We start from the raw sequence: 71,688 nt of genomic DNA, 5'->3' as shown, positions 1-71,688 counted from the left end.
CAGGATGGGGCAGGTCATGAGCTCCAGAGCCCGCCCCAGACCCAGCTCTACTCCTCCCGTGTCAGGCAAGGATGAGCCAGCCCTGGGAGCCCAAACACTCCCAAAGCCTTCACGCTTCTCCAGATGCAACCTGCAGCTTGTTTTGAGGAGATCCGCAGCACATGGCACGTGTTCTGTGACTGCTCTCACGCCCCTCTGCTGCAGGAAGCTGGCCAACAGAACCTCCTCCTGCCACTGGAGAGTGTAGGCTGACTGTGTGTGCTGATGGCCATCTCAGGAGGCAGGGCAGCCCGTGGTCACAGCCAGGGGCTTTGGAATGAGCCACATCTGTCCTGGTGCTACCACTCGCCAGCTGTGTGACCCAGGGCAAGATGCCTGGCCTCTCTGAGCCTAGTTTTCTCATCTGTAAAATAAGAGTTTCTACCTCATAGGGTTTTTTGGTTTTTGTTTTTGTTATTTTTTTTTGAGACAGAGTCTCGCTCTGTCGCCCAGGCTGGAGTGCAATGGTGTGATCTCAGCTCACTGCAACCTCCGCCTCCTGGGTTTAAGCGATTCTCCCACTTCAGTCTCCTGAGTAGCTGGGATTACAGGCTCTCGCCATCATGCCTGGCTAATTTTTTATTTTATTTTTAGTAGAGACAGGGTTTCACCATGTTGGCCAGGCTGGTCTTGAACTCCTGACCTCAGGTGATCCACCTGCCTCGGCCTCCCAGAGTGCTGGGATTACAGGTGTGAGCCACTGCGCCCGGCCTCCTCATAGGGTTCTCCTTCTTCTCCCACCACCTCCTTCTCCCACCACCTTCTTCTTCCACCACCTTCTTCTCCCAACACCTTCTTCTCCCACCACCTTATTCTCCCACCACCTTCTCCCAACACCTTCTTCTCCCATCACCTTCTTCTCCCACCACCTTCTTCTCCCACCACCTTCTCCCAACACCTTCTTCTCCCACCACCTTCTCCCACCACCTTCTTCTCCCACCACCTTCTTCTCCCACCACCTTCTTCTCCCACCACCTTCTTCTCCCACCACCTTCTCCCAACACCTTCTTCTCCCACCACCTTCTTCTCCCACCACCTTCTTCTCCCACCACCTTCTCCCAACACCTTCTTCTCCCACCACCTTCTCCCAACACCTTCTTCTCCCATCACCTTCTTCTCCCACCACCTTCTCCCACCACCTTCTCCCACCACTTTCTTCTCCCACCACCTTCTCCCAAAACACCTTCTTCTCCCACCACCTTCTTCTCTCAACACCTTATCCTTCTCCCACCACCTTCTTCTCCCACCTTCTCCTTCTCCCAACACCTTCTTCTCTCACCACCTTCTCCTTCTCCCAACACCTTCTCCTTCTCCCACCACCTTCTTCTCCCACCTTCTCCTTCTCCCACCACCTTCTTCTCCCAACACCTTATCCTTCTCCCACCACCTTCTTCTCCCAACACCTTCTCCTTCTCCCACCCCCCTCCCCATCTAGTCTCCACACTTGCACCAGAGGAAACATTCTAAAACACAAACATTATCATGCCACTTCCTAGCCTTTACTCCTTTCTGGCTCCCTATTGTGTTCAGGATAAAGCCCAAGCTCCTTGACACAGCCTTAGAAGGCATTTTGGGATCTGGCTTCTGCTTATCTCTCAAGCCTCATCTCTTATCTTCTTGCAGCCCAGCCTTCCAACAAGGTTGGCATATTCATGTTTGCACTCACCTCCAGGCCCCCACCTGGGCTGCTTCCTGACCCAGCTACTCACTGCCTCTCCTCTTAGTGTAGAAGCTGCTTCCTCCACAACACTTCCATTCCCGTTGCTGAGGATTCAAAGAGAAGGGCCTATGGGGCTCCCAGTCCCAGGAGATTGTGCCTGAGAGGTCAGAGCAGGAAGGACCCCTGAGATCATCTAGTTCAACCTCTCCTTTGGCAGAGGAGAAAACCCAGGCCCCCGAGGGAGGGGGTTTCCTCCAGCTTCCACCCAACCCCTCTCCACAATTAGCACAAGAGGGAAGCCAATCAGTAGGCCTCCTAGGCACCACAGGCCATTCATCCAAATACATTTGCATTTAATCTCCTCTCCCAGGGAGAATAAATACAGAGGAAAGAATTGGAGGCCCAAAGGAATCAACTGCAAACTCCAGGAATAGACTCCAGGTTTGCCTGTCATTGGGGGCAGGGCTATCTTACAGCTTCCCTCAACCATCCCTGGAGAGGTCACTCTTTTGTTTTTTTTAGACGGTGTCTCGCTCTGTCTCCCAGGCTGGAGTGCAATGGCATGATCTTGACTCACTGCAACCTCCGCCTCCCGGGCTCAAGCCATTCTCGTGCCTCAGCCTCCAGGGTAGCTGGGACTGCAGGCGCTCACCACCACACCTGGCTGATTTTTGTATTTTTAGTAGAGACAGGGTTTCACCAATGTTGGCCAGGCTGGTCTCGAACTCCTGACCTCAGGTGATCCGCCCGCCTTGGACTCCCAAAGTGCTGGGATTATAGGCGTGAGCCACCACGCCAGGCTGAGAGGGTCACTCTTTTTATCTCTTCATGAGATACTGTCCTGCCTCCTCTGCCAAGGGAGCTGGACCTGTGACCCTGCGACTAGGGCAATGAAGGGGCCTTCTGGGGAGCTGCTGACTTACAGGACAGTCAAGTGAGATCCAGTCCAGGCCACCACCGGCCTGTGGAAAGCACACAGGCCTGGAGTCAGAAGACTTGTGTTCAACTCCCACTTCCTAGCTGAGCGAATGGGCAAGTCACTTGACCTCCCTGAACCTCAGTGTCCTCAACTGCAAAATGGAGGTAAAGATAGTTTCCTCCTCACCAGGCTGGCATGCGGTCATGTGATAGAGGAGAGAGTGTCCCCTAAACAGTTCAACTTTCAAACATGCATTCTCCTTAATGAGACAGGACGAACCCCGGGAGTTTCAGATCAGGAAGCAGCCCCCCTCTGCTCTTGCTCACACTCTGTGCCTAATCTGCTGTGGACCGAAAAGTGTTGGGCTTATAAATATTTGTTCCTTATGGCCAGACTTTCATGAGTTTTATCAGCCTGGCTGATAAGATAATCCTGGCCTGTTGGGTGAGCTCTGGCACCCGGTCTTCTGCATCGCAGGTGACCTCTCAGACCTACCTTTTTAATACCCAGCAAGTCAATACAGAGGCTCTCAACTTACAGGCTGGAGAGGAGGGGCATCTGAGGGGGCCTCCGAAATTAATTCTCTTTGTTTCTGGATCTGATGTCTAGAGTTGACCGGAGACTCCGAGTTAACACGTTTCATGCCAGATGGTGACTGGGTCTCCACTGGCTCCACTGAGCTCAGAACCAAAATGGTTTTGAAAAGGCTTGAATTGAGCACTCTTCTCCTTTAATTAAGCACGAAATCTCCATATCTATTTCAGCCTCTGAAAACCGAAACCCAGGAAGGCAGGTTCCCCGGGCAGAGAGAAGAGGTGTGCAGAATTAATATTCCATCTCGACTTTTCCTGTGTAACTTAATAAGTTGCCTAAGCTTATCAGGGACCCTGGCTGCATTTAGCCACGGGGCCGGCCTGGATCACACGGCGGCCGCGTCACCTTCCCAGTTGACAAAGCTCACATTAGCACGGTTGACTGGCCAGAAGGGCCACGAGGCAATGCAAAGCGAGCCAGGGTTAAGGTGAAAAGCTGGGACCCGTCTCACCTTGATGAGTAGCACGTTACCATTTGGTAACACGTCCCTTCTCTCTCAGATGTTTTCGCTGGATCCTCCCAGAGTGACCCCGCCCACCCTCCATGCAGCCTGAACTGTACCTGCTTTCCTGGGCGCTGACTTTGGGGCCTCCGATTGGCCCCAACTGCCTTCCACTTCTCCCAGGCTCATTTTTTCTAGAACTATTCTGGGACTGTCCCAGCTCTGTACGTCCAAGAGGACAGGCAAGCGCCTGGACTAGCTCCATCCTGACCGCCAGGAGCCTCTCCCCCAACTTCAGCCCCTCCTCTGCATCCAGAAGCCAAGCCCAGGCTTGCTTCTCTCTGGAGCTGCAGGCTCTCAAGGACTCTGTTTCCCAAAAGGAAAGGTCCCATAGAAAATCAGAGGATCCTTGCAAGGGAATCCTTAGAACCAGTGTGGGAAAGGCTCCCCTGGGCATTCACCTCTTTCGGAACATCCGCTGAGCTGAGGATTCTCTCCAGAAGAGGCACCTGGTCAGGGGAGGGGAGGAAATACCAAAATTGAATTTTCCCCATAATAATAGAATTCTAGAGCCAGAAGAGATTTCAGACACCAACTAATCCAATCCCGCTTTTTAACAGATGGATACACGGAGGTTCCAGGAGGGAGAATGGTCTTTCTAATGAGTTCTAATAACTAAGGCAGGACAAGCGGGGCTTTAGCTCAGGACATGAAAAAATACAGAGAGAAGAATGAGAGAAAGAAAGAGAGAGATGCAGAACCCCTCTGCTACAGGAGTTGGCCCAAATGCTCCAATCACAGAGAAAGTGGGACGTCTTGGTCCTCTGCAACATGCCCCCTGCTCTAGGACAACTCTGTGGTCTTGGTAGAGTGTCTGTCCCTTTGAACGCCCGAACAGGCACCATCCGTGTGCTCCTGCCAGCGAGGGGTGATGTGTCCCGCTAGAGGGGTCAGAGGCAAGGGCTCTGGGGTCCGGCAGACTTGGGTCAAATCTTGGCTCCACTACTCGGTTGTGTCTGTGAGACTCAACCAAGTTATTGAACCTTCCTTGTGCCTCAGTTTCACCATTTTAAGGATGGGGATAATAGAAATCACCTCGTATGGTCCATAAATGCAATAATGTGTGTAACATGCCTGACATATATTACACCTGAACATAAGCTCCAGGAAGGCAGACACTTTATTTCCTGCCATTTCCTCAGCATCTAGAACATGCTGTATATATAGAATGAATGGATGCAGCATATGTTCTTTTATCAATTATTTTCCTTAATGGTTATTGTTATCATTATCATTATTACTGCCCAGAATATCTTTTTCTTTCTCTGTCTTTTTTCTTTTTCTTTCTTTCTCTTTTTCTTTTCTTCCTTTCTTCTTTCTTTTCTTTCCTTCTTTCTTTCCTTCTTTTTCCTTCCTGCCCTCCTTCTTCTTTCTTTCTCTCCCTCTCTTTATTTTTTCTTTCTTTCTCTCTTTCTTTTTCTTTATTCCTTTCTCTCTCTCTCTTTCTTTCCTTTTTCTTTTTTCTTTACTTTTTTTTTTTTTTTTTTTGAGACAGGGTCTCTCTGTGTTGCCCAGGCTGGAGTGTAGTGGCATGATCACACAGCTCACTGCAGCCTCAATCTCCTGGATTCAAGCAATCCTCCTGCCTCAGCCTCCCAAATAGCAGGGAACACAGGCACATGCTACCATGTCCAGCTAATTTTTTAATTTTTTGTAGAGATAGGGATCTCATTTTGTTGCCCAGGTTGGTCTTAAACTCCTGGGCTCAAGCTGTCCCCCTGCCTCAGCCTGCCAAAGTGCTGGGACTACAGGCATGAGCCGCTGCTCCTGGCCCCAGCGTATTTTCTGGTTCTACTTCATCCACCTTTTCTTTCTCACCCTGGACTCCTTTCTGTTGAAGCCAATTTTGCTCACACAGTACTTACTACTTGCATCAGTGTGTGCATGTGCACCCCAGCAGCCACACATATTCACACCTGCGCATCCTTAAGCTGCCATTTCTGACTCTCACCGTGTCTCTTCTCACCTGCAGGGGGAGAGGGAGAACCATGAGGCTGAGTCCCAGCCCTTGCTTTCCTACCCAGCCCCCTTTCCATCCAGTGTTCATATTGCTGCCGCTTCATGTACTTTACCATCCTGGCTACCCTTCTCTAGCATACTTTGTGCTGCCTAACAAGTCGAGCGTGGTTAAAAAAAAAATTCCCACCACTATTTCTTCCTTTCCAAAGAAGGCTGTCCACTTACTTCTGTTTTGTCTGATTCAAAACTGACTGATGTAATTCCCTTCTGCTCTGACAAATGGGGACCTCAGCAAAGAAGGAAATAGAGCCAGAGTGAAAAGAGAAGGGGTCAGGGGCTTTCTGGAGATTTATGAAGTTCCCGTTCGAGCACAGGCAGCTGGACAGCTCTCCTCCTTGTTCAGGCCTTGAGTTTCAGAAAAACACAAGACTCGGAGACGCGCCTTCACTTGAGTCATTTGGGTGGAGTTGGTGTGTTTATCTGTGCTATCTTCCCATTTTCCTCTCCTTCTAGAGTTGAGAACAGTGAGTGGTGAGCGGCAATGTCTGCTTTCTTCTATTCTTGGGGTCCAGGACACTGGGGCAAGATGTAGAGAGATCATCCTTCAGTTCTCAAATCCCATTCTAACCCCCTTTCCCCACCCCCGGGTTTAGAGTTTTAATTCACTCTGTATTAATGACAATCTGGAGGGGAAAATGTGTAGGAAATTGATAGACTAGGTCAGCCATGGTGGCTCAAGCCTGTAATCTCAGCACTTTGAGAGGCTGAGGCGGGTGGATCACCTGAGGTCAGGAGTTTGAGACCAGCCTGGCCAACATGGTGAAACCCCGTCTCTACTGAAAATACAAAATTAGCCGGGAGTGGTGGCACGTGCCTATAGTCCCAGCTACTCGGGAGGCTGAGGCAGAAGAATCACTTGAACCTGGGAGGCAGAGTTGCAGTGAGCCGAGATCGTGCCATTGCACTCCAGCCTGGGCGACAAGAGCAAAACTCTGTCTCGAAAAAAAAAAAAAGAAATTGATAGACTAGATTGTAATACAGCATGAATAACTCAACCATGCAAATTAACACAGGCTCACAAGCCTAGGCCTGAAAGAATCAGACCACTTATTTGCTTCTATTATTAAATAAGAATTTGCTTAATAATAGAAAATAATAGTAATTTAAAATAAGGCCTATGGCCTTGTAACACCAGTGGTCTGCCAGAGACTGGATTGGTGTGACCTGAAGATACACTGTAAAGTGAAATATTCAATCAGACAGACCTTAGGAGTTTGCTTGTGTGCCTCCTTAACGTACACGGCCAAAAAACAGATTCTATTCACTTTCTCTTATTTTTGAGACCAAGTGTCGCTCTGCCACCTAGGCTGGAGTGTAGTGGCGCAATCTCCCCTCACTGCAACCTCCGCCTCCCAGGTTCAAGCAATTCTCCTGCCTCAGCCTCTAGAGTAGCTGGGATTATAAGCATGCACAGCCACGCCCAGCTAATTTTTATATTTTTAGTAGAGACGGGGTTTCACCACGTTGGCCAGGCTGATCTTGAACTCCTGACCTCAGGTGATCCAACTGCCTCAGCCTCCCAAAGGGCTGGGATTACAGGCATGAACCACCGCACCCGGCCTCATCTTCTTTTTAAATACTTCACTGAAAAAAGGTCTCAGTGTACTAAATTAATGGAAATGTTGGCTCTGTGCAGATAAGTGGTTTCCGTCCTCTGGAGGCTGGCCTCCTTCTGATTGTCTGAGCTCAGGTCTCAATGGGCATGGTGCCTGATGCCGAGTTAAGTGTCCAGCAGCCCCTGCCCCAGCCAAGCAGGGAGGCCGGGTGAGGTGGTCCCCCTAGTGGGGCGCCAATGGGCTAAGGTAGGTGGCAGGAATGTCTCTTACCATGATCACAGGCCCTTTGAGGGGAGGGAAGAACCTACTGAGTTGAGAGTAGGTGTGTGCATCGAGTTCAGCAAATCGACAAAGCAGGTTCCAGTGCATTACTGGAGTAGGAGAATCTGAAGTTGCATCAAGGCCAGAGTGTGGAGCCAGAATGTCATACAGCTGAGGACATTCTCCCCTGGCCTGGCCCTTATGCCCTAGACGCATGCCCTGCCTGTGGCCAGAAGAGCTGCGCACAAGGCACTGCCTGCTCATCCGTTCAGTGTCCATGGCTCTGTTCTGCCCCAGATACGGGCTCCCTCTTGGCCCCAGGCTCTCTCCAGTACATCCTTCCTGGCTTGTCCTACCTAGACTTGGGCACTGGTTCTATCTCTGCTTCATGACTGTCTTGGAAATCCCATTAGTCTCAGCCATCAAGAATTGCCCCTCTCCCCAGGTGCCAAAACCTACCTTGGTCCCTGCAGCTGCACCTGACTCAGGGGCCTGGGACACCATAGCATTCCAGACTTCTGGCCTGGGGGGTGGAATGGGAAGGTGGCGTGAAGAAGGGGTGGGAACTAGAAAATAAGAGACTGGGTTGAAGTGGACAAGGAGGAGAACAATTTGTGTGGGTATTACAAAGACAGCTAAAAATATTCTCCCTGGGTGCTCAGGGTGGGGAGTGGGCTGAGTGCTTTACAGGCCCAGTGGTAGCAAGATTGCAACATTCAATTCATTTCCAGTACCCCTGGGGATAAACTGAGAACCCCTGCTGTCAACCCCAATGATGTGGCCTCAGCCTGATTCTTTGGCTTTCAGGTATGACCTCTAAGGAATGACAGAAGGGTTGTTTAAGTGGAGAAAAATGTTTTCAAACTCCAAGCAGTGTGCTAAAGCACTTTTTTTGTCCATTCTACTTTTGCTCCCAGAATGTCTTCTTTTTTACTTCTGGAGGTCTTGATGCTGACAGCAAGCACCTGGCTTTTTCTGATCTGAAAGTCCTGTTTGTCGCCTCACAATGGGCCTTGCTTCTATTTTATGATATCCTCTATTTCACACCCTCAACACTTGTCAGCAGAGGATATAGGAAACAATCAGCTCTATGAACTGGGCGCTATCAGTATTTGCCTTCCGGCCTCGTCATGGGTCACAGGCTCTGACGCAGGCGTGATGCCATGGGAGACTTTACCTGGTTACCCAGCCACTCACACCCCCAGAGGTGCACAGCGCTCGTCGTCACTCAGATCCATCCAAACAGAAATCTTTCCTTCAGAGTCACTCTCGCTTGGCCTCATCTTCCTCCATAAACCCAACCTCGGGAAATTTTCCTATCCAGCTTTAAAAACAATTAGTGACTACCTGAATGGGAACACAGGTGGCATATTTATCAAAATTTCAGATGATACAAAATCAAGTAGGAAATCATAAAATAGGATAACAGAATAAGGTTCCATGTCAGCCTTGATAGGTTACAACAAGGAACTGAATTTAACAAGATGAAATTTATCAGCAGTAAATGTGAAGTCCCGCCCTTGGGCTTAAAAAACAAACAAAAAAACCCAGCACAGCTGTACAAATTCAGAATTTGGAAAATGAAGCTAAAAGTGCTACACATTGATTGCAAACTCATTGTGAGTCAAGAGTCAAAAAACCTAAGGCAAGTTTAGGCTGCATCATTGGAAATGTAGAATATGAACAAGGGAGATAAGGGAGGTGATGATCCTGTACTCAGCATTGCAGGACCACACCTGATGTGCCGTGTTTCATTCCTATATCGCTTTTTTTTTTTTTTTTTTGGAGACAGAGTCTCGCTCTGTCACCCAGGGTGGAGTGCAGTGGCACGATCTCAGCTCAGTGCAACCTCCGCCTCCCGGGTTCAAACAATTCTCCTGCCTCAGCCTCCCGAGTAGCTGGGACTACAGGCACACACCGCCACGCCCGGCTAATTTTTTGTATTTTATTAGAGACGGAGTTTCACTGTGTTGCCCAGGCTGTTCTTGAACTCCTGAACTCAGGCAATCCACCTGCCTTGGCCTCCCAAAGTGCTAGGATTACAGGCGTGAGCCACCGCGCCCGGCCCCTACATCGCTTTAAAATGAACACTGATGAGCTCTGGTGCTTCAGAGAGACGTGGAAACAGGGAGATGGAGAATCTGAGAATCTGGAAATTAAAAAAACAAATGAAGACCATGGCCATGAAAGAACTAAGGAAGTTTAAGCCAGAAGAGAAAAAAAGATTTAAGGGAGACATGAAAGCTATTTTTCAGGCCAGGCACAGTTGCTCACGCCTATAATCCCAACACTCTGGGAGGCTAAGGCAGGTGGATCACTTGAGGTCAGGAGTTCCAGACCAGCCTGGCCAACATGGTGAAACTCCGTCTCTACTAAAAATACAAAAATTAGCTGGGTGTGGTGGTGAGCACCTGTAGTCCCAGCTACTTGGGAGGCTGAGGCAGGAGAAACACTTGGACCCGGGGAGGCAGAGGTTGCAGTAAGCCAAGATCACACCACTGTACTCCAGCTTGGGTGACAGAGAGAGACTCCATCTGAAAAAAAACAAAACTATTTTTCAGCACTTTATGGACTGCTCTATACAAAAGGGATAAGGCTTCCCCTGCCCTGCTGCCCACCCAATTCTGGAAGATAAAGCTGGTCCATTTAAGTTAAAGGGAGCTAAATTTCAGTCCAGCTGGAGAAAGAAAAGAGCTTTCTTTCTCTTTCTTTCTTTCTTTCTTGCTTGCTTGCTTTTTGACAGAGTCTCGCTCTGTCACCAGGCTGGAGTGCAGTGGCATGATCTTGGCTCACTACAACCTCTGCTTCCCAGGTTCAAGCAATTCTCCTGCCTCAGCCTCCTGAGTAGCTGGGACTACAGACAGCATGCCACCATGCCTGGCTAATTTTTGTATTTTTAGTAGAGACAGGGTTTCACCATGTTGGCCAGGATGGTCTCGATCTCTTGACCTCGTGATCAGCCCGCCTCGGCCTCCCAAAGTGCTGGGATTACAGGCTTGAGCCACCGCGCCCGGCCAAGAGCTTTCTTTTCTAACAGTGAGAACGGCCCAAAGTTGGGATGGTCTGCTGGATTAGGTAATGAGCTCCCTGACACTAGAGATATTCAGCCAAAAGCTGGAGGATCACGTATCAGGGATGCTGCAGAGAGTATTCTTGTATTCGTCAGAGGATTAGATCTGATGACCTTCAAGGACGCTTTCATCTCAGAGATGCTCTGATTCTGGGGGAACTCTATTATAATTTATTATACCATCCCCTACATGAGAATATCTAATTCCTTTTGGTAAAGCAATAAAGCTTGTGAATTTAGGCAATATTTCCCAGTTCTTTCTAGACTCAGTTTTGAAATTTCGGATAAAAAGCATAGACTCTAGAGACAACTGCGTGGGTTTACACCTTAACTCTGTTACTTATCAGCTGTGTGACCTTGGGCAAGTCACTTAACCTCTCTGGGCCTCATTTCCTCATTTATAAAATAAGGATAAGTATAGTGCCTACTTCATTGAGACATTATGAGTATTAAATAAATTAGTATTTGAAAAGCACTCAGCACATTGCCACCACATAGTATTATAAATGTGTTTATTACATTAAAAATCATGTAAAATAGCTGAAAACAAGTACTAGGAACAGTCTCAAATGGTTTAACAAATGGTTTAAGGAGGTCCTCCTTTACCAACTTATCACCAGCAGCTCTGGAGGTAAAATAGCCAGGAGCACAGGGGTAGCAAAAAACAAAAAAACGAAAACAAAAAAAAAAACAAAATCACATAGGCTCCCTATGCTCTCAGAAGGAAGAAAAAGCTTCCTGCTGTTGGTGTACGGTAACCTCCACAAAGGCCTGTGTGTTTAATGACACCAGATTATCCCTACCTCCCCCATCCCTCCTCTCCCTTCTTGGAGTTGCTAGGAGGCCAGGGGTGTGCTGCAGTGTAACAAACCTGCGTCAGGGGAGGCTGGGGGCCAGAGCCTGTTAGATGTACAGGGCCTGTTCGAGGGAGCTTAATATCCTCTTACTGGAATAACTATTGTCCCAGCTTCTCAACAAATACCAACCGTCATTAATAAAAGGGCTAATAAAAGCATTTATTGCACTCAGGCACTGGTCTTGCTTTCTGTAGCTCCAGGGCCTTGGCAGAGACAGCCGTTGAGGATGAGGGCTGGAAAAGCTGAGGCTCCCCCTGCACCCAAGAGCTCAGCCCAGGCCTCCAGCCCAGCCCATCACCCTTCCTAAGACCAAGGGCCGCAATCGGTGAGATGTCTTGTCAAAGAAGAGCCGGGCAGTCAGACAGTGGGAGACTGGAGCATGAAGATAATGTATCATTTAGGCATCAGACTCCTGGGTCATTGTAAATAGTGACTATAGGGTGGCGAAAAAGAAAAGGTTGCTTATCATGACTTTATTTCAGGAAGCTGAAAGCACATCGTCTTGCAAGGCTTTTTCCCACATTTGACAGAGGGGGAAATGAAGGCACACAGGCATTTAGGGGCGCATTCAGTCATGTGATTTTTGGCATCCTTGCCAGAACTGACTAGACTCCAACAGTCCTTACTCCCAAAACTAGCACCACACTGATAGAAAAAGGAAGTGTGAGGCTATATCTATCTCCGCCCAGTCCCGGATTCTGTAAACGCTGTGATCATTGCCATCGCTTCTCTAAATGATTATTGTTATTATTATAATAACTAGTGGGTAGAGTTGAGTGGGTGGTGTCAGATAATTACTAAGACCCCAAAATTAAAGTGGTTGAGTCCTTACTTTTCCACGGCTGCTCAAGATGAAAATGAAAGCTGGCCTTCAGGGGGCCCTGGGAGGAACCCTAATCTTGAGATAGAGGGAGCCCAGGTGGGGAAGGCAATGGAGGAAGAACAGGCCCAAAAGGCCTAGGAAGCCACACTTGGAAACTCTAGATCCTGGATTACAGGACCCTGAGTGAGAGAGCACAGTCAAACCAACCTGGCTTCACATCTTGGGTCTGCTTCTCCTTTGCTGCATGACCTTGGGAATTTACCTAGCCTCTCTGAACTTCAAGTTCCTCATCCAACAAATGAGGATAATAATCATAACTAGTCCCTAGAGCTGTTGTTGTAAGTAAGGGTTAGAGGACAGAGTGTGAGAAATCCAGAAATGTGGGTTCTTTCCTCCCTGAGCCTAGAGCTTTGCCAGTGAGGAGCCCACTAACTGTGGGGCTGCAGAACTTTCCTGGCATGAGGTACATTAGGAGGCAGAGTCCTCTTCTCAGGACTAGCAGTTCAGTGGGAAACAACTTTAGCCTCAGTTTCCCCCCTATTTAAGACAGGGCAACAAAATCTCTTGGGCCCTTGGCCCCTCCCTGCCCCAAGGGCTGGGCATAAAGATGGATAAAGGAGACAGGGTCCTGGGAGGAAAGGTGGGCGTTAATAACAGCACCGTGGACCTCTATTATTATTGTCATTATTCTGGCTCTGTCCTGTAAGCAGCGGGGACCCAGGTGACTCACTGTCTGCCTGCAGCAGCCCAACATCGGCCTGTTGGGACTTGCCGGCCTGCCGGGATTCCTCCACCAAAGAAGCCTCTGCTTCTTTCTCAGCTCCCGATGGGAGCTGTCAGGGTCCCCATGGCTGGGAGGAAAGGGAGTGGGAGGGGGCATTTGAGACCACAGTGCACAGCTCAGAGAGGCTGGGACACCTGTGCCAACAGCTACGAGTGAGCCTAGGGCATGGAGTGGCAGGAGCTGGGGCTCCTGGAGGTTGTGGGGTTCGCACCTGGAGAGAGTACCTGATTCCTTCGGAGTGGTCCTGGGAATGGCAGGCCCCAGGGAGAGGGTGGTGAGAGACAGTGACAATTCAGGCCTGGGGCTGACCCTGGGACAGTTCTCCCAGGTGGGATGGGATGGGGACCAAGCCCCCTCCTCCTCCAGGGGAGCCGCTCTGGGTGGCTGGGGCCTGGCATAAGAAGCTGGTGGCATCAGCAGATGATTCTGAAACTCTGTAACCCAAATGCCTGGGTCCTAAAATCTCAGCAATTGTTGGGGGTAGAGAAAGGGAACTGGGGTGCCTCTGACAGCCACCAAGCCCCCTGCCATGCGAGCTCTCTATAAATGTGATTTGAACAGCTATGACTCACCCGCACACACCCCTGCAGTTTCGTGGTGAGGACACAGCTAATCATAGCTGTGTTTGGGGGAGGAAGAGGGATTTTGCCACAAGCTCCACAACAGTCCCTCCTTCTCCAGGATGGCAAAGCGGGTGTGACTGGCCAGGAGTTTGGCAAGTAGGAGTTTCTGCTTCCCTGGGGATTGGCTCTGCCCAGGGGAAGAGCACACCCCTAGAAGGGCCATTAAGGTCAGGGTTGGTTCCCTGATTTCTGATCAGAGATGACACCAGGAAGATCTGAGCTGGATTCCCTCAGATCTGTCAGTGATGATGTTTGCTTGGGTCTTGTTTTTGTTTTGATTAGAGCTGAAAGGCACCAATTACAGGACACCTAGTTGTATCCCAAACTATTGATGAGGAAATCGAGGCCTCAAGAGGGTGAAATGACTTGTTCAAAGTCATAAAGGGAGAGTCTCAGAGGCAGAGCCACAGCCCCAACTGCAGATCTGTTGCTCTTTCTGCGAATTCTTCTATGTCTATTTTGATTCCCTAAGAAATGACAACAAAAACAAAAATATCAGCCACCATTCACTGACTAATACCTGCCAGTTACTAGATTAGGTGGTTTATGTATATTACCTCAGGCTGTGAATGCAGATGAGGCGTTCAAACATCAGGTTTACTTAGATCAACTCCACATTTTCTGCCAGGTCTGAGGTACAATCATTCTGGGGCACATGTTCTCAAATTCCCAGCCATTCTGGCTGTGCTTGCTTTATTTAATTGATCTACTACTTTCTACATGTGAGGATCTTGATTGGGCTCTGGGAATCTACAGATAAAATAGGACAAGTTCTTGACAGTGCACTAGGATCAATGATTTACCAGAGTTATAGACAAAGGATCAGGAATACAGACAAATGTGTACTGAGAAGATGAAGAAGGCTTCCAGATTCAGTGGCATTTAGGCAGGGTTTTGAAGGCTCAGTAGGAGTTTGCCAGGTGGGGCTGCAGATGAGAAAGATGAAGTACATGCAAAGAAAATCACATGTGGAAGAGCTGGTGGAGTGAAAGTGTTCTGTGTATTTGAGAACAACAGATAGTTTGAGACAGAGTGTGGTGGAATGAAGGGGAAGGTGTTAAATCACACCACAGAGGCGGGTTGAGACTACCTGAGCAAGGCCTTCCTTCCAGGCTAAGGAGGGCACCGCTCAAGAGGTTTAAGCAGACATCTGCTTCGGAAGGCTTCTGAGACTCTCATTCCTAGTTTATGTAAATACATATTCTACCTCTGATGTAGCCTGTCTCTCTCCCACAGACCTCATTTGTCTGGGCACCTGTGAATATGTTTGTCCACCTGGAATGCTAAGAGGTCGTTCAGTGAGGATGACAGGGACTGCCAGCTGTGGTCACAAACTCCTGCTCTTTGCCTCTGCACAAGAACATTCTGGGCGCTCCTCTGGTGTTCCTCTCATTGACTGGGTATTAGTGGGGTCTTTACACCCTGGCATTCTGCTCGGTCAGGCGCTGTCAGATGGCCCATGCAGTGGAGCTGGGCCGTGGACCCACAATAAACCCTTCCCTGTCCCTCTTCTGGTCCCAGCTCCTGGCCTACCCCAAACCAAGCTCTGCCCCTGTGAGAACTGCCCTCTTCACCTCTCCACCCCAACTCGCATCCCAGGGTGCTTTAACCTTCCTGTTAGAACATGCTTGCTTTCTCCTGCTTTCTCCCTGGCTGGCTTTCCAGCCCACCCTGGTCTGGGTGCCTGGAATACAGAGGCATTCTTAGTTCTTGTCAGGTTGAAAAAAGGACCTTTCTTTCATGTATATTTTCATTTTTAATCTCAGTTAATCACCCAAAAGAGGCTTCCTGACGGAGAGAACAGAAGATGCCTTTTGGAGCTCGAGAGGCTTGAAGCCAGGCTGTGTGACCTTCAGCAATCATTTCACTTCTCTGAGCTCCAATATCCTCATGTGTAAAATGGGAACATCAGCCCTTACCGGGCAGGGATTATGAGAGATAACATGCTTGTCAATCAATCAAGGAAGGGTTGAGTTCAGTTGAGAGACCCGAGCAGGAAGGGACACATTCCTATGCTTCCTCTAAGAACTGGTACCTTTGCTTCCAGCTAAAAAAACACAAACAAAACAGAGTGTGTTAAATCAGGGCTTGGTGCTGTTGCAAGTGACGCTGTAGTGAAATGGGAAGAAGCCCACCCTCGGTAAGGATCCTAAGGCCTCTGCCAACAGGAGGAAGACGCGTCCTTCCTGTTCCTGAGGGAAATGAAAGGCTGAAGCCAAAGCTATCTTCCAAAGCCCACAGACAGGTAGCTCTCCGGCTGACCTTTGCCGGGCTGGTAAGCCTCATAGTTTCATTGTTCCACCCGGGCTGGGGAGCTGGTTGGTGGAGTTGGCTTAGAGAAGGATATTTTGTATCTGGCTTTTGGAATGACTAATGAATGAGCTGTCTCCACTGCAGGAGAATTATGCCACTTAAGCAAAACCCAGCCGGGCTGGTCGGCTCTGAGATAGCTAATAGGAAATGCCTGTCAGAGCACTGACGCTTCAAAGCCAAATATATTCTCACTGTGTTCTCTGTTTGCTAAGTTTACTTTATGCAAAATATAACTCAGCTGAAAATATGTAGATGGCAGAGTGCTCGCTCCTTCTCTCTGGAAGAAATTGCAAAGATGGGGAGGAGAGCAGTTCGCAGTTAACCCTACCGGTCCTGCCAGGCTGAGGAACAGCCGGACCCAGAGATCTACTCGCTAGAATGTCTGTGCCTCTGATGGGTCCATAGCAACTGCAGTCTTCAAAATAGAGGCAACTGCCCTCCTGCCACATTTCCAGACAATGGGAATACAGGGAGCGTGGCACTGGCAATCACAAACAACCCGTCTGTCAACTTGCCCAGTGTTGCAGGGGCCAATAAGGCCATGTGGGGACAATTGAATTTTTGACCTGTTTAGTGGCCTTGCCCACCAATACCCACCTCTCATCGGTGAGGCACAACATCCTCCAACCAAGAAGCAACCAAAACAGTCAGTGACTCCTGTAACCCCTGGATGGAGCAATAGCCAGGTGGATGCTGAAGCAATGTAATCTATGAGAAGAGCACTGGATAGGGAGTCAGGGGAGCTGGGTTCTGGTCCTTCTTCTGCCTCTTCCTCTGCAACCTTGCGGGAAAGGTCTTCAGGCCTTGGCTTCACCATCTATAAATGGAGAGATTGGACCAGCTTGGCAATTTCTAGTGTCACATGACCCTAACATTCCGTATTATACACAACAGAATGGAGGCAGGAGTGTGGCAACAGCACCCCATTCTCAATTCCCTGACGCTCTCCCTCTCTCAAGAATTGCCATAAGGAGCTGGGCATAAAGACAGGATCATCTTTATAGAGATATGTGAGATTTCTCAATACCCAAAGTGGAAGAGATCCCCCGAGGCCATGACCGTGGAATGAGCATGTTGCAGATCCCTGGCTGAGGAGGAGCAAAGAGACAGGAACTCCTGCAGCCTTTGACTTGGAAACATCCTGATTCCCATAAGGCCACAGTCACCAGGCAGCCTGCTGGCAGCTCATTCCTCTTCCCAAACACCCTCCCTGCATAAAAGGTCTGGCCTCCTTTATGGAAGGCATTTGGGTTTTACTCCTCTGGGACAGAAGTGGTGAGGGCTGGGCCTAAGGAGCTGTGTGGGCTTCTCAGAAGGACCTGGAGAATAACCATGGAACACCTAAGTGTGTGATGCAGAGTAGGGATGAAAATATGCATTAGACATGAAGAGCTCCCTGTTTTGTTGCAAGATGAGAACATATAGAGGCGGCTGGGCACAGTGGCTCATGCCTGTAATCCCACCACTTTGGGGGGCCAAAGGGGGTGGATCACAAGGTCAGGAGTTTGAAACCAGCCTGGCCAACACGGTGAAACCCTGTCTCTACTAAAAAAACAAAAATTAGCCTGGCGTGATGGCAGGCACCTGTTATCCCAGCTACTTGGGAGGCTGAGGCAAGATAATGGCTTGAACCTGGGAGGCAGAGGTTGCAGTGAGCCAAGATTGCGCCACTGCACTCCAGTCTGGGGGACAGAGTGAGACTCCAACTCCAAAACAAAAAAAAAACCAAACAAACAAAAAAACCACAATATATAGAGGAAACAAAGAATGTTGTAGGGTAAATCACTTGACACTGACATTGCTTTTTAAGCACATTAGAAGTTCAGAGAGGTAACGCCCTTGGGCCAGTTGCTGAATCTCTGAGCCTCAGTCCTCATCTATAAAATGGGGATGATGATGACTTCCCGTCACTACAGAGACAATGTATGTAGAATGCCTCACACACCACCCCGCACATTTTAATCACTCAATAAAAAGAAGCTATTACTACTTTTATAGTCAAGGCTTAGAGGAGAGCTTCTCAACAGAATGGGTTCCAGGTGAGCAGAGACCTGACCCATCCGTTTAGCCCTTGGGGCTTGGCCTGGGGTGTCTGGACCCCCTAGCTGGCCCTTCTCAGGCTGCCAGCAGTTCCTGCAGTGTGTCACACAGACAGTATCCATTCCTTCATGTGCAAAGAACATTGGGAAGCCCTGACTTAGAGACCTCCAAGTAGGCTTCAAAACCTACAAGGCCAACCAGGCATGGTGGCTCAGGCCTATAATCCCAGCACTTTGGGAGGCTGAGGTGGGTGTATCACCTGAGGTCAGGAGTTCGAGACCAGCCTGGCCAACATGGCAAAACCCCATCTCTACTAAAAATACAAAAATTAGCCGGGTGTGGTGGTGCTCCCCTGTAATCCCAGCTACTTGGGAGGCTGAGGCAGGAGAATTGCTTGAACCCAGAAGGTGGAGGTTGCAGCAAGCCGAGATTGTGCCACTGCACTCCAGCTGGGGCAACAGAGCAAGACTCTGTCTCAAAAAACAAAACAAAACCTACAAGGCCTTTAGTGAGGTGGGCAGCATGGAGGGGCTTCTGCTGCCCTAATAGGAATCAAGGAAAACAGCAAAAACCAGCCACAAAGAGTGAGAGATGGCGGGCCTGAGAGTCAGGGGACAGCTGGGAGGTCTCAGTGCCCTATACAATGTCTTGCGCATGGACTCCCAGCACATATTATTAGGTGAGTCATTGATTCTGCTTTATGGGGAGCAGAGTCCAAGTTGAGAGATGTTGAGGGAAAAGGCTGGAAAATGTCCACTCAAGTGGGGTGAGACCAGGCAAGGGTCACGAGGCAGGGCTTGGGGCTTGTGGGGACATGCTGAGGCTTAGGGGCTTGTGCTGCTCAGGGGTCAGAGGAAGACAAGAGACAGGAGTCAGTGCAGACACTCAGGCAGGCATCAGATGGCAGAACAGGGTGGAACGCAGGCATTCTGGTCAGCAAGCAGCCGGGGGCCGCAGGAAGCATGAGCTCTAGTGCTGAGGAGGCATTGAGCCAGGCTCAGCCATAGAGACTGGTCTCAGAAGGGGGGTACCAGGGCCACAGGGAAGAGGCTGTCACTGGTGGATAGAAGTGAGGGAGCTACATGAAGCCCAAGAAGCCAGGGAGAGGTGCTGACACTCGCTTAGCCCACCTTAGAGAGCTATGCAGGGATTAGAGCAGGTAGCAGCCCATCCAGCTGGCGGATGGTGGTGGAAAGAATCACACGAAAACCTCTCCACGCACATGGCGACCGCCACAGACACCGGAGGGCAGGGTTGGGGACCGGAGGAAGCTGGGCCAGAGAAACTGACTTGGCTGCCGCGTGGCCAAGCACAGCACTAGAGGGGCACAGAAGTATGCTCCGTTCAGGTGGGGCTGGGAGGCTGGCCCGTCAGGCAGGTGGGGTGGAGACAGTGGGAGGTCAGTAGCAGGAAGGCAGCTGCAACCTGGTTCTGGGTGGCTGGACCCCAGCTAGAAGCAGGGTTCCCAAAGGGGAGTAGACGACGATCAGAGTCCAGCCCTTGTCAGACACCCTTAGAAGGAGTAGTATAGCACACAGGTTTCAGTCTCACACAAGCCTGGTTTGAAGCCTGTTCCCCCCCTTTAGCAGTTGTACAACACTGGCGGTAACACTTAACCTCTCGGTTTCCTTATCTGCAAAGTGGAGAGAATCCTAGCACCTACTTCACAGGGATGAAGGTTAAATTAGGCCATTTGTGGAGCTTCTGGTATAGATGGATGCTCGCAAAATTGTACCTATTCTAACCATGATGATTAGCTCCTGAGATTGTCAAGTCCCCAGAAATCAGGAGGGCTTCCCAGGTTAGATGGGTAGAACACGGCAGAAGCCCAGCCCGTGTGAGAAGGAAACATCACAAAGGCTGCGACCACAGAGAAGCCCCTGTTCAAATCCCTGTGAGTCCTTAGCAAGTGACGTAATCCCTTCAAGCCTCAGTTTCCTCTCCTATAAAATGGAGATACTACTGTCTGCCTTTGGGGTTGTTGTGATGGTTAAATGAGATAATGTATATGAAGAGTCCAATCCAGTAAGAGCTTAGTGAAAAGCTACTCTGTGGACTAGGATGATACAGGAGGGAGGTGAGTGAGGATGGGACCCCGGGGGTAAGTGGGGGCCCAGGGCTTACCCTCTGTACTCCAGATCCCAGACCTCTCACAGCAGGGATACTTTCTCCCTGCAGAAGCAGATGCAGCCAGAGATAAGGGGGCTCCACAGGAATGTACTCTGCAAACGCACTCACATACTTTCTGATAGGATTCCTCCTACCTGGATGGAATTGACTCAGGAACCAGGTAAGCCACATCTGATGGTGGAGACAGCTTGTGGCTGTAGCTGGGAAGGGAGAAGAGAAAGAATAAGGGGGATGTGGTTGGGGGGGCGCTGGTGGAAGAAAGAAATTTCCATTGATTCTGTAAGTAAGTAATTACTTGTGCACTTTCTACAGGTCAAGCCCTATAGATACCAGGGTGAACAAGACTGTCATGGTCTCTGTACCCTCAAAACTGAGCCCAGCAGGGGAGCCTAGCACGGGAGCAATGAAAGGGGAGCTTTGGGGCTGGGCACGGTGGCTTACGCCTGTAATCCCAGCACTTTGGGAAGCCAAGGCAGGCAGATCACTTGAGGTCAGGAGTTTGAGACTAGCCTGGACCAACATGGTGAAACCCCATCTCCACTAAAAATACAAAAGTTAGCCAGGCATGGTGGCATGCACCTGTAGTCCCAGCTACTGGGGAGGCTGAGGCAGGAGAATCACTTGAAGCCAGGAGGCAGAGTTTGCAGTGAGCCAAGATCAAGTCACTGCACTCCAGCCTGGGGGACAGAGTGAGACTCCATCTCAAAAAAATAAAAATAAAAATAAAAATAAAATAAAAATAAAATGAATGAAAGGGGGACTTTGGGGAGATGGTTCAGTGACCACATTCTGGCTGGAATGAGGCAGGGCTCATGCAGGTGGAAATGTGTGCTGTGATCAGGTGAGACGGGGTGAAAGCAGCTGAGGATGCAGGCAGGCTATGTCACCTAGTGGAGAGAGCACTGTGTGTCACCAGACAGACCCCACGTCATTGCAGCTCTACCTCTTACTAGCTATTTGGTTCTAGACAAGTTAGCTTGGGGGGCCTTCAGTTCCCTCCTCTGTAAGATGAGACTGCTAGTACCTGCCTCACGGGGTTGTTGGTGACTATTAAATCAGGTGATAAATAGAAATCTGGCCTCTTAGTAAGTATTCAGCACATGAGGGCTATGGTTAATAAGAACATGAATCACAAGGAGAATCTAGGAGACCACTGGAAAGCATAAATGAGGACTTGGGAAATATTTTAGTTGATAACTGGGCAACTCTAATGTGTTGAGTATCTTTTGCGGGTATAGGAGAGGTTTGGACTGGAGCAGGGTGGGGAGTGGCTCCTCAAGAGGGAGGACCCCCAGGTCAGCTCAAGCAAGGGGATAAGGTTCAGTTGAGGAAGAAAGCACTTGCAGCCAGTGTCTAGGTTAAACGTTTCCACCTTTACTTTCTCTAAGACGCGTCCCAGAAGGGCAGTCGGAAGGATGGCCTAGATCCCCAGAGCCAGCTTTGGGCTTGACCTGGCCAAACTCTGAGAGAAAGATCCTGGACCAAAAGCGTAGTGTGAAAAGGAAATGGCTGCTCAATCGCCATCTTTCTTTTTGTAGCCAGAACAAACTCTCAATAAACATGTTACCTTTGGCTTTTTAAAGTGGCAGTCCCATTGGAAGCAAAGGACTTACAAGACAAGGTCCTCGACAGGAACAAAAGAGTCACCCCCACCAACGCTCTTGCCAGAAATGAGCTGAAATTCTTGGAGAAGTCTCGGAGCCAAAATTCTCAGGGAGAAGTCCCAGAAGACTGCCCATCAGGCAAGGACATGTAGGGAAAATGTAATGTGTAAAATGATGAGCTGGAGAACCATCCAACAAGCCTGCACTGAGCTATGTCTTAATGAGGCGAACTCCAAAGATGCTTTTCCTTTAATCTGGCATTTGAAACGAAACACTGCTAAGACGCCCCCACCTCACCCACCCCACCCTCATGCGTTGCCATGACAACTCAAGTTCTTAGACCATGGAAGAACAACCTCAGCATTTTCCTCTGCAACAAAAGAAAATTCTTCCAGGTTTCTAGGTAAAGAACTCCAAGGAATGGGACCTGTTACTGGATAGCAGGTTCTTCAGAATTGCTAGGGATGAAATCTGAGCCTACAGGGACCACAGCTGTCTGAAAAGCCAGTGGAAGGAAACTGAGGGTGACAGGGCCCCCACTCTCGCCCAAGCTCACACAGCCCATGCTCTGTCGCCATGGCTGGTTCCCTCCCCTCAGCTGGACCTCATTTGCTCCTGCAATGAGGCAAGTTAAAAGAAAACACATCCCCTGTCCATATGGGAAGGGGCAGGGGGTGGGAGAGGAGCAGGTCCCGGCTCAGTAGGTCCCAGGGTGGCAGCAAAAGGTGACTTCACTTGCTCTCTAGTTTGGCATGCTCTTGAGACAACCAAGGGAGGCCAACCTGTGGCATGGCTAGGAAGCCCCTCCAAGACCCCCTTGAAAGCCTGAGGTCCTGCTAATGAGGGCCAATCTAAGCTTTCTCCCAAATCCAGAAAGCAAAGCCGAGGAAGCAACAGCTGGACAGGCAACCTGCTCCCTCACGCTCCCTCCCGAGCCTGAGCTTCAAGTGGAAACCCAGACACTGCTCTTGACATCTCCCTTTCCTTCATCCTTCACATCCAATCCTTCATCGCCTTTTGACACTACTTCCTAAACATTTCTCAAATCAATCCACCTCTTTCTCCATCGCCATTGTCTTGGTTCAGGCCTCACCATCTCTAGTCTGAAGTGTTCCTCCAGACCACGTCCACACTAGGGCGAGAGTGATCATTTCAGAACACAAATCTGATCAGGTCACCTCCTGCCAAAAGCCCTTCAGTGGCTCCCATCGCCTTTGGGATAAATTTTCACATTCGTTAGAAAGACATGCAAGGCCTTTCATGATGGACGCCCCCATTCCTACTCACTCTACTCCAGACATAAAGAAAACATTTCCCCAACTTATACATTCTTGTGTAAGAATGGGGCCTTCACAGATTGTTCTCCTCTTCTTAGAAAGGCCCTCCCTGACCCAGCATGCTGGATATCTTCTGCTTACCACGCCAGATCCACTCTCCAGCCTGCTCTGTGCCCCAAAGTCTGCCCTGTATAGATCACATCAATCAGCTCCAGTGCCCTCTGGCTCCTGGTTGGGTTTGGCCAATGGGGACCACCAGCAAGAGTTTGGAAGACAGGAAAGAATGAGGTCAAGGCAATTGATTCCCTCCTTGTAAGGTTGCATCAGGCTGGCTGATTCCCTAGAGGGAAGGTGACCTGAATGACACGACTCTCCCTCTTTCCAGGGTACAGGCTGCCCCTCTCCCATGTCTTCTGGCCTAGGGGTGGAAACAGCTCTGCTGCCGCTGGCCCTGAGTTTCTGTACTATCTTGTGTTGTTCTCCCACACTCTGCCTAAACCTTTGCAAATAACCTCTTTGTGCATAAACCCTCATCAAATCATCCTAACTTAAGGGGGCCTGTTCCCTTTTAGGACCCTGACCAATGCACTCATCCTTTGTCTTTGCCAAATCATAGCCATTCCTTGGGACTACACTCAGGCATCCCCTCCTCCAGGAAGGCTTCCCTATTCACCCCAGGCTGGTTCAGCTGCCCTTCCCCGTGGTCTCCCAGAGCTTCTGTATGCTCCTGTTGCAGCTCTTCCCACACTACTGCAAAAGCCAGTCATTTGTACTAAATCTGAGTCTGCAGAGGGTGACTGAAGTTGAGTATCTTTTGTGGGTCTGAGAGGAAGGTTTGGAATGGGGTAGAGTGGGGAGTCTGGCTTCCGCTGAGGGATGGCCCAAGTCACCTCCAGGAAGGGTATATGGTTTAGTTGAGGAAGAAAGCACCTGAGATCAGTGTGGGATGGGGACAATGCGTCGTTGCTCATCCCTGCACCTCAGAATCTGGCACAAAGCAGGCCTTCAGAAAACATTTGCTGAGTGAAGGAAAGAAAAAGTTGTAGCTCAGAGTGAGACCCTGCCAGAGACCCACGGGGAAAAAGTGCAGCATCCCTTTGTGGTTGTCAGTTGTAGGAGCTGGTGTTCCTCAGACCAGGACACAGGGGGTCAGTCAGATCACAGACCAAAGGGCCAGAGGAAAGGCTGTTATTTGAAGAAGACCCCCGCCAGGCGCGGTGGCTCACACCTGTAATCCCAGCACTTTGGGAGGCCGAGGCGGGCGGATCATGAGGTCAGGAGATCGAGACCATCCTGGCTAACATGGTGAAACCCCATCTCTACTAAAAATACAAAAAATTAGCCACCTGTGGTCGTGGACACCTGTAGTCCCAGCTACTCGGGAGGCTGAGGCAGGAGAATGGCATGAACCCGGGAGGAGGAGCTTGCAGTGAGCCGAGATCACACCACTGCACTCCAACCTGGGTGACAGAGCAAGACACTGTCTCAGAAAAAATAAAAAAATAAAAAATAATAAAAATAATACAATAAAAAAGACCCCCAACTCCAGGACATGAAAACCATGTCCGTGTGCATGGGGAGAGGGCAAGGGAGATGTGCTGATCGGTTTCAACAGCTGGGCTTCCTGAGGAAAAGGAGTGAACAGCCTCCCTCAGCCTGCGGGGACACAGTGGAAGTGTTCCTCCTTGTCCTTGATCTGAGAGCCCTGCGAACCCCGGCATCAACCCCAGGGAAACTCACATAAGTTTGCTGAAATCAATTATTAAAAGCCCAGGGGCTCTTCCAAAGGACCCAGCAGTACTCTCCCCGATACGTTACCAAATCATTCATTCCTTCTTTCAGCAAAATTTATTGGGGATCTGCTCTTTGCAAAATTCTTCCCTTTTATTTATTCTGTTAAAATTCTATCCAAAAGGGAAAAGTCATTTTTTTCCTTCCAGTCAGTGTCCCCAGTGGACCCTGCAAGAAGCCTAGCAGGGGCCGGGCGCGGTGGCTCACGCCTGTAATCCCAGCACTTCGGGAGGCCGAGGCGGGCGGATCACCCAAGGTCAGGAGTTCAAGACCAGGCTGGCCAACATGGCGAAACCCCTTCTCTACTAAAAATACAAAAATTAGCCGGGTGTGGTGACGCGTGCCTGTAATCCCAGCTACTTAGGAGGCTGAGGTAGGAGAATCACTTGAACCCGGAAGGCAGAAGTTGCAGTGAGCCGAGATTGCGCCACTGTACTCCAGCCCAGGCAACAGAGTGAGAGTCCATCAAAAAAAAAAAAAAAAAAAAAGAAGGCTAACAGGGGCAGAGGGTGGGCTTCCAGGTAGAAAGGCCCTGCGGCACCTGGACAAATCATGGAAGATTGGGCAGACATGGTGGGTGGAAGGTGGAATAGTGAACTGGTATAGCAAGAGGGCTCTAGAGCTCTAGCTCCCTGCTTTTCTAGATATGTGGCCTTAGGCAAGTTACCTCATGTCTCTGTTACTCGGCTTCCTCCAGTGCAGAATGGTGATCATAATAGGACCTAGTGAAATGAATTTGCTGTGAAAATGAGATAAAATCAAATATTCTCCATGAGGTCACCTAGAGCAGTGGGTCCCAAACCCTATCAGACCCAGTGCTCCCGTTTTTACATCAAATATTTTGTAAGTCCACCTTGACTATTCCGAAATGAAATTTATAGATGATACAACGCACCTATGCACATATTTTTTAGAAAATCAATATACCACCCTAACTATAAGATAATGAACAAAAAGGAAAATAACTTAGAATAAACGAATACACATTGTGATCTAGAAATGCTTGGGCATAACTACACTAGAAGAGATAATGTAGTCAAAGGATTGCACCTATTTGTAATAAATAAGTTTGAATGTAAGAGAGGTAAAATAATATTTACTGGAACATTATGGGTACTTCTTTATATTTGGTGTTCTGAAACAAGACTAAATAAGTATTATACAGTCATACAGATATGTAGAATCATTACTCATCTATAAATGCAGATGAATAGAGGTGTGTTGTTTTGACAACTCAAATACTATGAACATATTACTGTTGGTATTGTGGTTTTCTGAAATGGTAAACAACTCCTGGGAAAGATAAAATACAGTGTTCTTTCCATTTATATGATGGTAGCATTCATTAAAAATTCAGTGCATATTAAAATTTTACCAAAGGGCCGGGTGCGGTGGCTCACACCTATAATCCCAGCACTTTGGGAGGCCCAGTTGGGCGGATCACTTAAGGTCAGGAGTTCAAGGCTAGCCTGGCCAACATGGTGAAACAAAAATACAAAAAAATTAGCTGGGCGTGGTGGCAGGCATATGTAATCCCAGCTACTAGGGAAGCTGAGGCAGGAGAATGGCTTGAACCCAGCAGGTGGAGGTTGAGGTGACCAGAGATCATGCCACTGCACTCCAGCCTGGGCGACAGCGAGTCTCCGTCTCAAAAAATAAATAAATAAATAAATAAACAAAATTGTACAAAAGTACTTTGTGTTTATATACAAATTAGAATTAGGTTCTAGGCTCAGACCAGTGTGAAGAGGTTTTCTACCTACATGAATATCTGGTGGGGCATTCAAATGTCAGGAGACGTGCGGGAGAAATCTTCATCGTACAAGACTGCCTTGCCTAGGGCAGGGAGTCTGGCTGCCCTCTGACTCCACCTCAGTAGTGCCCCCAACCAATGTAACAAACACCACACGTTTCTAAAGTGCCTCTAGGGGGCAGCACTATCCCCATTGACGATTAGTGGGCCAGAGTTTATGGGGTTATCCAATAGGTAGCCTACCGAGGAATGCAGGATGACAGGCATACAATCTCCAGAAATGCAGAGCAGACAGTCAGCGTTAGGGAACTCTATCAGCACTTCACACTCCGACTCTGCTGTTTTGCTGTGTTCTGCTACGTTTTTGTTTGGCAGGGGCCATAGGGCAAGGCCATTCCCCAGTGGACAGCGGATGAGATCGCTCCTGAAGAGAGTGAAGAAGAAATCAGCACCAAAACAGACAGAGCTGTCGCACAGGCTTCCAAGTTAAAAAAAAAAAAAAAAAAAGTCTCTCCAAACTGATACACCCTTGTTATTTTTCTTCCCTGGACGATTATTGGGAGCTCTTTGAAAAGAATATCATCAGCATTCTTTGCAAATAACCCTCAGTTTGCTCACCTCTTGCTCCACTGTGAACATCACAGAGTATTTCACAAGGTTGTAACATTTCGCCTCTCAACTGAATGTATCTAAAGAAAAGCCACTGTCTTTTGTGGATATGAAACCGCACTTCTAGCAAGACTGGTCAAGGCACTGGGGTGAGGTAGTAAGCTAGTGTTTGCCCACCCCATTCCTTCTTGATGCAGCCTTAATGATCAACAAAACCTCACTTGAATCTGAGGTTTATTTACCACCAAAAGGAGCAATCATTTCTAATCATCCCAGGAAGAGACAGATCCTCAAACAGAACTCTGGGATTCAGATGGTGGCACCAGACACAAGGGGAACTCTCATCTCCTTCTCAGCTTCATTCTTTATTTAGTGGGTCCATCTGAACTTTCAAAAGCACAGCTGTCCCAGCTTCTGCCCCGAGGCCAGGGCTGGTGCCATGGCACTGACCACGCAGAGGCAGCCCCCACACTGGTGAGGGCAGGCCCTGAGCCGTCACAATCAAGTCGTATCTTGTAAACAAGATTTTATAGGTTCATGTTACTCTCTCTGTTTATTTCTGTTGTTCTCCCCAACGTGTGGTAAAGGCTGGTCTGAGGAATCCAGCCTGGTCTCAGCTACCCTGTGTGTGTTGAAGGGTGGGGATGATGGGTGAGAAATCTCAAGGGGAAATTCTAGTCACCCCTCTCCACACAGAGACTCTCCCTTTATTGCTAAGCTTGCAGGAATGGGCTTTAATTCATTAGAAAAGGTGGCGACTTTTCCTCCACAGGATCTGGTGGAGCCAGGGAGGCCCTAGTTTTAGATGAACCAGGTAAGACACCAGGAAGGGGTCTCAAGCCCATGGGCTAAGCCCCCTGGCAGGTTATTAGAATTTGAGAATAGCATGAAGGCTGACTTTGTAGCAAGGAGCTGTGATGTTGGTGCCCAATTTGTAGGCTGCAGGGAGCACATTTTGTATCTATTTGCCAGGAGACAAAGTGGGTCCACCAATAGTTGATGGGGGTAAATGTACCTTTCAGAGATAGTGGCTCCATCCGCAGATAGAATGGATCCAGCAAAGTTGGGAACCAAGCAGGCTGGACACATGTCACCTACTGTATTAGTCCATTTTCACCATGATAATAAAGACATACCTGAGACTGGGTAATGTATAAAGAAAAAGAGACTCACAGTTCCATATAGCTGGGGAGGCCTCACAGTCATGGCGGAAGGTAAAAGGCACATCTTACGTGGTGGCAGGCAAGAGAGAATGAGAGCCAAATGGAAGAGGAAACCCCTTATAAAAGCATTGGATCTCATGAGACTGATTCACTACCACGAGACCCGTATGGGGGAAACCTCCCCCATGATTCAATTATCTCCCACTGGGTCCCTCCCACAACACATGGGAATTATGGGAGCCACAATTCAAGTTGAGATTTGGGTGGGGACACAGCCAAACTATATCACCTACATACGTTTTTGAGGACAGAGAAGGAGCCAAGAGAAAAAGAGAACAAATACGCAAATAAACAAAATAGAAATAAAAACTAAAGGTGTTTTCTCAAGATTTATTTCTCATTATCTTCCACTCTCCTCAGGAGTCAAAGTCAGCATGGTCCCAGGAAGCCCCTAGAGGCAGGGGAAGCTGCATCAGGACGGGGACTAAAACAGCTCCATCTTAAAGAGAAATGACATCATCTCCGAAAGCCCTGAGGAACGTGCTCTTACACAGACCTGAGTGTTGGGGCCGCTCACTTTAGCAAGCACAGCAGCAGCCTAAACATCGCTGACACCTCCACCATCTGGCCTTTGGCTCCACAGAGCTGCTACCCCAACTTGGGGCACACTTTGGGAGAGAACCAGAGGGAAAAACCTCTCAGTAGTAAATGTGGATCTCACAAAGCCTGTGCGCGCGAGCAATGGTTCTCAGCCCTGCGTGCACTTTAGAATCACCCGCGGAGTTTTTAAACACCCCCATGCCTGGGCCCCACCACCAGAGGTTCTGATTTAATTGATCTGGAGTAGGACCCAGGCATGGATATGTTTTCAAAGCTCCCCAGGTGATTCTAATGTACAGCCAGAGACGAGAACCACCACGTTATACAATAGGAGAGGCCCTCAGGCTCTCACTCAGATCCCAGTTACTCTTAATTTATATATACTTCGAACAATCCTGTTGTCTGGTTTTCTAGCTGTTATAAGATTAAAAGCAGTACTTTTAGAAGGGGAGAGAAAGGCTGCTAATGAAAAGACACTAAAAGCAGCAAGACAGAACACATGGAAGTCTGATCACAGGGTAAAGATAGAAAACCTATAAAAAGCAAGCACAGCATCCAACCTCTCCCCACTCCAGCATATCCTATTTACAGTCAAGGCCTGAGGGCTCACTTGATGGGGAGGAGGGAGCATGATGGCTGCAGTGTGAAGGGCAAGTGATAAATATTGACTGTCCACGATGTGAAAGGCGTGTGTAGACAGTTGCTACAAACGTTAGCTCATTTAATTCTCATTACAGCCCTATAAGTATTATTATCCCATTTTATAGGTGAAGATACCAAGACACAGGGAGGATCATTGGTTTGCTCAAAGTTGCACCAGCAGTGAGCTGCAAAGCTGGATTTGAATGTCAAATGTCAATCCGTTTGATTCAAAAGCTCACATCTGTTAGAAAGTGCCACATCTGCCTGTTAAGCTGATATTTCTGCCTGTTAAGCTGATATTTCTAATGATGACCCGAAGTCTAGAGCTGCGTTACCTTCAGTGTCCAGCTGTTCAAGATGTTCACTTTAGGAATAGTTACACACACACACACACACACACACGCACACACAAATACGTGCTTTTTAACAGTGATGAAAGAATTGAGTACCCATCCGGGAAATAAATAAATAAATAATACACGTTATTTCCCAGCTCATGCCATTTGTCAAAATGAATACCAGATGGATAAAGAAGGAAATGAAATCATAAAGGTACTAGAAGAAAATATGAGTGAATATTTTATAATCTTAGGATGGGGAAGGACTTTCTAAACATGTCAACAAAAGTAGAAACCATAGAGGAAAAGATTAATAGATTTGACCACAAAAAAATCAAAAACTTCTGTACATCAAAACCCACCATAAATTGAAACAATATTCAGCCTCACTAACATTCAAAGGAAAGAAAATTAAAACAGCAATAAGAGACCTTTTTTTGCTGATCAGATTGGCAATGATTAAAAAGAATTATCATACTGAAGAGTTGGCGCGGGTGGGGGAATTTGCACTCACTCACGGTTGGAGGGGGTGTAAACTGGTATAAAGGCATTTTGGCAATATGTATGAAAAAAGCCTAAGAAGGCACATATCTTTGACCCAGAAATTCCATGTATAAAAATGGAAAGGACAGGATTGATTCACTATACACACAAATGCATATGTGCAAGGATTTTATTCACTGATGCACTGTTTGGAATATTGAAAAACCGGAAGCAACCTGAAAGTTTAACAAAAACAAATTAGTCAAATAAATTATGCTACACATAAAAAGCAATACAATATAGCTATAAAAAATGGTGCTGTATAGACAGACCGATGGAACAGACTAGAAAGCACAGAAACAGACCCAAGGAAATATGAGAATTTGGTCTTTGAAAAATATCAAATCAGTGAGACAAAGATAGATTTTTAAATAAATCGTATTTGGCTAACTGGAAAAAGATAGAAGCTGGATCAATATTTCTCACAGTACGCCAGGATAAATTTCAGCTGGACCAGAGATATAAATGTGGAAAATAAAACCATAAAATTGCCAGAATAATAATAGAACTCTTTTATAATCTTGGAGCAGTGAAGACCTTTCTAACTGATTCAAAAATCAAGAAGTCATGAAATAAAAGACTGAAAAATACATCTACATAAAAATCTTAAAACTCCTGCATGGCAAAAACCCCATGAGCAAAGTAGAAAAATAAATGGTTAACTGAAAAAAAAATTACAACTCATTTCACAAAAGGCTAATCACTCTAATACATAGTTGTTTCTATAAATCAAAACCAATATCCCAATAAAAAGGTACCCATTTTCAGAAAAAAAACACAAATGGCTTTTAAGCATATGAAAGAATGTTCAACCTCATCTATAATAACAGGAGAGCAAATTATATAGGAGTTGCAATGATATACCCACTTTTCACCTATCAGATTTGCACATATCCAAAATATACTCACTCGCTAATGTTGTAGGGAAACAGATACCCTCATTCTTTGCTGGTAGGAGTGCAACATGGTACACCCTTATGAAGGGCAATTTGGTATTTTCTATTGATGTTACTGCTTATCTATTTTCCCCTTGATTCATCAGTCCTACTCTCAGAATTTTTACTGCAAATATATTTGCATATGGACAGAAATGACGTATGTACATATTATAGAATTAAGTATAATAGCAGACTATCAGAAATATTTCAAACGTCCAATTATATGGGTTGGTTAGATATTATGATCCATCCATACCATGAAATACCAGGAAGCTCTCTATATACTGATACGAGAAGTCTCCACTATATGCCATTAAGTTTTTTTGGTTATATATGTTTTTGTTTTGTTTTGTTTTGTTTTTTGAGACAGAGTCTCACTCTGTCTCCCAGGCTGGAGTACAGTGACCCAATCTTGGCTCACTGCAAGCTCCACCTCCCAGGTTCATGCCATTCTCCTGTCTCAGCCTCCCAAGTAGCTGGGACTACAGGTGTCTGCCACCACGCCCAGCTAATTTTTTGTATTTTTAGTAAAGACGGGGTTTCACCATGTTATCCAGGATGGTCTCAATCTCCTGACCTCATGATCCGGCCGCCTCGGCCTCCCAAAGTGCTGGGATTACAGGCGTGAGCCACTGTGTCCGGCCTTGTTTTGTTTTTTTAAGGAAGGTGCCAGAGGGGAGGGATGAACAGGTGGAAACGGGAGATCTTTTAGGGCAGTGAAAATACTCTGTATGATTCTATAGTGGTGGATATATGTCATGATACATTTGTCCAAACTCACAGAATAAAAAACACCAAGAGTGAACCCTAATGTAAAATATGGTCTTTGGTGATAATGACGCCAATGTAGGTTTATCAACTGTAACAAATGTATTAATTGTATATTAATCCCCCACCAGTTGATACATTTGTTACAATTGACACATTTAACAAATGTAATACATTTGTTACAAAAGTTGACACAGTTTTTACAATCAATACATTTAACAAACGTATTACAACTGATACATTATTATTTATTATACATTTGTTACTACATTTAACAAATGTATTACATTTGTTACAAAAGTTGATACATTTGTTACAATGAATACATTTAACAAATGTATTAACATTGATACATCATTATTTATTATACATTTATTACTGTTACAATTGATACTTTTTAACAAATGTATCAACTGGTGGGGGATGTTGATAAGTGAAGGAGGCTATGCATGTGTGCAGCCAGGATACATATGGGAAGTCTCTGAATCTTGCTCTCAATTTTGCTGTGAAACTAAAACTGCTAAAAAAGTAATAGTCTCTACAAAAAAACAAAAACAAAAAAAGTAAGGTGCCCAATAGCGTATACAGTGTGTTATCTTCTGTGTAAGAAAGGATAGGGAATATATATTTGCATTTGCTTGTAACTAGGAAAAGCAGTGACCTATGGGAAGGGAAGGCAGAGAACCAAGTGAATGGGGATGTGTGGGAACGTATGCTTTTTAATGTTGTTTTGATTTTTGAACTGTGTAAAAGCATTTTCTATTTTTAAAATAAAATTAATACATAATGGTACAGGTTCATTTGTGTTGACATAGAAAGATTTTCAAAATCAATTTAGTGCATAAAGTAGGTCACAATTATATGTAGAATAATCCCAATTTTAAAAAATATATCATACTTATATGGTCCTACTCATCTATATTGGGAAATAGGAAAGACTAGAAAGATACAGTCTAAAATATTAATAGTGGTTATCTTTAGTTGGTGGGATTTAGGGTTATTTCATTTTAATTATTTGTCCTTTTATCTGTATTTTCTAATGTTAATACAAATTATGTTTTATTTTTATAATTATGAAAATAAAGAGGAAAAAACTTATCTCAAACAAGTCCCAAGGAAAAATGAATAATCCAGGAAAGATATTTGCAACATGACAAAAAATTTCATATCTTTACTATTTAAAGAACTCCTGCAAAAAATAAGAAAAAGAAGAACGGTCCAGGAAAAACTCAAATAAACAACAGGATGAGTGTTAGACACTTATACAATGTATTATTAGAAAACAGTAAAATGATAATATTGAACACTATTTAATGACAAGGATGGTCATTATCTATTAAGAAAAAGCAGGCTAGAAAATAGTATTGTTTTAATAAAAATATATTTATACCAGACTTACAGACTTTATTCAATGTATCTATTTATGTATAGATATAAACACATGCACACAATTAAATCTGTGAGGGTAGGCACTGAAAGGTATATAGCTATGATTTCTGAATGGTAACATTTCAGGTGTTTAATTTTTTTCTTGCCTTAACTTACATTTTTCAGCAATAAAATGATTACTTGTATAAGAGAAAATATTTATAATATTGCTGTGTGAAAAATTTTGCCACAAATAAGTTCCTCACATTGTATTTAAGAATGAAAAACTGAAAACAAACTAAATCTATAACAATAGGCATTAAAGGTGACATGGCATCCATAGGCAACTTCAGTCACAATTAATTACCTTATAGGAAAATATTAATTAGAGTGAAAGTTTCAAGGTATGTGAAGAAATATATGTTGTTCATGTACAAAGCCACAGTACACATGCAGTGTACACAAAATGACTCCATTAGAAAATAAAATTGTATGTGCTTAGAAAAATTGGAGGAGGACACCCACCAATGTATTTGTTTACTGTAGTTACCCCTGCGTGGTGGAATTATAGGTGTTTTTCTGTTTTTGTTTTTTTCTTTTTGATGGTCAAGATTTTCTCAATTTTCTACAATAAAAAGAATTCTTCTAAAAATTAGGGGAAAAAAGCACTAAGTTATTTTGTAATGCTTTAAAAGCAAAGATGATTCAAGAAACAAATTACGAACTACATAAGAATTGGCTCCTCCAGAAAGACCCATGAGTTAGGGATTTTGACTAATTGAGGTGGGCTATCTCCATCTACTGATGACAAGCAGAAGTCAAGCACGACCTTGGTCCTCAGCTGGGATGCTTATCCCCCCCTTCCTCCTTCCCTTGAGTCTCTCTTGACCATAAGGTGTTGGCCACCACAATAGGTAAAACAAAACTGCCCACCAGTGTGTGAAGGCTGGATGAGGCAACAAGGCAGTGGTCCCCAAGAATCACTGGTCCAGCCACTCACCTTCCAGCAGGTAAGTTAACAGACCTGTTGGGCCAGAAGGTGGTTGGAGGGCAGCATCGTTGATGAAGAGGCCAGGGCACGAAGGTTATCTGCAAAACTTGTTCCTGGCCCAGAACCTCCTTTCACTGCTTCTGCTACAACCTCCTTGGCCATCTTAGTGTTATTGCCGAGTTTGTTAAAAGAAAGGAGCTGCCGGGCTTGGTGGCTCATGCCTCTAATCCCAGCACTTTGGGAGGCGGAGATAGGCAGATCACCTGAGGTCACGAGTTTAAGACCAGCCTGACCAATATGGCGAAACCTCGTCTCTACTAAAAATACAAAAATTAGTTGGGCATGGTGGCACACGCCTGTAGTCCCAGCTACTTGGGAGGCTGAGGCAGGAGAATCACTTGAACCCAGGAGGTGGAGGTTGCAGTGAGCTGAGATGGTGCCATTGCACTCCAGTCTGGGCGACAAGAGTGAAACTCCATCTCCAAACATAAAATAAAATAATAAAATAAAATAAAATAAAATAAAGGAGCAGCTACAAGGTGGGTGTCTCTCAGGCAGCCCCCTCCAAAAGTGCCAGGGCAAAGAGGTGAGCTCTGAGACCCAGGCAGCCCCCAGGCCCTTTATGTCTCTGGAGAGTTTATTGCAACAGCCTCCTAACTGGCCTCTTGCCCTCAATCCCCGCCCTGCCCAAACTATCTTCCAGGCCCCTGCCTCCCATCTTGAAATACAGCTATCGATTTTATTCCTGGGATCAAAACAGTTTGTGTAAAATCAGCGCTTCTCAATCTTTACCACTGAAGCGCACCAACAGTAGACAAAAGAAATGCCTTATGTTCCCCCAGGGTGCTGCAGAGCCTGAAGCTCCTGCCAGCACACCCAAACTCTCTTTGAAGTCTCCTGTTTTCTCTTAAAAATTCATGAGAATTTTGCATTCTACTCCATGATATATCTGAATTTCTTTTAATATGAAGATGTTTAAAATTATTCACCTCAAGGAAAACTGATGTTCCTGAAAGAAATACTGTGTTTATCTGGAGGCTTCAAGTATCCTCCTTGGAGAATTATCTACAGGATAAAATCCAAACTCCTGACAAGCAAGGCTCTTTAAAATTTGGCCTTCACAAACCTTTCTGCTTTTCTCCTCCTCCACCTCCGCACACACTCCAGTGTCTGGGCCACCTGGACTCTTGTGATTTCCTGATATGCCAGCTTCTTCCCAGTCCCTGTGTGTGTTTTTGCTTCCTTTGGGACCACACTCCCTGCCTGTTGACAACCCACTATTCCTAAAGGCCTCAAGGGGGATCAAACACCACCTCTCACAGGAAACCTCTGATCGCCCAAGACAGATACGATGTGAGAGGTGCCGTGAAAATAGCCTGTGTTTTGGAATCAGAAGGCTGGTGTTCATCCTGTCTCCAACTATTGACAGTGGAAACATTACCTAACTTCTCTTAGATTTCATTTGTAAAATGGGGAATAATTATGCTTCCCTCAAAGGGCTGTTCTAGGGATTAAATAAGGTTCAAGCAATTGCGCAGTGCCCAGCGTATACTCCCTTCCACCCCTCCAAATTCCCACAACACTTTATTGATACCACTGATGTCAAGAGCAGACATTTACGTAGTCGTTCTTTTTACAACAGCTTATTTCCCCTAACTAGATCAGTGGTTCCCAATGTCCCAAAAAGCTTCTTGTATTACCCCCATGGTCCCACAGCTTGAAAGATTTTGGTTATTAAATCAAACACATTTATGAAATAATAGCCTGCTTTTCTCAGTTCTTGATCCTAGTAAGCTTTCTGAACATTGAGAGCGCTGCCAGCCTTTCCTCTCATACCTAACTCTAGGGACTTGGAGTTGGGAGCCACCCACCAAGACCATAAACGCCTTGAATCTGCAGCCCAGTCTCCACACTTCCCATAGCACCTTACTCAGCGCCTTGTGCTTAAAACACACCTAGTAACTGCTTGTGGCATAAACAAGAAGTTTCACACACATGACGGGGAGAAGCCCTCTCCAAATGAGCTGGTTGGTGTGCAGAAAGGGGTCATTGTTAAAGGAGGCAGAGCTGGAGGCGAGCCCTTCTCCCTCCATCCACCCGGAGCAGCACCCCCAATTACACCAGCTGGCCTCCAACTTCTGTGTGTGAGCCGATTAAAAAGCACCCTCTCTTCAGTGTCTGGAAACTCCTGCAAGGAAAGTTTGCTGCCCAAAGTTGGCTTTTGACTAGAGTCTTAATAAGAGGCCTCAGCAGGCTGTGGTTAGAGAGACAACGTCACTTAGAGGAGCAGCTTGAAGCGGCAGTTAGGAGAAGAATTATTTTAATGAATACATTTCCTTTCAATTGTATGGGAATATCAAGATCCCATTAGAATGGGGAAGCAATTAGAACTAATAAAGATGAATGCACAGTGCTCTGTGCGTGCGGAATAACAAGCAGCCCACAAAGGGGCTCCAGAGAGGCCGCTGTAATCCAAGCAAACTGGCGGCCAGCAGAGGGGAAACGGCTCTGTTCAGCCGCTCAAAGCCCCCGCGTCCTGCACATTCTGATCACGGCCTGCGAATGGCGTGAGGTGGGCCTCGGAGGTGGGGGTTGGGCCCCCCGCCCTTGCCCAGCCTCTTGGGGATTGAGATGGGCTGTTGGCAGCCCCTTGGCAACAGCCATTCAGACCAGGGCCCTGGCTCCTGGCCAGGCTCTCGCCCGCCCCTTGCACTGGGCCTCATTGTGTCCAGGTGGCAAATGCCTTCTCGCCAACTCTCCTTCGAGGTTTAGAGAGGGGGTGGGACAGTGGAAGAGGGAGAAGGGGATGAATGAGTAGGGGGCCCTCTGCCCCCTGCCGTTCCCCCTCCCCCGCTGGCCAGGGTCTGCTCCTCCTCTGGGTTTGGTGTTATATTACAGACACTGGTGAGTCACTGGCAGCCAAACACAGAAGTACTGTTGCTTACACAATTACTCTTCAAACAGTAACAAACAATTTTCATTACCCAAGTCAGATCGAATCATTCGCCTGGCCATCCTGCCTCAATCCCAGCCCCATAGATGGGACCCAAAGCCTCACACTCTGCCCATTCTGCTCTGACAAAACCAGCTTCAATTTGTCCCGGCCTAGGCATAGGGACAGAGCTCTTCCTCTGATCCCTGTTTGCAGCCAGATCAGCTGTACGGCTGTCAAGACTGTCAGGAGAAATAGGGAAGACACAAGCACCCATGCAGCCTGGAGACCATCAGATCTGGGGTGACATGTTACTGAGCACCTGTGTGAAGAAGGCATTCAAGAGTTTGGAGGACTCTATTGCCAAGTTTAGAAGGAATCCAACAAGATAACCCTGGCTCTGCACCAAAGTATTCACTGGCCTCAAATGGAGTGTCAGTACTTGACATTTCTTTATTTAATCTTTTTTGGCCAGACAGTTTTTTCAATGAGGAATGTGTAAGCTATTCCGAAATGTCTGTCTAAGAGGCCAGTCACCCTCATTACTGGGATTTTTCCACCATGTCTCTTTTAGAAAAGGGTCTGTAACATTTTATATTTATTTCTTAATGGTGGAGCACTTTAAACGCATATTTACATGTATAATCTTGATTGAACTTCAAAATAACTCTGTAAGGATGGGCAAAGCAAGGGTTGTTGGGGCCTAAAGATGAGGAAAAGGTGGCTCAGAGAGGTTCAGCACCCGGTGCAAGGTCACAGAATGGGCGAGTACTGACCTGGTTCAGCACTTTGTCCCAGGAAACCTCCTCGGCGTCTCCACAGAGTGCTGGGCATTTCAGGACAGCTCAGCTGCAATTCTGCTTTTCCAGTGGAACATCCTTCTCTCTTCCACGTATGAAACTTTACGAAGCACTGTGGGCTTTTGAAGACTCTAGTCTAGGCTAAGAAGGATCCTCTCTCAAGAAGATTCCAACCCAATAGTCATTAAAGCATATGTTTCGTCATCTCCCAAACCAAAGACATATATCTTTCGTCCCTTTTAAAAGTTTAGGTAAGGAATGTGTTAAAAGTCTGCCTGTTGCCGGAAACGGTGGCTCACGCTGGTAATCCCAGCACTTTGGGAGGCCGAGGCAGGCGGATCACGAGGTCAGGAGATCGTGACCATCCTGGCTAACACGGTGAAACCCCATCTCTACTAAAAAAAAAAAATACAAAAAATTAGCTGCATGGTGGCGGGCGCCTGTAGTCCCAGCTACTCGGGAGGCTGAGGCAGGAGAATGGCGTGAACGTGGGAGACGGAGCTTGCAGTGAGCCGAGATGCGCCACTGCACTCCAGCCTGGGCGACAGAGTGAGACTTCGTCTCAAAAAAAAAAAAAAAAAAAAAAATTCTGTGTGTCCAGTTACATGGTGGACATAACAAAAAAAAAATGGGAAAAATTATTGTTTGCATTCCTTCCACTGTAACATGGTAACATCTAGCGATCGGCAAGTGGTAATGCAGAGTCCATTCACCTTTCTTACTCCTCGCCTCCTCCCATACCTAAAGGGCTGTTCATTTTTTAAAATCCTTTTTTATTTTTATAAATTTTGAGGTATGATTCATACACTATGAAATGCATACCTGGCTGGGCATGGTGGCTTACGCCTGTAATCCCAGCATTTTGGGAGGCTGAGGCAGGCGGATCACTTGAGGTCAGGAGTTTGAGACCAGCTTGGCCAACATGGTGAAACCCTGTCTCTGTTAAAAATACAAAAATCAGCCAGGTATGGTGGCAGGTGCCTGTAATCCCAGCTACTTGGAAGGCTGAGGCAAGAGAAGTACTTGAACCTGGAGGCAAGGGTTGCAGTGGCAGGGGTTGCAGTGAACTGAGATTGTGCCATTGCACCACTCCAGCCTGGGTAACAGAGTGAGACCCTGTCTCAAAAAAAGAAAAGAAAAGAAAAGAAATGCATAGCTATTAAGTGTACAGTTTGACAAGTTTTGACAAATGTATACCTACATCCAAATCAAGACACAGAACGTTGCCATCACCACTGAAAGTTCCTGGATACCCCTTTCCAGTCAACATCACCCCAGGCCTCCACTGTCCTAATTTCTATCACCGTAGATTAGCTTATCCTGCCTCGAACATCAGATAAACGGAATCATATTATACGTATAATCTTTTGTATCTTTCATCTGTCACTCAACATATCTGCCAGACTCATTCGCATTGTGTCAGTAGTTTGTTCCTTCTTATGAGTAGTATCATCATTTATTCAGTTCTTAAAATCCAGCCCTATTACCACAGATTTGTCCCTCAAAATTCTTTTCATTTAATATATCTTCTGCATGCTCCTTTCCGTGCATATATCTCCTGCATATCTCCCTGGCAATCCTTGTAGTGAGGAAAATATGTAAGTGGACTATTTTATCTCTAGCACTGTCCTTTTAGGTATGGGTGGCTCTCTCTACCTTCAGGAAAAACAGATAACCAGGCAGTCTTGCTTCAGAGTTTACAGATCTGGGTTTTCATTTCTTGTCTAGCACTTAACAGATGGGTGGTTCGGGGCAGGTGATTTAACCTCTCTGTGACTGTTTTCCCATTTGTAAATGTGGATAATAATACCTTCTTAATAGGGATTTGTGAGGACAAAATTATATTGTACATAGAATGTTTGGCACAATGAAAACTAATAATAGCCTCAAGCTAGGCTATAATAAACATCCTCTCCTGCTTCATTCACATACTTCCAGGTTTGTAAGTCATATGATACAAGTGGGTATAAATTTTCAAAAGTTTTTAAAAGGAAGATTTCATATTTAGATTTAGAAAAGTCTATCAGATATTTACTTAAAATAAGTAACTGTTATTTCCTAGGGAAAAAAGTAAAGCCTTCTGTCATTTATTCATTGGCAATTATATATCGAGTATTGACTAAGAGAAGCTCTTCAAAAGAGTTAAAAACATAGCCCTAGCTTTTAGGATGTTTGGTTTGGGGAGGGTAATAAGATAAGCACAACAAATTATAATACAAAATATAGTAAATGATAATAATAATAATTAACATCTATGAATGTAGTGGTTAAGAGCACAGTCTCTGGAGTCATACTATATGGGTTCACATCCCAGCTGTGTGATGTTGGGCAAGTTACTTAACCTCCTTGTGTGTAACCTCACCTGGAAAATGGGGCTAATACCACTTACCTAGCAGGGCTACAGTATCAGAAAAAAGTGGCCCAGGGTGTTTGAGCATCCTGTACAAGGTCACAGAATGGGTGAGTACTGACCCGGTTCAGTGCTGTGTCCCAGGACGCCTCCTCCGCATCTCCACAGAGTGCTAGGCATTCCAGGACAGTTCATCTTGCAATTCTAATATTGTATATTGCATATAAAAATATGCATTAATTAACAGCTAACATTTATTGAATATCAATATGTGCCAAGCACTGTGTTAAATGCTTATGTGCATTACTTCACATAATCTCCACAATGCTGTTACTACTATTATACTCATTTTACTGATAAGGTAACAAAAGGGCAGAAGTTTAGGTAACTTGCCCAAGATTACATAGCTAGTAAGTAGCAAACTGTGTCACAGAAAAGATACAATCATCTATAAAATGGAGATGATGGTATTAGTACCTACATTCGTGAGAATCCGATGAATTAATATTTGAAAAGTGATTAGAACGGAGCCTGGCACCCAATAAAGCCTATATATGTGGATGTTAACAATTGCTAAGGTGATTCAGAGATGACAGTAAATAACTTCTATGCGTGGTGACTAAGGAAGGCTTGGGAAGGTGATGTTTAAACTGGGCCCTGAATAGTGGACAGGATTTGGAGAAATGGAGGTGATAGGGCATTTCTGACAGGGAAGGAAGGGAGGGAGGGAGGGAAGAAGGAAGGAAGGAAGGAAGGAAAAAAGGAAGGAAGGAAGGAAAGAAGGAAGGAAGGGAGGCAGGAAGGGAAGGAGGGAAGGGAGGGAGGAAGGAAGGAAGGAGGGAAGGAAAGAAGGAAGGAAGGAGCAAGAAGCAGAAGAAAGCTCAGAGTGTGTAAAAAGAGAAAAAGAAAAGAAATACATGGGAGTAGTCAAATTTGACTTGTGCAAAAAAAAAAAAAAAAAGAACAAACTTCCCCTTTCTTTCAACCAGTCCCTATTCCTGCTGTACTTCTCAGTATTTTCCTCTTATCCCCATGGAATCTGCTGTCCTTACTCCCTCATCATAATGATCCATTGAATAGTTATTGAGTTCCTCTCTGTGTCAGGCACTGCTCTAGGCACCGAGGATACAACCCAGTAAATAGGCCAGGTCCCAGTTCCTAGTTTGCACTATAATAATCCTCCAAACTGGATTCTAGCTTTTAGCCGGCCGAACTCCAATCTATCTTCCACAATACCGCCAGAACCGAAGACACAGATCTGGTCTGGACACTCACTTGCTTAAATCCCGCTGCAGTATTTTCTCTTTATGTCCAGAATAAATTTCAATCTCCCTAGCATCCTTTACTAATTGGCTCGCACAGTCTTACCTCGCAGCCTTCACCGTGCACTCTGCACAAGAGCCCCGGTAAAGCACTGAAAATCCCAGATACACACACTTACAAATAGGCACTTGCAGAAAGAACGTGGGTGGCACTCCATCCCTATTTCATCCCTTGTACACTGAAACATTCCCCAGTCTGCATGCTTTGGATGGGAGAGTCCTGGTTACATTCCCCCGCCCCCGACTTTTCAAGCCTAAAATCCGGCACAGGGCGCACCCCCCGTCCCCACCCTCCGGGGCATTTCCACTTATAGCAGCCCGGGCACACCCCCAACCCAGAAGGGACCGGAAAAGGAGGGGCTGCGCCCGGCACTAGGGTCGCCATCCTGGCTGAGGTGGCCGGAAATGGCCCCTCGCGCGGGCGCGGACTGAGGCTGCGCGCCGCAGGTTCCGGCTGCTGGCGGCGTTGCGGCCGCAGGTTTGACTCCCGTGCGGTGCCGCCCAGCAGCCACAAAGCTCCCGCTGCCATTGCTCCTTGTACTCCCGCCGCCACTGCCGCTGTCCAACCCCTCCCCCGGGGCTTGCGCGGCGGCTCCCACACCCCTCGGCCCGTGTACGCGCTCTGCACCTGCCTGCCCGAAAACATGTTGCAGACACCAGAGAGCGGGGGGCTCCCGGTCCCGCAGGCCGAGGGGGAGAAGGATGGCGGCCATGATGGTGAGACCCGGGCCCCGACCGCCTCGCAGGAGCGCCCCAAGGAGGAGCTTGGCGCCGGGAGGGAGGAGGGGGCTGCGGAGCCCGCCCTCACCCGGAAAGGCGCGAGGGCCTTGGCGGCCAAAGCCTTGGCAAGGCGCAGGGCCTACCGCCGTCTGAATCGGACGGTGGCGGAGTTGGTGCAGTTCCTCCTGGTGAAAGACAAGAAGAAGAGTCCCATCACACGCTCGGAGATGGTGAAATACGTTATTGGAGACTTGAAGATTCTGTTCCCGGACATCATCGCAAGGGCCGCAGAGCATCTGCGGTATGTCTTTGGTTTTGAGCTGAAACAGTTTGACCGCAAGCACCACACTTACATCCTGATCAACAAACTAAAACCTCTGGAGGAGGAGGAGGAGGAGGAGGAGGAGGATCTGGGAGGAGATGGCCCCAGATTGGGTCTGTTAATGATGATCCTGGGCCTTATCTATATGAGAGGTAATAGCGCCAGGGAGGCCCAGGTCTGGGAGATGCTGCGTCGGTTGGGGGTGCAACCCTCAAAGTATCATTTCCTCTTTGGGTATCCGAAGAGGCTTATTATGGAAGATTTTGTGCAGCAGCGATATCTCAGTTACAGGCGGGTGCCTCACACCAATCCACCGGAATATGAATTCTCTTGGGGTCCCCGAAGCCACCTGGAAATCAGCAAGATGAAAGTCCTGGGGTTCGTGGCCAAACTGCATAAGAAGGAACCGCAGCACTGGCCAGTGCAGTACCGTGAGGCCCTAGCAGACGAGGCCGACAGGGCCAGAGCCAAGGCCAGAGCTGAAGCCAGTATGAGGGCCAGGGCCAGTGCTAGGGCCGGCATCCACCTCTGGTGAGGGTTGGTGAAAAGTTGGCCAGTGGGTCCCCGTGAGGACGAGCTACTGTCCTGAGTCATAAGTAATATGGGTGGGGCGAGGGTCTTATTTCTGTAGAAATCGTGTGACTTTAAGGATTTAGATTTTGTATCTTATGTTTTGTAACATTTAATAATTACTGTTAAAATGCTGTTTGTAAATGAGATTGGTCTACTTTTTCCTGTAGGATTTTATTGTAGAGTTTTGCTGGTTTTGTAAAATGGATTGAAGAACTTTGTATTTATACTGTGATTTTGAACAGATTATGCAACATTGGAAGGAAGGCTGTACTTTGATGGGTTGAAGGAACTCAGCAGTATGATGATCTCGTTCCAGGGGAAAAAAACAGCTGGTTGGTGTCTAGCCCCGCAACACTTTTGTCTGTTGTGTATAAAAGAAGAAAGACTGGCATGTACCTCCATTTGCTTAGCTATTTGAGTATCTAGAGAAAAATTAAAATGCAATGAGTTAGCAGCATACCCTGGCACACTTAATAAATTAAACATTTGTGGAGCATCTTGTTTTCTGTGATGCACTGTGTGGGCACTTGGGGATAGAATACTAAACAAGATAAAGGTCCTACTTTTTTTCAGAATTGAAGAGTAAGTAAATAAACAAGAAATTAGCAGTGCAATGAGTTGAAGTCTACAAAGGGATACTTAACCCAGCTGGGATGATTGAGTGAGGTTTGCTGTAATCCCAGCACTTTGGGAGGCCGAGGCGGACTGATCACCGGAGTCAGGAGTTCAAGACCAGCCTGGCCAACATGGTGAAACCCTGTTTCTACTAAAATTACAAAAATTAACCAGGCGTGGTGGCACACGCCTGTAATCCCAGCTACTTGGGAGGCCAAGGCACAAGAATCTCTTGAATCTAGGAGGTGGAGGTTGCAGTGAGCCGAGATCATACCACTGCACTCCAGCTTGGGAGACAGAGCAAGACCCCGTCTCAGAAAAAAATAAGAAATAAAAATAATGATTTCAGATCACAGCTACTCCTCAGTAATGTGAGCAGACTTGATACATGGCAGATCTGGGAAATACTCTACCTTTGCCAGTGCTGTCTTTCCAGACCAGATTGTTAACAGTGCACAAAGATGTTGACTGTCAACTTTTTGGCCCTTTCTGTCTCCTTTTCAACCTCTACAGGGTTCCCTCCTCTACCAAAGCCCTCAGAGATCAAATAATGTAACACCTCTGGAATATTATGTAGTGTGGATGAAGGGTACCTAAATCTACTACTACCAAGAAGTTCCACTTCAAGATTTCTCCTCTGTCACCAGGAAGCCCAGTTCCCCCTTCCATGTTTCTGCCTGCTGCTTTCCACCTGCCACCTCCCATTTAGAGGAGACTTGTGAGGTATCCCTCCCCTTCATGTTATCCGTGGAGAGTCATCTGTAAGGAGCTCTGGCTTCTTCAATGCCCACCACCTTCTGCATGAGGGTAAATCCTGTAGAAAGGGTACTTAGAATAATAGGGAATTTAGAGAAGTGATTCCCAAACCAGAGAGTGGGCAAGGGTCGGGGGCAGGGTGGGCGGATGGTGAAACTGTTCCCCTGCAACTGCCATAAACAGAAGAGCTGCTTTCTTTTCTCTTACCAATTTTTTCTTCCAGTTGTGTCCAAGTAACATCTCTGAGGATGTTAAGGTTGGCATGGAATACAAACTACTTTGGGACATAGGGATCCAACAAATCAGATTGGGACAAAAGCTACCAGCTTAGGGGCAAAAAAGTTGCTAATGGTTAAAAATACAACTTCTGGGTAGTTTATGGTTCATTAAACATAAATATTGAGTGTCCACTCTGTGCTAACAACTTTGATGGGTACCAGAACTATTAAAATGAGAAGACTTGGCTGGGCGCGGTGGCTCACACCTGTAATCCCAGCACTTTGGAAGGCTGAGGTGCACAGATCACAAGGTCAGGAGTTCGAGACCAGCCTGGCCAGCATAGTGAAACCCTGTCTCTATTAAAAATACAAAAATTAGCTGGGCATGGTGGCGCACGCTTGTAATCCCAGCTACTCAGGAGGCTGAGGCAGGAGAATCGCTTGAACCCAGGAGGTGGAGGTTGCAGTGAGCCGAGATCGTGCCACTGCACTCCAGCCTGGGCGACAGAGCAAGACTCCATCTCAAAAAAAAAAAAAAAAAAAAAAAGACTGGCTTTGCCTTCAAGGAGCAATAACGATAATTTCTCACATTTGTATTTTCTCACAGTGATGAGAAGTCAGATTACTCGGTGATTTGCCTAAGGCCTTTTGGTTGGTAAAATTCAGTACCAAGACTAGAACCCAAGTCTGTTGCCCCGAAATCCAGTGTGTTTCATTCTAGTGCATTGTTCCCCATTCTTAGCCTTCAATTTTAGTCATCACAACTCCAAGAAACAAGTGAGGCATGTGTAATTACCTCCAGACACCACTGCAGTTGTTACGGGAGTGAGATAGAGTAGAAATACTCCCCGTCTTACCAATGACAGAGGTGGCTTTGCTCAAGGTCAAACATGTAGTGGTGCATGGCAAAGACAGGACCATTTCTAAATATCTACTGCAGGCCAAAGGCATTCTTTTTCTCCTTTTCACAAGCACATTGCAAATATCTCTATTTTACAGATACTAATGTTAGTAAATTTGCCAATTATTTAATACCTAAGATGAACTGGCTTTTTATGCTTTACATGTTTTAATGATTTTTATAACAGTCTTAGAAGATATCATCTGTTCCATTTTGCATGAAGCAAACAGACTCAGATGCTATAAAGTTCTCACAGATAGACTATGACAGAACAAGGATTGGAGATGAAATCTGAGTCAAGAGGTCACACTTTTCACTATTGTACATTTCCTTCTTGAGACTCCTTCCAGACTTGGGTCATCTGTCTTCTGAACCATCTTCTTTCTTCAGACACTGCTTTCTCTTTGGAGATACAACAAGGGCTGTATAGCCAAGGTAATTATGATAAGATGCTGGCCAGCAGGTACAAATAAGGCTAAAATACAGTTGGGGCATTATCTTTTAATGTTGATCCCAGCTCTACCTACTCTCCCCAGTGTTCTCAGAGTGCTGGCTACATGTAGAATGTATTTTTGCTCAAACTTAGCATATTTTGCCCTTACAAACTGTGTTTCCTCAGTCTTTAGTCTGCCCTCTCCACTAAACCTCAAATTAATCTTTCATGCCATGGAATAATCAAATAGCATTTGTGGATCTGCAAATATGACTCCCAGCACTGTTTCCAAATAATACAAAGGGCTGGCAGAACTGGTACCCTTGCCTCAGGATGAAAGACCTCCATTGCAGATGTTGTTATCAGCTTCCCAGAAGTGCTAAGAGTGTGGCCTCTGGGCCCATATGTGGAGCAGACATTGGCCATGTTAAGGGCAAGACATAGATTCTTCTGTTGCTTATGGCCACTCACATGAGGGAGAAGGATGGCCTAGATCCCCCATCCTGCCCCCTTCAGACACAAACAGAACTAGATCTTCCTGGGCGAAACACTGTGTGTTTGGGGCAGGGAAGATTTAGTTGAGGGAGTGTTGGCAGATGGATTACTCCAAATCATATTTATTATAGTACAACCAGAAAGCAAAGTCAGTGAAGGAAATTCCCTTGAAAACTATGAATCAGAGACTGATTTGAGTAATAATAAAACTCTGGTCTCTCGCACAGCCGGCTCTGCATGAATTACTCTTTCTCTATTGCAATTCCCCTGTCTTGATGAATTGACTGTCTAGGCAGCGGGCAATGTGAACCCCTTGGGCAGTTACAAATTTGGGGGCTTATCCGAGATTCATCACTGGAGGGGGCCCAGTGAACCACGGGCAGGTAGCCCCCCTCCAGTGATGGATCCAGAAGCCAGCCCAAGCAGCCACCTAGTTCTCTTGGACTGGGGCTGACTCCTGTACTCTGTACTGGCGGGGCACTGCCAACCCAATGTGCATGGATTTAATTGCAATGGAGAAATAGTTCCAGGGAGACATCCCTTAACTGTAGGCCTATCACAGGGTGTCTATCTGTAGCCCCATTGTGGGGTATCTGATTGGTGAGTATCCTAGGCGCTGCCAATGCCTCCTTCCTTCTCCTGACTGGTTCTGTAGCCCTATGGTGGGGTGTCTGTAGCCCCATTGCGGGGTGTCTGTAGCTCCAGCATGGAGTGTCTGTGTCTGTAGGCCCACCGTGGGGTGTCTGTTTGGCTCCTGGGTGGGGGTCTTGGTTGGCTCTTTCTTTCTAGTAGGAAGAGTCCCGGTTTGGGAGACTTCTCCTCAATCAGGAAGATTTCGAGGAGGTTTCTCAGATGGAGAATAGGAGAGTAGTTTGGAAAGGATACTCTTGGAGTTCTTGGTTAGGGATCTGATTTGGAAGGCCATCTGTCTATCTCATCTTTGTGTGTGTTTGTGTATGTAGCAGGCATCTCAGAGGGGTTGCTGATGAAAGTCCAGCAGGCCTAAATCAGGGAACCCTCCTTATTTGTCTGGTCGCATTCAATGGGCTCTAAAGAAGGTTCAGCAGGCCTCTCGGGGTGACTATCTGCTCTTCCCCTTGCCTAGAGACCCCATTCCCATTGTGAATTAGCGTTCAGAGGTCATCCATCCCCACCTGGAGTGGGTCAAAGACAACAGGGACCAATGGAAAAATTTTGAGCTTTGCCAGGCTGATATTGGGTGCTGCATGAGGTGACTAATGTCTGTTTTGTTATGTGTATTTTGCTGGGATGGAAAATGTTAATTCAGTTCCCCATGCAGCCCGTTGGGCAGCATCTTGCAATTTGAGAATCTTGTCTATGGTTCCATAAAGCAGGAAAAGGTGATTTTCTCTTGTAAAGTGGCTTGAACCCCACAGCTATAGCACAAGCAAGCAGGTTCATCAGAAGCTGCTTCATTCTTCTGGAAGCTCCAGAGAAAGGGAATGCAGAAACCTGGTATCCCAAAAAAAAGGGCAAGAAATTCTTACCAACCAAGTTTCTGGTCTCTCTCTCTTTGTCTGGATAAACAGTAAACTATTTGTCTCCTCTGCAAGGATTTGATTAATAGAAAAAAGGACTTGTGAGACTAGTCTTACGCTGTAACACATCTGGTGTATTTTGTGCAAAGAATTTGTCTTTCTGTGTTCTGTAATGGAGACAGGGGTATCACAGGATAGAATGTGGGTTTAGGACCCCTATAAGCCTCCTTTTCAAGTCAGCTTGGCAGGCTGGTCAGTTACAAACTTTGCTACGGGTCCCTGAAACCAATACTGTATGAAATTTCTCTGTCTTGTTTTGTGTCCTTAAGAGCTTAACCTTGTGACCATGTGTGGGTACTTTCTTTTGGTTTCCACCATCCAGAGCACAGGAATTTTGGGGTTCATGTCATAGTCCTAAACGTTTTTCTTGAGCAGTTAAAAGGCTTGCAAGCTTGAAATTGGCTTCTCTAGGCTCCTTCTGGGAAAAGCAATAGAAGCTGCTCCATGCTGTATAACTCAGTAGCTAAGGCTTTATCTTTTGACAGTGGTGGCCTGGGTTCAATTATTGGCTTCTGGAATGATTCCTTTCTGGTTTGTTATTTGTGTAACTTTGCCATTTATTGAGATTTTTTTCCCTTATAAATAGCTTCTGATTTCCTCTCTTGAATTTTCCTTTCTCTGAACTACCTTGTGGAGATTCTAAATCGTGTAAAAAACAAACAAACAAACAAACAAAAACTGCTTACCATGTCTTCGAAGCACCTAGGAGGTTACCTTTGGTAAAGTTCAGAAGCTAGAAATATTGGCCACTTGGCATGCTAAAGTTGGGTAATAATAGTTTTAAAAGGATTTCTTTTTTAAAGAGCACTGTGGTTTAGAGTCAGCTTCATTAAAAGTGGATAAACAAGCTGTAGATGCATTTAAAAGACCTTTATGTGTTTCTCTTCTTGGAACTTGTTTTTCTGGAAAAATTCTTTCTTCTCAGTCGGCTAATTTTTCTTCATTTTTTTTGTCTTGCCACTCTTAATGCACACAAGAGGCCCTAACATAACTTCTGGTAGCCTGGTAGCCTGGGACTCCTTGGGAAAAACAGAGGAGGCACCACACACCCTGTTTTGGGAAAACAAAAGCAAAAACAAAACCTCTGTTTTCCTCATGAAATGCCAGGAATTAAAAACGGATAGATCCCTCTCAAAATCAAAGGCTCTGTTCTGTTTTGCACTGTGTTATATCTGATGGTTTTGAGTTTTGGGGGTATCAGAAATTACTTCTCATGAGAGAGCTTTGGTGTGTAATAACTAGATAGGAAGTATACTTTAAGGGATGGCTAATAGTAGTTATGGAGGGATACTTGACTCTTGGCGCACTTGGATCAGAGAAGCATGCTCAAGTTGGACACCTGGAAGATGAGGGAACATCCCCACCCCACAATGGAGATGAGACTCCCATGAGGGATGGGCTGATTCCAAAATGGGCTGATTGGCTTTGGGCTGCCTTGCAAAATGAAATGCAGAGTGGAAGCACTGCACTGTCTTCTCCCATAGTATTTCCCTCCTTTTGGGGATTCAGGAACCAGTATAAAATGGTACCCTTAATTTTGGGGATCTGTCTTTGCCTTCAGCTGCTTATTTGGCCCTGGAAACGCATGCTTTCCTGGCCCTGTTCCTCCACAGGCTCCACCCTGAAGCCAGTCATCCAATTAAGAAACTGGCAAATGAAAAATCTTACAAGTGCTGAATCTTCTGTCTGTTTGTGTATTTACATGTGTCACATGTTTCTATATAAAACAGCTCTGATTAATTGGCTTAGAAAAATAAGTGCTTAAATCAAATATTTTGTCAGAAAAATAGAAACTTTAATGTCTTTTTGTTCATGTGACTTTAGTACTCTTTGGGAAATAAAGACACTTTTAAAGATTATTGGTAAAATAAAATGTCTCAGAAATGTAGACATTTGATCTAAATTAAGGTCAGATATCAGATTTGCTAGATACTTTAAGGTCAAACTGCTTCTTTGACTTTTGAAAATTATTCAATTTACCTACTTTGGAGCATTAGATTATAGATAAGGCCTGGGGACATCTGGAGAGCCATGGCCACTAACTATGCTACAAGGATTCAGACCTTATCTTCATTTCTGTCTGATGTCCTAGGCTTCACCCCTAGGACATAATTAAAATTGCTTACTTATCAGGTTTTTCAGTAAAAATTAAAGTTACTAAGAGTTAACATTGTAACATGTAGTTGAGACCACTAGAGAAACAGTTTTACACACAAGGTGGGTAGGGAATGTGTTTTTGGTAAGAGATTATAAGAAGGCATGGGAATATGGCTTCTGTTAAAGGGAATATAATTTTGTCTAGTTCAGAGGGTTTTATTTTATTTATTTATTTATTTTTGAGACAGGGTCTCGTTGTTGCCCACGCTGGGCACGATCTCGGCTCACTGCAACCTCTGCCTCCCAGGTTCAAGCAATTCTCCTGTCTCAGCCTCCCCAGTATCTGGGACTACAGGCGCATGCCACCATACCTGGGTAATGTTTTTGTATTTTTAGTAGAGATGGGGTTTCACCATATTGGTCAGGCTGGTCTCGAACTACTAACCTCAGATGATCCGCCCGCCTCGGCCTCCCAAACTGCTAGGATTACAGGCATGAGCCACTGAGCCCAGCCCAGAGGGTTTTAAAGATTGTCTTAACCTAAAAGAGTAACGGAACAAAACTGAAGGTTTAAGCAAAGTGAAAAGGGCTTGAAAAGTGTTGATCTTGTAAAAATTCTGTGGGTATAAACAAGTTGGCTAAGATTTAAAATAAACTGTTTAGCTTTTTTCCGTAGGTTAAAACATTAAAATCATACTGATGTGGGGCCAGAATCGGACCCATTTGTCAGAATAACAGGGTTTTCTTAGAAGATTGATCTGCTGTTTGATGGAAAATTGTAAAGGGTTCTAAAAAGTTGAGGAAAATCTTACCTTATGGTCAAACTAATTAAAACTGGATAGAGATATAAAATGTCATTTTAAAAACTAACTTTAACATTAAAGATGCACTAATGCAAACATGCAATTTGGTTTTCTCTTTTGAAGATGATTTTTATGTAATGTTAAAAGATAATGAAAGGGTTTTGTTTTCTCCTTTGGGTTAACGGCAGGGGAAAAAAAAGAGGAGAGAGAGAAGAGAAGATTCAGTTGGCCTCCTGCTATCTTCATTGGGTCTTGTTGGAAAGCTAAGTCTCCTCTATCAAAGTAAAGGTTTTTCTTTTTTCTTTTTCTTTGAGACGGAGTCTCGCTCTGTCTCCCAGGCTGGAGTGCAGTGGCGCGATTTCGGCTCACTGCAAGCTCCGCCTCCCTGGTTCACGCCATTCTCCTGCCTCAGCCTCCCGAGTAGCTGGGACTACAGGCGCCCGCCACCACGCCCGGCTAATTTTTTGTATTTTCAGTAGAGACGGGGTTTCACCATGTTAGCCAGGATGGTCTCCATCTCCTGACCTGGTGATCCGCCCACCTTGGCCTCCCAAAGTGCTGGGATTACAGGCTGAGCCACTGTGCCCGGCCAAGGTTTTTCTTTTAAAAAAATTTTATTGGAATTATCATTTGGCCAAATGAATGACTTTATGGTGACCTGTGATTCTATTTTAAAACACTATCTGGTGTTTTAAACCTTTGAAATTTGACAAACTTTCCAAAATCAGATCATAAATTACATCTCTTTCTAACCTAATATTTTAGATATTAAGTCCTCTAAAGTCCAGAATTGACATTTGGCTTATTTGCTACAAAAATCATACAGGAAGCATTGTCCAATATGAAATGGTGTTTGGCTTTCTTTGGTCTATATTTGTGTTAATGTGTTATTGGTATGTGTTCTGAAATTATGTAAAATTCCTGTAATTCTAATATGACTTAGTATATGTTATCAGTAATAATTATAATTATTATGTTAACAGGCTGTATGCCACAGAGGTAACACATTTCCTTGTCAATCATGTCTTTAACTGTTGCTGCCCTCAAATGTTTTTGTCATTCACAGACAATTGTCTTGTTTTGGTCTTCTTTAAAAGATGGTTTTACAATCAGCTATAAAATTTAACAGGTGCTCTTAAGTTCAGGATTCTGATTAATAACTCTGGAGATTGTGACATTAGAATAGAGGAAAAACTTTCAAATAGAAGAGTGAATGGTCTTTGGTTCACTTTGGACTGCATTTGTATAAATATGTTATTAGTATGTATTCCAAAATTATGGGAAACTTCTATAATGTTGATATAATTTAGTACACATTATTAATAATTATAATTATTATGTAAAATCGTATGCCACAAGTGGCCAGGCACAGTGGCTCATGCTTGTAATCCCAGCACTTTGTGAGGCTGAGGTGGGTGGATCACTTGAGGTTGGGAGTTTGAGACCAGCCTGACCAACATGGAGAAACCCTGTCTCTACTAACAATACAAAATTAGATGGGCATGGTGGCATGTGCCTGTAATCCCAACTACTTGGGAGGCTGAGGGAGAAGAATCACTTGAACCCAGGAGGTGGAGGTTGCGGTGAGCCGGGATCGCACCATTGCACTCCAGCCTGGGCAACAAGAGCGAGACTTTGTCTCAAAAAAAAAGAAAAAATAAATGTATGCCATAATCAAAATTCTTAGTCAATTGTAGCTTTAATGGTGGCTATAGACTTTTGTCATCCACAGATATTTTGTCTTGCTTTGGTCCTTTTCAAAAGGAAGTTTTTAATCAAATATAGGACTCTTAAGTGCAGGTCTCAGATAAATTTGATGACTTTAAAAATTGTGCTATTGGAATAGAGGAAAAAACCAAACTTCCAGGACTCTCATGGAGAGCTAAAGTGTTAAACATTGCTAAACTTTTTGTTTTCAGAGTCAAGAGAACTTATTTCTTTAGAGCTATTTGCAACTTTTAACAAGTGAGTAAAATGTACTCCTGTGAACAAAATTTGGAGCATATTTGCTCTTCTCTACCTAATTTCTCCAGAATTTGGTAACTATTTGTGAACATTCTCAATTTATGGCAGTATGGTTAATTGCATAAGTGCAAAAAGAATCTGTTTTCTTTTGTAACAGGACACAATTGGAGAAATTGGTTATTTTACCAAGGCTTTGACTGGAATGGCATGCTTCCTTTAAAGAATCAAAGTTGACTTATAGAGCCAATTAAAGCCTGTTGGGGCCTCTGGTCTCATACCTTGTCCACACAGAGTCCCTGTACAGAATTCCTGACCTGTGGTAAGTAAAGAATGTCACTTTCTAACAGGCCCAGGAACCGCAAGTTATCTTGGGACCTCAAGAGGAGAGGAATTTGCCCACCACATAGGTATCTGAGGGTACAAACCCATGGCTGGGCTCGGCTTCTAAAAAGTCTTATTTGAGAGTCTACATGGAACAGAGTTCTGTCATAAGCCAATTAAAAAAGCCTAAGTGAAAAATAATTATTCTTGCTGTACATTATGCAAATAATCGGTAAGACTAAGGTTTATTTTATAAACAAATCAGTTCTATAATGATTCGTGTTTAGTAAAAATAGGGACTGGAGAGAGAAAAATTATGCTTCAAAAGAAAAACTGTAGTACACTGTTGTTAGCTGTTCTTTTCTTTCTGCAGTTTAGACTAAATTCTTAATTCTTTGTGGGTTAGAAGTCCCCAAACTAATGCTTTCAAATCTTTGCTTTTAAAATTGGGAATTGTACTCCTCATCCTAGGACTCGTTATTTACCTTACAGTAGGCTGTTTCACTTAAACACTGTAGTAAAACTGTAGATGAGAGTGCTAATGTTTTTGCCATGAAAGCTGACCCAGGCCTGCACGAGTCACTCAGAGAGTTGCAAAGCGGTTCCACTCTTCTCACCTTGGGGTTCACTCCCATTCCCACTACATCCCCTGTTAGCAAGAAGAAGACAGAGCAATCGACGGCCTTTTCCATCTTCACATCCTATACCTTAAGATTAAGGTGTTATAAAACCCAAAGGGAGGACTGAAACGGCCTTTGCAAAATTATGACTGAGACAGTGGAAGAGATCTGACTTAATTGACTCCATCTTGCTTCTAACCTCCACGCTGTCCTTGTTCATTCCTGGGCGTAGGCTGAACTAACTCTGGGAGAAATTTAGTTTATAGTTTAAACAAAGACGGTAACAGCGCTTTCCCAAAGCAGACCTCCTTCTTGCCTGGGGACTAGATTGCCTTTGTAGGACTAACATTAGCCATTAGAAACCATTAGCCATTTCTGACCATTAGAATTTATGGTTTAGGAGTCAGGAAGCTGGAGGTTACAAGATGCTGACCCTCCCTAAACTGCTCCTAAGATCAGTGCTTGAGATATTTTGCAGACCCTGCACTTGACGGATCAGCTGGCACCTCCTAGATCAATAAACTGGCTCATCTGATCCTGTGGCCCCCACCCAGGAACTGACCCAGTGACCAGCTCTGACTCCGTGTGATTTCATCTCTGACGAATCAGCACTCCCAGCTGACTGGCTTCCCCCACCTACCAAGTTGTCCTTAAAAACTCTGCTCCCCAGGCCAGACGTGGTGGCTCACGCCTGTAATCCCAGCACTTTGGGAGGCCAAGGTGGGTGGATCATGAGGTCAAGAGATCGAGACCATCCTGGCCAACACGGTGAAACCCTGTCTCTACTAAAAGCACAATAATTAGCTGGGCGTGGTGGCGCGCGTCTGTAGTCCCAGCTACTCGGGAGGCTGAGGCAGGAGAATCGCTTGAACCCGGGAGGCGGAGGTTGCAGTGAGCCGAGATCATGCCACTGCACTCCAGCCTGGCGACAGAGCAAGACTCCATCTCAAAAAAATAAAAATAAAAAAATAGAAAAATAAAAAAATCTGCTCCCTGAATGCTCGGGAAGACTGATTTGAGTAATAATAAAACTCCAGTCTCCTGCAATAAATAAATAAATAAACAACTCTGAATCATGTCTTGGACAAGGGGACGTTCTCTCGGTTCAGCCACACACTCTACAGGGATCATGACACTCACCAAAGTCAGGACTTTTGACCCATTGGAACCGAGAGAGCCAGTGTTTGGAAACAGGCTCAGGTTGATGACAGACCTATATCCAGTAGGCACATAGTGCTCCAGAGGTGGCAGCTCATTTGTGGTCCCTGCAAATCCGGCCTCAATTCACAGCCTCAATCACAGTTTCCACTTGAGGTAATTATGCTTCATGCCTTGGTCATGGTGGCAATTGATACTTGTGCAAATTATTCCACAAATTGTGCAGTCCAGCAGAGAGGACAGCTACCTCCCAGCAGAAACAGTGTACTGACTAAGGAGGTTAGCTATTCTGAAAAGTGTCCCAATCAAAGCCTTTTCAAAGTCCACTATGTGACCTTGATCAGGGAAATTCAGTGTAAGGACTGAAGATCTAGGAAAGAGGTTAGTGGATTATTGGAGTAGGGGTCAGATGCCGTCCACATGCCACACACCATCCTACCAGCTGGTTTCAGACTGCCGAGTTCCCAAGCCAGCCATGACCAATAACAGTAGCAGCCAGCATTTATTAAGCTTTGTATGCCAGGCATAGTGCTAAGTATGATTAGCCCATTATCTCATGCATCTGCATGACAGCCCTATGAGGCAGGTTCCACATTTGCCAGCATTAAGATACTCCAAGGAAACCATGAGGAAGGAATAATTTCTTCCATTCTTTCAATGCACAAGTTAAATGACTTGGACAAGCTCACGACATAACCAGTGAGTGGCACATCCGGAACTTCAACCTAAATCACCTGGGATATTGCTGGCACTCCACCCTCAGAGGGTACTTAGGGAGCAGCCAGCTCCCATTACAGAAGCGGGGCTGTGGAGGGAGGAAAGAAAACCTCTGGCAGTGTTCATGTGTGTCACAGTCTAGAGCACCCAAACCGGAGGGCGGAGGCAACGACGAGGGAGCGGGGCAAGTTGGCTTCTCTGATTGTAGGGATCTTACTTGGGAGAGGAGCCCATTTTTAAGGGATGATGCCTCTGAGGCATCTCCCAGACCTGCTGCAGTAGCCCTGTGGGCCATGCGCTGGGGCAACCAGTGCAGAGGAAACAGCAACCTTAGCCTAAGAAAGACTCGGGAGGGCTGCTGTGTATCGAGCATGGTGACGGACAGCCACATACCCAAGCCACAAAGGTAGAGGAGGGCCAGGGGCAGCGGCTCACTCCTGTCATCCCAGCACTTTTGGGAGGCCGAGGCAGGACTGTTTGAGGCCCAGAGTTCAACGCCAGTGTGGGCAACATAATGAGACCCTGTCTCTACACAGAATTTAAAAATTAGGGTTGGTAGCATGCACCTGTATTCCCAGCTACTCTGGAGGCCTGGGCGGGAGGATCTCTTGAGCCCAGGAGTTTGAGGTTGCAGTGAGCTATGATTGCACCACTGCACTCCAGCCTAGGCAACAGAAACAGGAACCCTGTCTCAAAAATTAAAAAAAAAAAAAAGGAAGCCTCCTGAAATGGAAAGCTCCCAGAGCAGACGCTCCATTCCCGCTTGCCGTGTGATAACAGTGCGGCGTCAGCAGAGTTATCTGACCTTTCTGAGCTCGGTTTTTCTCATCTTTAAAATGGAGATAATGCTGCCAACTCCTCAAAACACTGAAGACTGGGGGCGTTACTAACCACCTACCACAGGGTCTGGAATGTGGTAACTATAAATGTTGATGGAGCATCTTCCAAACGCCAGGCATGCACATGGGTAGTGCGATTACAGCAGACAACCCGAAATAGACGAAAACCCTTGCCCTCATAGAGCCTACATCCTAAGGATATAGATGATGACGTGTGTCTTAGGGAGAAATGAAGCCGGCAAGGGGGAAAGAGTGCTGGGAGGGTGTACAGTTTTAAATAGCTTGGTCAGTTTGAAATGGCTTGGACCCAGTAGAAGGGTCCTTTCCCTTCCAGCTTGGGAAAGCCTCACCGAGAAGTGATGTTGGAGTCACAGATGAAAGCCATAAGCAGGGGCCCAGAAGCTGTCTGGGGGGACTTGGGGGAGGGGAGCTGGCAGAGTTAACAGCAAGTAAGAAGGCGCAGGCTGGGAGCAGGCCAGACATGTTCTGAGAAATAGCTCCAGCAAGCAGAGTAAGTGGGGGGTGGGGTCGGAAGAGGAGAGATATTCCTGATTGTGAAAGAGCTGGCAGAGCTGGCGCATTTACCTGCAACAAGAAATAGATGCTCATCTGCCCGGACTGAGTGTCAAGCCCCACACCTGGGAGGTATTGTCGGCATGGCCACAGGCAGCGGGAAGGGGAAGGAAAGATAGAGTATCTTCTTTATTCATAGCTTTTGTTTTTCTAATTACAAATACTTATGGTGGAAATATTGGAAGGTTTCACAAAAATACAAAGAAGAAAAGGAATTCTCTACAATACTGGCACCCAGAGGCAACCATGGTTAACAGTATAGTATGGCTTTCTATCTCTAGTAATCTTGTTTTCACTTGCCCAGGGTATAAATGACTTATCGCTACTTTAACAGTGAGTTACAACGACACTGAGCCCACCTTGTACAATATTTTCCGCAAATACTTCTGAGAGCTCTAGTGGATGTCTCACATGATGTCACAAACCCATGTGTCCACTGCAGTCATAACTAGGGCTCATGGAGTCCCAGGAAAGGACCCTCTGCTGGGAGTGTGCCTTGAGGGGTCCCCAGCATCCATGGCTGCCGCTTCCTCTAATGCCAGTGGAGTTCTGGAGAGATGCTGGATACAATGTCCTTTCCCGCAGTCTGTGCCAAGATATGTCACCTAGATCCCAAAGCAACAGTGCCAGGGCCCTTCAGCCTCCTCAGGAAGGCTGTCTCTGTTTCTATCTCTTGCATCAACTCTCCCAAATTCAGCTGAAAATAGCCACCTCCATCGGGACAAGTCTAGGCTCCCTCCGTCCATAATTTCTCTCCTCAAACCTCAGGGTAAAAAAGAAGGGAAGGCAGACCAGGTTCCCAAGGCAGGGCCATCTCCATCGCTGAACCAGAACAGTTAACATCTGTATTTAGGCTGACAGTAACTATAGAGTTTTAGGTTCGTGTTGATTTTCCCAAAACAAAGCAAAAGTCTGCCCCAGAGGTGAATTAAATTCTCTACCTCTAGCAAACTGCTAGCAGTTTTGCTCCCTTCCCCCAACTTTTTTTTTTTTTTTTTTGAGACGGAGTTTCCAGGCTGGAGTGCAATGGCACAATCTCGGCTCATTGCAACCTCCACCTCCCAGGTTCAAGTGATTCTCATGCCTTAGCCTCCCAAGTAGCTGGGATTACAGCTGCACACCACCACGCCTGGCTAACTTTTATATTTCTAGAGACAGGGTTTCACCATGTTGGCCAGGCTGCTCTCAAAGTCCTGACTTCAAGAGATCCTCTCACCTTGGCCTCCCAAAGGGCTGGGATTACAGGCGTGAGCCACTGTGTCTGGCCCCTTCCTCCAACTTTTCTAGCCTTCTCCTCACCCTTTTTTAAAACCTTAGGGTGCAGCTTAGCCAGGGATGTCACCTAGTGTTAAAGATGGTGAAAATGTAGGGGAAAGGTTAGAACGGGGAAAAGGATTCCAGGCGAGGGAAACAACTCCGCCAACAGCAGAAGGGTAGCTGGAGTGTGCATTGTGCCCCAGGAACAACGAGGGGACTGATTATGCTGGAGCCAAAAGTCTGGAGGAGAGGAGAGGGTGCTGTGGATGGAGAGGAGCCCCTGGGGGAAGCGGTGGAGGGAGGGAGGGAGAGCAGTGAGCTCATGGAGATGCTTGAGGAAGATGGACTGGCTGGTTGTGAAGGGGGAGGTTGGAGGCATGGAGGCCAAGTGGGAGGCCTCTGCAATAGTCCAGATGACAGCTTGACCAGGGCAATGGCAGCAGGAATGGGTGTGGGAAAGGATTGGCTGGGGGAATAACTTGAAATGGTTTGATAATGGATTAACTGTGGGAAATGAAATGGAGGGAGATGTAAGATATGACTCAGTGTTTCCAGCTGAAGCACCTGGAAGCGTGGTGGAGTCACTTGTCAGAACAGCCGGATGCCTGGGGAGATCTGGTCTGGGGGCAGGAAGGTGGATATGGCTTCAGGCACACTGAGCCTCAGTTGCTGAGTTGGACAGTCAATGGACACTTAGAAATGGGGCAGAGGAGGGACAGTGAGGCTAGGAGTAGACACTCTGAGTCACCTTCTTAGAGAACATAACCAAAATCATGGGCTTTCTCCTTGGGAGACAGTCTAGAGCAGGGAGAGCGGGAACGGGACTCACCTCTCTTCTCACTCTGCAGGAGGAAGCAAGAATGGTGGGAGTCCTAAGCGGATCACTAAACAATGCAGTTCTGCTCCCACAGTTGCCTGTTGAGGGCTGGTCCTGGGTTTACCTTCTAGATCCACTTTTACAAGTGACCTGGGGGATTCTGGGAGGGTCTCAGCAGGGAGCAGCATAGCCAAGATGTCACAGAATTGGGAAAGAAAAGCTGCAAGTTGGTGTAGGTGCGTGTCAGCAAGGGGTGGCTGAGGATTCTTTGTGTGCACTACAAACAGAACTGCAAGCGAGAGTCACGCTGCAGCTGGAGAGACTCATGACAGACCTAAGCCAAGGCTTTAACGGGCCAACTCCTAGGATTCCAGACTGAACGACCTTTTCTCTCTATTAGTGGGCCTCCTTGCTCAGAATGGAACAGACAATGAATGCCACCTTTAGTCAGACCTGAGATATCTCTACAGCACAAGGCACATCCTGGGGGGAGGAGATTATCACCTGGGGAGAACCCACACATTTAGACCTCTCAGACACATGGGACACCCCACCCAGACACAAACACATACTTGGTATATACATGCAGAAACAGCTCCACCAACTCCATAGGAAACATGAAGAAAAAACATCGTTTGGCAACTATCATGTATCAGGTATTTTGCTTAGAGCTTTCCAAGCATTTGCATATTTAGTCTCACAACAGTTGTGAGAGAAAGAGATTATTTTCCCATTTTATGGAAAACCAAGGCTCAGAAAATATTTTGCCCAAGATCACATGCCTGGAGAATGGCAGATGTTTCCTGACCCAGGTCTGCCTGGGCACGTATGTGTTATTCTCCATTCCTCGCCTGTGTGTGCACCGTGGACTCATACACACAGCACTTACCCATCCCCTCCGGACACAAAATTCCCATCGACCTCACATTCCTCGAGTGCACGGATCTTCATTCTGTTCACAGGTGTATCCCTAGCATCTAGAACAGTGTCTGGCACATAATCCACACTCAGTAAATATCTTGTTGCTGTGTGAATGCACACACACACACACACACACACCCTTCACATACACTTACATACACATACAATCTAGCATCTGAAAGGAGACCCCTGCTGGGAGAACCAGGCCTTCCCGGCTGCCCCCACTGGCCTACTCCTGGAAGGGAGGCCTCACACCATCAGGCCACAGCTGGTCCCCCAGTCTCCTTCCTGGAACAGGCGACCAGCTCTCTCTCTAGCCTTAGGAGGGTCCACCTCCTTCTTTTTTTAGCTCAGTGAAAACGAAGAATTTCTCTAAAACATCTTTGCTGAGAGAGAAAGTAGAAGAAAATGAATCAAGAGACTACAAGCACTTGAGTGGGTGAGTTTACAAGATTCTTATCTTAAGCGATCCTGGCTGGGCTGCTGGAGCGATGGGCTCATGGAGACTGGGCCCTGGCTTGGATGCTCTGGCATCATTAACTCAGAAGTGAAGGGGGTGGGCACAGCTGCTCAATCTGGGAGATCCTCTCTTCCTCCAGATCCTGCTGCCGCTCCTGCTCTCAGGCCATAGACCCTTCTGCCATTGTGGCCTTGAGCTAATTGCAATTTTATACCCTCCTTGCCATCTGCTGTGCCTTAGGCTGTAAACCAGGCAGCTCCAACCCAAACCATTCAGTTGGACTCTGTCAGTCCCCTGCTGAAAAGCCCAGCAGTCTTCGTTCCTTCCTAGAGACCCAAGGCTCTGCCTGGGGTGACTCCTGCCTGGAGCTGCCTCATTCCACTCCACTCCTTCACTGGGTCTCCAGCTCCATTTGCAAAGCAGCTCTGAGTGATTTACCAGAGCCTAGGAAATAATCCAATCCTTCTCACACCCCTGCAGCCCCTGCCACCAATACACAAACACACACACACACACACACACACACACACACACACACACACACCCCAAGCCTTCCCAAGGCTCTACTCATTCAGACACCTCAGATGACTCCAGATCAGACTCTGGACCAACATGTCAATATCGCCAAGGCCTCTGGATTAAAATGTAAATTCCTGAGCCCTCCCAAGATCTGCTGAAACAGTCTCTGCGGTGAGGCCCAGAAGCCAGCACTTTTAGCAAGCTGGGGAGCAATGCTCACACTCCAAAGTCCAAGAGCACCACCCCGAATCTAATAATTCCACACACATCCCAATGCATATATAATAATAACAGCTAAAACATTTATTGAGCACTTACTATGTGCCAGGAAGTATTTTCACGTATTAACTTGTTTACCCTCACAGTGGAGTTGGGGGGCATGCTGTTATCCTTGCTTCACAGCAACTTGCCCACGTTCACACAGCCAGTTGGTGGGAAAGTCAGGAATGGAACCCAAGTCCCGTGGCTTTTGAACCTCCATACAGCCACCACACTTTTTCTAGTACACATAAGGGTACACCCATGCGGACTCCAACACCTACCACACACAGGACCCCACCCCTCAGATCTGCTCACCAAAGGGAGCCCGAAGTCCAGGGTGTTTTAAGAGGCTCCTGGTTTCTCTTTCACCCCAAGTCTGGCCTACTCGTGTCTGAGCTGAGAGCCAGCGGCCACAGCCAGTAGGGCCGGGGAGTTGGTGAGCTGCGGCTCCAGGACTTTGGCAGCAGCCACAGGCCCCCAGGCCCAGCACTGCCTGCCTCAGTGAGTGTGCCCACCACAGGCCTTGACTGCCAGGGGCCCTGCACCCTGCCTGCCGGCCCCCCCTGCCCAGCGTGTCCTGGCTTCCCAAGACCTGAGCCCCCTGACAGGGCCCTCCCGGAATGCTGCAGTCAGAGAGCAGATGTGCTTGCAGCGCTCTCCAAAAACGAGTCTTCTTAGGAATCCTGCCATGGGGGAAAGGCAGGGGTTGGGAGAGGGATTGGAAAAACAACCCAAATACCATAACACAGAAAAGCGATCCAAATAAAAAGCAGCAACTGTGTGTCTGGAAGGAATAAACTGAGGAGGAGAGGCGCGGAGTTGTGCAGCGTGGCCGTGAGGCTGCCAGCCCTGGCAGCCCGCAGATGGGGGCTGGGCAGCAGCTGCCAACAGGCCACGGGGCTGCTCTGGCCAGGGGCTGGGACACTGGAGGAGCAGAGTCTGGGCTGACTCGGGGGCATAAGGCGTGACTCGCAACCCGAAGCTTCCTCCTTCCCGGGGCTCCGGGTGCTGCCTTCGGCAGTCCCCAGTGGGCCACAGAGAGGAAGTGTGGTCTCAAAGGGGGCTTTTGGAGCCCCAGCTACCCCATGACCTATCTGGAGGGTTCTTCTCACCCTTCTCCACCTAAAGGGTCTGCTTGAGACCATGGAAAGAGCCAGAAGGATGCCCCTTCACACTGGCATTCTGAGCATAGGGCAGGCGGCAGGGGTCTCACAATAAGGCAGGGGAGCCCTGACTGTAGAGGAGAGAATGGGAACAATTTATTCTGGGGCCACAGAATGCAGAATCACAACGCTGGGGTTCCCACCCAGCCCTCTCCTGACGAGCAGGGTGACCTTAGGCAAGTCACTTACTCTTTCTGAGCCCAAATCTCCTCGATGTCAAATGGGTACAATGAAGTTTTCTCTGCTCACCTCAGGGTAGAACAAGACTGATAATGATCGTGAGAAGCGTTTGGAAGCAGGAGCTGCTGTCAGCTCCCGCTGTCCTTAGAAGCTGGGTATGAGGTGCAGAGCCGGGCGTGTATCGCACCGCGATGCCTGTGTTTCTCTGAGAGAGGTGTCACTCCCATTTCACAGATGAGAACCGTAAGGCTCAGGGATGTTAAGGAACTCTGAGAGCTGGCAGATGACAGAGTTGACTCTGGAGCCCATGTCCTCTCTCCTGAGCCACATTGCTGGAGGGCAAAGTATTCTGATATTGCAGTCCAGTGGGCAGGAATGGGCAGTGTCACCACTGGTGAGCCCAGGGAAGAGGCAATGCCTAGAGCCCGGGCAGAGGAGACTGGCTGGGAAGGCTGGCAGCTGGTGGCAGGAGCCCTGTTTGGGCTCGGGCCTGGGTGAGAGGCTCAGTGGAGTGAGCTGTGCCCAGACCTGGAGGAGCCGAAGTCCCCAGTCCCCTATGAAGGCCTGGAGGCTGGCACACCAGCCAGGGTAGCCAGGAAAAGGGCAGCACCCAGGTGACGGAGGGTGCCAAGGCGCTGTGAGGAATTGTGATACAGGTCAGGGCTGAGGAACCAAGCAGGGAGCACATGATCTGCGAAGCGAGGCAGCGCAGCACCAGAGTGTTAAGAGAGGCGGGAGGAGCTGCACGGTCGATGGGGCCAACATGAAGAGAGGCCTAGGCAAGTCCCCAGGTTGGCCCAGGAATAAAATCCACAGCTGCTGCGGGGCCCTCCTCTCACATCACCTTCCTTCACTGCTCCGGGAGGAGGAGGGGGCTTCTCCAGGCCTGGGCTCGAGCACAGAAAGCAAGTCAGTGGTATGTCACAGGATGTGGAGCTGAGGAACGGGGTTTTAAGATGTACTTATGAGCTCTGTGACCTTAGAGTACACACTTACCCTCTCTGTGCTCAAGAGAGCCAAAACCTGGGCCAGGTGCAGTGGCTCACGCCTGTAATCCCAGCACTTTGGGAGGCCAAGGCAGGTGGATCACCTGAGGTCAGTAGTTTGAGACCAGCCTGGCCAACATGGTGAAACCCCGTCTCTACTAAAAATACAAAAAATTAGCCAGGCATTGTGGCATGCACCTCTGATCCCAGCTACTCGGGAGGCTGAGGCGGGAGAATCGCTTGAACTTCCCAGCTACTCGGGAGGCTGAGGTGGGAGAATCGCTTGAACTTGGGAGGCAGAGATTGCAGTGAGCCGAGATTGCGCCATTGCACTTCAGCCTGGGCGACAGAGTGAGACTCCGTCTCAAAATAAATAAATAAAGATAAATTTTTAAAAAAAGCCAAAACCTAGACAGGAGCAAAGCCGAAGGTGCTTTCCCTCCAAGCCCCTGCCTGTTACCTCCTCCACGAAGCCTGTCTCTCTGGCAAAGTGAGTGAGCGGCTCCCTTTCCAGCGCCCTGTAGTGCCCCGCATGTCTCCCACAGGCCTTCCAGGCAGTTGTGACTGCTTCATTCTGGCAGCAGGTAGCAGAAGCGCATGTCTGTTGCCCCATCAGGACTGTGGGCATCTTAAAGGAACCCCAGCGGGTGCCTGACAGAGGGGCTGGTAAATGCTTGAGAAATGGAGGGACTAAATGAACAGAATTTTACTGGGGAGCTTCCTAAAAGTAGTGGTTGGATCTTTAAGGAGTTGATGTTTTTGGATCATACTTTTTCTTCAAAGAAATCAAAGCTCTTTCTCGTTCCCAATGCTTGGTCTTAGCCGTACCCCTTTCTAAATGTTAGAATTCTCTTAACAATGTTTATTTATTCATTCCACAAATGTTTCTTAAGCGTATACTATGCGCCAGGCTAGAAAGCAAAATCTTAGAAGACATGGCCTCTGTCCTCAAAGATGTAACTATGAAGTGGCCAGAAATGGGTGCAGACAAGCACATGGATAATTTTAAGCTATGACCATCTGGAGGATTCTATAGGAACCCATGAAGGAGGCTCCACCAAATCCATCCAGGAGGGACCAAGGAAAGACAAGGCTGCCACGTGTGGCTGCACAGGTCGTGCACTGCACAAGCCAGGATACCTCTTGGAGTTGTGTGATGCGGCGGTCTAGTCCTTCCAGGCCAGGAGCAACTGAAGCGCTGTTGCTGCCCCCACCCCAATGCCCAACCCCATCCATCTATCTGGTCCCAGAGCATCTTTCCCCTCTGGCTCCTCTCCTCAATAAAAATTCCTTTGTCCGACCTTCCAGAGGTTTCTTTAGAAAAACTCTCCAGGAGTTCTTGCTGTCCCCTTTCTCCTGCCAGCTCTATAAAGCAAGCTGGCTCCTCTCAGAGATTTACATTTTTGGGGAGTGTGAGTCACGGGGAAAGAACTCTTTCCACAGCTTTCTAACCTTTGATGTGACCTCCAATACCCTGTGGCTAATACAGAGTGATCTAAATCTCACAAAGCTCATACACACAAGAGCTGCACTGCATTGGGCCGTGAAAAAGGCCTCTGGCTAGCCAGCTCCTGCCACCAGCTGGAGGAATGTTCTCCTTTCCCACCTACACCAACAGCCCTCCTCCAAGATCCTTCCACTCTCCTGGCAGCTCCTGCAGGGGCAGTGGCCCAGGGCCCCAGTGGCTGGGAGAGGAGGTTTGCTAAGCCCTCCCCCGACCCCATGTCCCACCAGTCCATAGCTGGACCCAGAACCTCAGCTCCTCCAATTCTGGCAAGAAAGGCCTCAGTTGTTGAGCAAGAGAGAGAAAGACTGGAGAAACAGACATCTAAAATACAGCCTCCTTGATGAGAAGAACAGCTGGGACCAGAAAGATGCTTGTGAATTATGGGTGACATGACTGTTGAGGTCATGCCTGATGTGGACACAGGCGGCTATGGGCCTGGCTCAAACTGAACTTTCTGGAGGTTTTCCTGCAAAGCAGAACGATGTAAGTGAAATCTACTTTTTCCATAAAAATGATGGCTTTTTGAAGACCAATCCATCAGCAACAAATTTAATGAGCTAGAAATGACATGCCTGCTCTCCACACACTATACCTCTTTCTCAAGCAGGATACAGAACAAGCAAGGCAAGGTGGTAACTAATGAGATAATATCAATGAAACGCCTCGCCCAGTGCCTGGCCTATAGTAGGCGATCAATAAATGCTCACTGTTACTATAATGTTTTATTTTACTATTTGAGCAATCCCTGAGAGAGGAACTGAGTAGTGCAGAGAGAGGGGCTATAAAGTTTCCAGGAACTAGTCTGAGGGCCTGCCTGCCCGCGCGCCCGGGGAGGGGCCCGGGAGACCTCCGGCTAGGGTTTCACATCAGGAAGTTGGCTGACTGCGCAGAACGACACTTGCGCTACTACTGCTTATGCTGAAAATAGCACCACCACACAACCGGCCACAAAGGCAGGGGGACAGGCAGTGGCAAAACCGAAGTCATGGCCGGCTTCAGGATACTTAGTCTGGGATGGACGCCCTTTCCTTCCTCCCTCCCCTCCTCCCCATTCCCCATAGCAATCTGGAAGTCAGAGGGATTCAAAGCATGTCTTTGTCACTGGGTTTGGGCCCCACAGGCTGTGGGGTCCTGGGCCACCACACCCTCCCAGGGCAGGGAAATGGAGCCTGGGCTGGCTGCCAGCAACCTTCTCCTGGTCTCTGCAAACCCGCCCCATCCATCCCTCCCATTCTAGGAAGTAGGCCACATGGACACTTGACCCAGACTCAAGTCAGGAGAGGGAGTTCCTTTCCTGCCCCTCTGAACACTGCGGGGGTCTTGCACCTTGGAAAGCCTTTTCAGAGATTTCTCTTCTCCCATGGCCGGGATGCATCAGAAGGGACACAACAGCAGGAACCTTGGTTCTCTTTCCCGAGGGTTGAGGCTGGGTTGTGGGAAGGACTAGGTCATATTCTGCTGGGCAGCCACCTAAGAGGCCCCAGATGTGGCACCAGCTAATCCTCCGTACTCTCAAAACACCACCTTTGACATTGAGGCATCTGCCTTCTCAGCCTGTTAATCTCACACCCAATACCCGGGGAAGATTACCCACTACGAGTGCAGTGGCGCGATCTCAGCTCACTGCAGCCTCCGCTTCCTGGGTTCAAGCAATTCTCCTTCCTCAGCCTCCTGAGTAGCTGGGATTACAGGTGCCCACCACCAGGCCAGGCTAATTTTTTTTGTATTTTTCGTAGAGATGGGTTTTCGCCATCTTGGGCAGGCTGGTCTCGAACTCCTGACCTCAGGTGATCTGCCTGCCTCAGCCTCCCGAAGTGCTGAGATTACAGGGGTGAGCCACTGCACCCGGCCTCTTTTTTTTTTTTTTTTTTTTGAGATGGAGTCTCACTCTGTTGCCCAGGCTGGAGTGCAGTGGTGCGATCTCAGCTCACTGCAGCCTCCACCTCCTGGGTTCAAGTGATTCTCCTGCCTCAGTCTCCCAAGTAGCTGGGATTACAGGTAGTGCCACCATGCCTGGCTAGTTTTGTATTTTCAATAGAGACAGGGTTTCACCATGTTGGGCAGGCTGGTCTCTAACTCCTGACCTCAGGTGATCTGCCTGCCGCAGCCTCCCAAAGTGCTGGGATTACAGGCGTGAGCCACTGAGCCCGGCCTCCCCTACCACCAGTCTTGTTTCCCCACCTCCCTTTTAGTGAAATGCTCCCTTTCTCTACTGAACGGAGAACCAAAAGGACTTCCTTTGGGCATGTGCAGGGGCTCCAGACACAGGGAGAAGCCCCAGGAGGCTTCCTAGAGTTCATGTTTACTGCACTTATGTTTAAATTCCAGGATTTGTGGTCAGGAGACATTGTTTTAACACTTACCTCTCATCATCATCATCATTTACCCTTTAGAACCTCTGTGTCCTCATTTGTGAAATGGAGATAATAACGTCACCCACAAGGTTGTTGTAGAGAGGAGTAGATGAGGTACAAGAAAGTACTTTCCAAACTGAGGGGCCACATAATACTTATGATTATTATATTGCTGTGAGTTTATAAAAGCAGCCACTGTCCCTCAGAAATACCTCCAACGCTTGTGTATGTTGTTCAGGGAAACACTCCCAGAGCCTTCTAGACTGGAGACTGGAGTCTGTCCCCTAACTCTGAGATCCTATGGTGGGGCGTGGCCGGGGCTGGAAGGTGGGGAGGGGGCAAGGTCAGCCCCCTCACTGTCCTCATTCAACCTCCAGCAAGGACAGTGATTATAACCCCCTAAGAAACAGCGACATTCTCTCCCCAGGAAGAATGCACTTCTGAGGGATTACCTCACCCCTTCAGAGCCAAAGAGACACAAAGAAATGGCTAAATAGCCAGCCTGAAGTCACATGGCTTTCCCAGCCCCAGCCCCCCACACTCAGCCGTGAGAGCAGAGCATTAAAAGAGGCCAATCCCTAAAGTCAAGTCCAGGGTCCTCCCCCAGCCCCAAGAGCCTGGCTTAGGAGGGGCCAGGAAGACAGAGGCACCAATAACAGCTATTGTGTGTCGAGGCTGTTCAAGGTGCTTTATGTCCATTTTCTCTCCCTTGACCCAAATCACAGCCCTGTGAGACAGGAGTCATTATGTCATTTTCCAGATGAGGCTCTGACTGCATTTAATTTTCCTGAGGTTGTTCATTTAGTAAGTGGCAAAACTGGATGAGATTTGAACCAGGGTCTGATTGGGTCCAAAGCTCATGACCACTCCACCCACTGCCTGCTTTATCTGGGGACCAACCTAAAATGCCAGGGTGGGCAAGGCTATCTTCTGGGTGGGGCCTCCCACCACGCTGGGAAGAGGAGAGAGCCTCAGAGAAAAGGGAAAGTTGTTGACTGTCAGTGACCACAGTTCTGGACACCTATCAGCCCTGCAGGCACCAAAGACCATAGGGCTGCCTTTGCACCCGGCTGGGAAAAGGGTCAAGGTTGGCTTGCTCCAGAGCTGGGCTCTGAACCCAGGGGAGGCACTAGGAGCCCCATAAGGGGAAAGTACACCTGCTGCAGTGGTCTCCCACTTCCCCTCCTGCTCCCTGCAGAATGACAGGGACCTGTCCATGGGATCCAAAGGACCCTGTTCCTGGAGCACAGTTGGAGTGAGGATACAGCCCTTCCGTCTTCCACTGCCAGACTGGGTGTGGGAAAATCTGACCGAGTCACCACCCCAGAGCAGGGCCTGGTGGCCTTTCCAGCGGGCTCACAGAGCCTCCCACCTCTGTTCCTGTCCTCTTCTAGGAAGGTGTGGAGGAGACAGAAGATGAAGGAGTGCGGATCAGATTCGATGGTTTTTGTTGGGATGGATTACCCCCAAAGGAATTTTTCTTTCCCTTTATTTAAGTCATATAGACACATTACAGAAAATTTGGCAAATAAAAGAAATAGAATTACGTGTAATTTCACCATCATATCACAACTGCTGGGAACATTCTCATGTATTCCTCCCCCGCTCTCCTACCTCTTTATTTTCCTTTTTTTAGTGTTTAGTAATGGTGATTATGCTACTTTTAGAATGTGGATCAGATGCTGCCCCCACTTCGCGGCCATCATCCTTGTCTTTCCGTGCCACTGTGCGGTTTGCCTGTCCTCCTTCTGAATGGCTGCAGGTGAGCCCATCATGTGGGTGGAGGCACCTCTGACTTAAGAACATTTGTATTTGAAGTCTTACAAAAGTAGAAAAACTGAGTCCTGTTTAGTCAAGCCTTTAACACACCATCTATTTTGAAAACAAAGCAATTACATGGACTCAGAGCTGGTCCAAAAAATCCAGGCAGCCCTTGGTGGTGGCAGATTGGGGAGGGGACCTGCAGGTGGTGGAGGCACTAGTAGGGTAGGGTTGGGGCACCTGCCACCCAACCAGGAGCCACCAGAGTCAGGTCTCTTGCCTTCTTGACCATGAAGTACCTGTGCTCTCAATAGTGTTCCTGAGTCAGAGAGTTGCTAAGAGAGACTGAGTGTGGGAGAATGATACATTAGAATCCAAGGAGCCTCTCTCATTCGCCCGCTGTCCTTTTTAGAGCTGTCCTGTCCTTGTTAGAGGCCTGCCTGCGGAGGGCAGCCCTGAAACTCCCCTGGCTCTGAAACTGCTCGGCGCACAGCAGAGCCCAGCACAGACCCAAATCCTTACGGGCCCCGAGGCTAGCTCTCCAGCCTCTCAGCCTGCTTTTGGATACTCTCAAACAGGTACTCTGGGATGGAGGTGGTGGCACACCTGTAATCCCAGCACTTTGGGAGGCCAGGGCGGGCGGATCACCTGAGGTCAGGAGTTCGAGACCAGCCTGAGCAACATGGAGAAACCCCGTCTCTCCTAAAAATACAAAATTAGCTGGGCATGGTGGTGCATGCCTGTAATCCCAGCTACTCAGGAGGCTGAAGCAGGAGAATGGCTCAAACCCAGGAGGCGGAGGTTGTGGTGAGCTGAGATCGCGCCATTGCACTCCAGCCTAGGCAACAAGAGCAAAACTCTGTCTCAAAAAAAGAAAAACAAAAATTATTTGGGTGTGATGGTGCCCACCTGTAATCTCAGCTACTCGGGAGGCTGAGGCAGGAGAATAGCTTGAAGCCAGGAGGTGGAGGTTGCAGTAAGCCGAGATCATGCTACTGCACTCCAGCCTGTATGCTGTACGCCCAACCTGGGCAACAGAGCGAAACTCCATCTCAAAACAAACAAACAAACAAAAAACAACTCAGGTACTCTGAGGTTTAGTCAGTATTTATCAAGGGGCTGCTGAATGCCTCCTTTGAGAACTGTTGCAAACAGGAAGAAAGCACCCTGCCCCTGGACGTGTAGATTCTTGTGACCGAATCACTGAAAGCAAAGGCAGCATAGTCTAGGGAGCAGTGGCTGGAGTCAGGCTTGCCAGGGGGTTGAGTGCTTCCTCCTGGCTCCCCTCCACTGATTTAACAAGTAAGTTACTTTAACCTTTCTAAGCCTCAGCTTCTTCGTCTGCAGAATGGGGTTAATCTAATTTACCTCGCAGAGTTGTGATAAGGATTAAAGATACTATACGTAAAGTGCCAGATGTTCAGGAAAGGTGTCCAGGTAGGTGTTCAGGAAAGTTGGTTATCATTAAAGTAGCACAAAACACATGTAAAATGCTAAAGGGACAGCACATAAAGCACAGGGTCAGAGCATTGAGGGGTGAAGGAGCAACTGGTTCTTCTGGCGCAGGAATTCTCAACCCTTGCTATGCATTAGATTACCTGGAGCCCTTTAAACTACGCTGATGCCCAGGTCCCAACCTGACCAATTAAACTCACCCTGACTCTGATTAAGAATGGAGTCCGGCTGGGTGCGGTGGCTCACGCCTGTAATCCCTTCGGGAGGCCAAGGCGGGTGCATCACCTGAGGTTGGGAGTTCGAGACAAGCCTGACCAACATGGAGAAACCATGTCTCTATTAAAAATACAAAATTAGCCAGGCATAGTGGTGCATGCCTGTAA

General features: G+C 47.2%; 1 protein-coding gene and 1 long non-coding RNA gene across 2 annotated transcripts; one reads left to right on the top strand and one right to left on the bottom strand.

The window, feature by feature from the left end:
* Positions 1-12,057: 12,057 nt before the first annotated feature.
* On the bottom strand, positions 12,058-42,099 carry LOC134809626 (uncharacterized). The gene is made up of 6 exons (XR_010155885.1): positions 42,026-42,099; positions 38,284-38,702; positions 26,859-27,039; positions 16,618-16,837; positions 14,265-14,457; positions 12,058-14,174 (listed from the first exon to the last, which is right to left on the bottom strand). It is a non-coding gene; the product is annotated as an uncharacterized LOC134809626 (long non-coding RNA).
* A 223-nt stretch (positions 42,100-42,322) lies between these two features.
* MAGEF1 (MAGE family member F1) lies at positions 42,323-44,090 on the top strand. The gene has a single exon (XM_516919.8). The coding sequence runs from the start codon at positions 42,624-42,626 to the stop codon at positions 43,554-43,556; it is 933 nt and encodes a 310-aa protein (XP_516919.2). The 5' UTR covers positions 42,323-42,623; the 3' UTR covers positions 43,557-44,090.
* Positions 44,091-71,688: the final 27,598 nt, after the last annotated feature.

This window comes from Pan troglodytes, chromosome 2 (assembly GCF_028858775.2).
Source record: "Pan troglodytes isolate AG18354 chromosome 2, NHGRI_mPanTro3-v2.0_pri, whole genome shotgun sequence".
Classification (NCBI taxonomy): Eukaryota; Metazoa; Chordata; class Mammalia; order Primates; family Hominidae; genus Pan; species Pan troglodytes.
This window is presented reverse-complemented; position numbering and strand designations above follow the sequence as displayed.

What these genes read in the sequence shown, in the direction of transcription:
- MAGEF1 (XM_516919.8), top strand. Translation starts at nt 42,624, where the DNA reads ATGTTGCAGACACCAGAGAGCGGGGGGCTCCCGGTCCCGCAGGCCGAG.